This window comes from Lepisma saccharinum, chromosome 6, assembly GCF_977018435.1.
Source record: "Lepisma saccharinum chromosome 6, izLepSacc3.1, whole genome shotgun sequence".
Taxonomy (NCBI): Eukaryota; Metazoa; Arthropoda; class Insecta; order Zygentoma; family Lepismatidae; genus Lepisma; species Lepisma saccharinum.
This window is the reverse complement of record NC_139234.1, coordinates 41,766,994-41,839,082: the sequence shown is the minus strand read 5'-3', so window position 1 is coordinate 41,839,082 and position 72,089 is coordinate 41,766,994.

Below are 72,089 nucleotides of genomic sequence, written 5' to 3'. Positions count from 1 at the left end.
ATTGTTAGGCTAAATGCCTAAGTTGTTAGGTTAGGATTGTTAGTTTTAGTTCTCTCAGCATAAATAATACATTTACAGTGCATTTATGCTAAGAGAACCAAACCTTACAGTCTAACCTAACAACGTAGGCATTGTTTGTCTGACGTCAGAACTCAAGGTTGTCCTCACGTTGTGCATTAAGGGAGATCCCGACCATAAGCGTAGCTAGAACTTTATATTTGGGTGTTCACAAAGAAAAAAATGAGGTCTTGTACCTTTTTAATAGCATATTTTGCAACACAATCACTTGGCTCTGTAACTGCACTGATGTTTGTAAAGGAATATAAATTCACTAAATGACAGGGTTGAAAATTTCTGAATATATGTAGTAGAAAAAAATCAAATTGCATAGAAATTACAAACACACAAAATGTTCATAAATGTTACAAACAAATACATCAAAATACACGTAATCTATAACAAGAGACGTCTGTCAAAAGGTACAATATTCTTAAACTCATCAATAACTTCATTTACATCAATAGACGAAGCTTTTTCCTGTTCCACAAATAGCAAGAGGAGGGCTTCCAATCTACCCTGCTTCTGAGTTGCTCTTAATTTAGTTTTAACTTGGGTAAGCTTGGAGAAAGCTCTCTCTCACACGCGCAGCTTGTGACAGGTATAGAAGAAAAGCGCTGCAGTACAGAGTAGAATGCAGTAAATATCTTCTTTCTCCAAGGACATCAAAAAATGGAAAACTATAGACACTCGTTTCATCAGCGATAATGCACACGTTTGTAGCCTACCAAGTAATGACATTTTGAACTTCTTACAAACTGCCACTTATTTTCTCTCTTATTGAAATATGTCTTTAATTCTCTTTGATAAAGCAGCCCATTAGGGTGTGCCTAGGCACACCCGGCACACCCCGTAGCTACGCCTATGATCCCGATAAATGGCCGTGTTACAAGTAACTGGTTTTCCAGTAGGAATGTCCCAGTTAGTGTTAGACTGGCTACCTGGCTGGAAATGATGGCTTGCCAAGTTGGCTGCTAGCTTGGCTTTGACCGTGTTTTAATTGCAACTGCCTTTATCTGCTAGATTCTGTGGAACAGCCACTAAGAGCGCAAGTTTGGTCATGTGAAGGTAATATGTGAGCTTGGCAAAGAAACATTTTTACTGTGGTTTGCGTGTGTTGGTTGTTCTTGTTTACTCCTTGATGAAAGGGAAACAGGGATGAGGTGCATTCGTGTTCATTAATATTTCGTAATTTATGCTAAGCAGTGAGATTCGTACACGGCAGATGTGATTAGCCGATAATGACAATTCTTATTATTACCAGTGTATTAAACATATTTAGTCCCAACAAAATCACACACACGAGTGCATTAAGAAGCTTATTGAGTACATCTTGTTTGCCATATTTTACTTCGAACCTATTTCTAGCCCATGCTTCTATTTTAAGTCATCAAGTCGCTCGTCCATCTTTTTAGCCTGTCTTCTCTGCCCAATGCCTTGTGGAAACAAAAGTATACCAACAAGAATGGCAACGAGTATCGTGTGAGGCGAAAACTAGCAGATGAGCAAGTACCACACAACTAGTCCAACTGGAAAATCCAGCAGGACATCTAGTCTCGTTTGATTCAGGCATAACTTACACCAGCGTTTCCCAAACATATTCGTTGCACGGCGCCCTTAGTGTTTCCAGATTTTTCCGCGGCGCCCCAGTCAGAATGTAGGCCCATCTAACACTTGCAACGTGTGGTTGTTGCTTGCCTTAAGTTAGAAACGTAAAGGTATAGTTTGTGCCTTTAAGCCGATTCTCAGAAACATACACAATATACACAACCATACATTTTTGAATCCTTGTCCCTAGGTTCAAAACTTGCAGTACCTGAAGTTCTGTGGATGCTAGTTTAGGCAATAGACACGTACTTCTTCAAATTATAACTTAACGCCCATTTCCTTTTAGATATATAGGCTATAGGTTTATTCATATTATATTTACATAAGTTAATTCTTGGCCGTTATTCGCAAAATTACATTTCGGTGTACCCTGTCCCCCTTCCCGAAGAGAGTGTGTAGACTCCAGTAGCCACTGGCTCCACGAGTAAAAAAATATATAACCCTCAGTACCAAAAAAGGTGGCTGAAGGTATGTTTGTTGTGTACCCGGTTTCCCACATGAAATAAACTATTGGAATAATGTGAAAAGAGCAAGTGTGTGTATTAAAAGAAAGAAAGTTAACATCCCCGTCGGTTCACATAGTAAGGAAAGAAAGCTCGCCCAGCCGCTCCGCTCAGAGAAAAAGATACCTCTTTCACCGCTGTACTCCGCCAAACATCTGAGACCCACTGCTCCCCTGCCCTTCCTATTTATAGGCCCCGCTAATGACCTAAACCGTTACTGGAAACTTACCGCTCCCCAACGGCCAAGAACTCGAACGTACAGGAATACTTAGACATACACAATTTATAACATAAAAAAGGATCCAGTAATGATCGCATCATTACAGAAAGTAAACACATATTTCAAATTCAGAAACATTGGATTGATGCGATGATCCAATTCTAAAGACATGTGCAGACTAACAAGTAAGTGTCATTTCAGTGAAAATAGTGGGGCGCCGCGGCTCACTCTTTGGGAACCACTGACTTAGACGCACTGTAGGTATTTAGCTGAAGAGTTACTAAGGTTCAATCTACACAATTCTGCTTTGTGGCCATTTCAGAATCGCATTGGAATTTGCAAAAATATTCCTCATTTTTTTTAGCGTTATGTCCTTTTAATTGTCAAATAAGTAGCATGACTTAAATCTGATATCAAGTTTTTATATCTGAATGTAACATCCGGTAGCTTTAAATTGAATCCTGATAATATCTCCACTGTGTTTTTTCTTGCGTAATTCTTATTACATCTTAACACGCACTTTTATGTGGAAATGGTACGAGGATGACATTAATGGCAATTCCTTCCCAGGATTTGTGGTGTCATTTTAACCTGTTTAAAACCATCGCTGAATGAGTTGAATTATTGTCCACGTCACGCCTGGCAGATAGCTGGGTGGTAAACGTCATGTCTCTCTTGAGCAATTAGTGCTGCAACAAAGTAATTCAGGTTATGCAATTTTACGCCTCTGTACAGTGTCATTCAATTAGTGTTACTGTCCTGATAAGGGACATTTTAGTGTTTATATAAACTAGACAAGAAACGGTCATTTCTCTTGCATGCTTTCCACTGATTAAATACAGATTGTAATACACACACGGCACAGAAGGAAGTTAATCAATTACTTTAACGTAAAGAAACGCGTAAAATTTTTGCACTTAACAAAAATTTATTGCTTTGTCATATTGCGTTACAATGAATGAGTTAACATTTTGGGGTGCATGGGATCATATGCTCATTTTTGCACCCTTAAGTATTATCTTATCTAAAACCATTACCCTAAAATAATAGAATGGAATGTAAAGAGCAAATTCTTCTTAACATACCTTTTTAGCTCACACATGCATAACAATAACATGCAATGAACATTCAAAAATAAATCTAATAGTATCACCGATTGTTTGTTTGCCTTATCTGTAGAAATTCTCATCTCTGTAACAATAATAAGCATTCATTTCCTAAGTTCCATTCTCGACTAGGACATCTATCTCTGTTTATTCTTCTACATAATCCTGCCGCCTTCGTATCGATCAGACACAATTCATTAATAACTCAATTGAAAGCCTTTTGTTTACTTGAAGAAAGTACACAATCTGCAATGACGTATAAACAGAGAATAGAATACATATTATTTATGAGATTCTTGTTTTACTTATTAAGTACTTCAAATGTGTGAAATAGTAAAAAAAAAACATTCAACTTTCATTAAGCTTTAGCATATCAATCTGAGATCATACAATGTAATGCACTTAAAAAATGTCAACTTTTTAAAAATTTTCCTTATGTTTTGCATGTGATTATGATACATTGATTCATTAATCATATTAGCACTCTTTTCTGCCATCTAGAGGAAAGTGCAAACACTATTCGACATTGTATTGTTTACACAATGAATATCCTGCAAATCAGCAGAGGAATTTTAAGTGTGTCACATGCAACACGTGGGTGTGAAAGTCTGAACTCCACTTTATGCACAGACAGGCTAAGCAGGACTGACCCTACAGCATAAAGTTGGATCCGAGTCACTATGTGCCTCCACCGGGTATCGAACCTCTTGATCACAAGGCGGCAACGATACAACATATGAGATCCAAGCTTATTTGCCAACATGTGGGGCATCCTCTAGAGGATGAAAAAAATCTTTGCTTATTATTTCTCTCGTATGTTTGCACTCATTTTAATTTGTTCCTGGATTTCTTTCTGCAGATCATTCCCTCACTCTCTTTGTCCTTAGATTATATTCTTCATTCTTTTCCTACTTTCTCTTTTCCATGTTTGTTCTCCCTTTCTAGTTTCTATTGTTTCCTCTTTCGCACGTTGCCTCTTCTAGTAGATTTTCCCTCATTCTCTCTCTCTCTCTCTCTCTCTCACACACACACACACTTAGTTTCTGCTTTTTCTCTTTCGCGACCTTCTATTTCACTCTTCTCAATCACTTTTGTTCATGTTTTCTTCTATATCATTCTCTCTCTCTCTCTCCCTATCTATCTATCTATCTATCTCCCTGCCTGTCTCAAAGCATTTCTTACTATGACTTCTGAACATTTCAACACAATTTTCTGTAGGTACAGTGGGGTTCTTCTCGTAACACCTCTCGCTGTTCTGCACTTGCAGCTTCGGAGCGAGCCGAATCAGCACGTCATCCGCTGACGTAATCTCAACTCAGCACCTATCGCAAACCCACTTGCTCAAATAGCTAGAGGGCCTCTCCGTAACGTCGTCGCCTTGTAATCAAAAGGTCCCGGGTTCGAAACCCGGTGGAGGCACATAGTGGATCGGATCCCACTTTAAACTGTAGGCCCAGTCCTGATTAGCTTTACTGTGCACAAAGTGGGCTTAAAACACCAAATCAATCGATTAAACAAGTAGCTAGAATCGCTAGCTAACTTGTGCGGTCAACGAATATAATCTGGCTTTACAGCCGACTTCGGGACATAACTTTAAACATTTTAACCCACTAATTAGAAGTTTCCTTGAAGCAACAAATAATTTAGTTTTAGAGTAATAAACATTCGCGTGTACACGGGGGCGGGGATAAGGGGTGAGCAATTGCCCCCGTAATCATGGACGTCCGTAGATTTTTTCCACGGAGGGACAAACAAGGTATTTTTCCATGGGGTATATTACCCCGAAAATAATGTTGCCTCCTCAAAATTATCGCATTAAGGTGAATTACTATGATTGAAATTAAATTATACGTGTGAAATATATACTTTTAGGTTGACATTCGATTTCAAAATGGGGGGGGGGGGGCTATCCTTGCTCTCCCTTCCAGATGTCCATGGCCCTACATTATTATACCTTCACCTATAAATTTAGTGTAGAGGAATCTTATCGCCGTTATTAAACGATACTATACTCTTAAAGAAAATTAAGGATTTTCAAGACGATTAAAGTTCAAAGCAACTACGGGGAAGGGGGTGCAGTAGCGGAACCACAGGGGGCCAATGAGCATTGCCCCTCCTCAACCTTGGACGGAAATCAATTCTAAGGGGCAAATATTGAGGTGAAAGTAAGCACTAGCAAAATCTAAGAGTAGCAGGACAAAAGGATATTCAAGATGGAATTACTTTTCACATCTTTCTTGCATTATTTCTTCCAGACGGCCAAGAGCACCTGCAGGGGCACAAAAAGGAATTGTCTTCCATAATATCAAATCTTATACAAATAAAAATACATTTCGTAAATTTTTCTTGCTCCCTTCGCTCACAATTTTTGCTTTTCTTACAGCATTGTCAAGTTCAGAGCTGTAACTAGGGGGCGGCGGGAGTTAGGTCTGGGTGCCGAACGATCTACATGAAAAAAATGTAAAAGGTGCCCCATGAAATATTTTGTGCCATATGAAATCAATATTGTTTTCAGTTTGCGAAAAATTTGATCTAAAAATGTTTATCTTGCTCGCTTCGCTCCCTATTTTGTTGTTTTCTGTAATGCATTGTAAATTACCAGATAGAGAACTACTAACTGTTTCAGACTCTTGCTGCTAAAGTAATTGATGGGTTGACCCAAGAAACAATTGAATTAGTTACGATGTAAACAACAGTGTTCTTTTCTTTTCTTTAGAAGGACAAAGAATTAATATAGATGTGAATGTTAAATGTAAAAGATTAGTTCTGATCATTTTCGCTAAATTTACTTTTATTTCGAAGATAACAATTTATGATTCAGCACTGCATATTGATAATTCATTATACTAAACTCCAATGAAGACTATACAGCGGTATAATATTTCAATAACTGCAAATTGCTTGTAAGCCGTACACAATGACCTTTCTCTCACCATAGCCGACATCGGAAGCTAAGACAAGCCTAAGAAGACTAATCATGCAGGAACCAATACTGTAGTTTTCGGATCAGTATTTCGTTTGTGTGAGTGGATTCCGGTACTTTGTTAATTTTCGTTCCCTTTATTGTGTTTGTGATGGCACGTACAACTCTTAAATCCCCTCATAACGTATTTTACCGGCAACGTTATTCTGTGTGAAACCTCATTGTTGTTTCAACATTAGACGCCTTTCACGTAACCTGTGTCCCTTATTCGTTCCTCCCCTTATTTTTGACTGGACTCGTCCGATGGGCGCATGCGCACTTGTGTGGATGGTCACGACTGAGGCAGACGGTCTATAGGAACAGTACGAAAATTTAAATGAGTGTTGATAAGAAATGAAAAGCTACCGTGTGATTGATTGGCATCACCTTTCTTAAACATTTTTCACAGGAATGATTCCAATACATACTCGACATTCTTCTTGGGCAGAACATCATGGTGAAAGAGCGTTATACTTTGCAAGGCAATAATATACATTTGTTCTGTTGGTAATGACAGCACCTTGAATTTCATCTCTGTGGATATTGCTGGATGAAAGTCAATGCCGACACAGGTGTCGCCATCATGTGTACAATGCGTGAATAATAGCATTTCAGTTTCACAAATGTGACATCGTTGTCAAGTATCAAGGCATAAAGACATTGCTGCCACTTCATTTACATTTGTATCTAGTAGTGGGTATCTTCTTGAATCGTAGCACAATACACAGTATGACACTCTGTGTATATATTCAAGATGGTTATCTTGTTCGCCAGTTTCGGAACGGCCTATCATACAACGCTAGACATAAGAATAGAATTGGCTTGCACACACCGCGTTGGACATATCTCAGACTATGACAACCAAATAGTCCCGTCCCGTCTCAGTTGCGTCTGCGAACTGTTACCACTATATAATACTGGACATTTTTTGCATCAGGTTTTGATATGGCTGACGGCGCTGATTGATATCATCATCCACGCATAACGTACGTCATTCGGCCTGTGCCACACTATCCATTTCTACCGCTGCAACTATGAGGAATTCAGTTTCACCATACGACACGAACGGGTCACATCGGCCCCCGTGCCGGAGCGGTTAGTACATCGCGCTGCGACGACAGGAGTCCTGGGTTCGAATCCCGACCTGGGCATTGAAGTTTGTGAGTGTCCATTCATCAATTTCATATCATCACTCATCCCCATCTTCGTAAATTAGGCAAGAATGGCACAAAAGGCGAAGTAAAATAAAGCAAATCGATCAATCAAACGAAATTTAAAAAGTAACACATTATTTCTCACCAATCTTATCCCTTGTTGATGGTCCCTCATGCATGCACTCAATGAATGCACCCATATCGAACATATTTTGGCGTAGTTTCAAATAGATCTGGTAAAGAAAGAGCCCCATTGAGTTGAAAACTATTGATAAAGCAGTGACCGTGTGCATAACACCATGTGTTTTCATATGATTCTAGTCGACCGGTTAGAATGATACGTGATAACGGGCGTAAGCATAGGTTTTGCAGAGCAAATGTTCGCTATCACTTTTGTGACTGTTACCCTGCTATTTTGAGTAATCAAATCCACTCTTCCAGTTTCCGAGTTATTTCTGCTTTCATGCCTTATCTTTCAACTTTTTCTCTTTCATACATTTTCTTTTTTATTCTTTCTAACACTCCCACCTCATTATCACTGAAAAGTAAAGGTTTTCATCCTGGTATTAACCATACTTATAAGGCAAACCTTTGCAATTACATACTTGATTACGGAGCGAACCTCATTTCAGTGGAAAAAGTGCAAAGTAAAATATATACTTTGAAAAATATTTTCCTACTTGCTTCTTACTTGAAAAGTAACAAGGCTGTACAGTTACTTTGTTGTGGAGAACATCTAATATTTTATTTTTACACGTTGGTTGGTTGGTTGATTTGGTGTTTTAAGTCCACTTTATGCACAGATATGCTAATCGGGACTGGACCTACAGTTTAAAGTGGGATCCGAACCACTATGTGCCTCCGCCGGGTATCGAGGGGGGGGGGGTCGAACACAAAACACAACCATTATCAGTATGTTGGGACAGAGCTACACTTAGGGATGTTAGCAAAACATACTTCTTCTGTTAATTTCTCTTTTAGTGATCTGTTTCCGGAATGGGCGATTGTTTATTGTAAAATTATAAATAATTTTTCATTATGATCAAAATATCTAATTTTGATTAAAGTAATGTGACCGAAAAGACCATAATTCCAGAATGTAAGTTGTCTGGAACATAACGACACACGCATAAGTTATTCTGTTTACATTTTATGTCTATTTTCTAGCTCTCTAGAGTAATCAGGTGTCTCGCGACGCTGAGGATTGAATGATGAACTCATGAACCTAGGATTCGAACATAGGAATCCTATACCAGTATTCAACTTAACTCACTATTTAATATTTTCTTAAATAAAGAATTAAAATATTACAAATTTTAGTTTAAAATAAACTTTACTTTGATACTCAATATTAGGATACGTTAAAATTCACGTGACTGGTCCGTAAATCCATGTAATTGAGTACGAACCCCCCCCCCCCCCCATCCCAAATGTTACTTTGGCTATTGAAATGAAGAGATCATGTGTTAAAACACAGGTAAAGACATAGTGCAATGCTTCGAATCCCAATTTAAACTGTAGGTCCAGTCCCGTTTAGCCTATCCGAGAATAAAGTGGATTTAAATAATCACCATTCTTTACAAGGGTTTACATGACTGCGAGCAAGTATTCATGGGACTTGTAATACTTGCGATCTCTATCGTAGGGAGTCTCCAAAAGCGTAGTGGAACGTCGCTTTGCAATCAAGGGGTCCTGTGTTCAAATCACCGGTGGAGACACATTGTCCGGTTTGGATCCCAAGTTAAATTGTAGGTCGAGACCCATTAGCCTATTTCAGTACAGAATCGACTTCAAATTTGACAAACCTTTCTTTTTTTCATTTCAGTCTTATCCTCTGTGACATCTTCGTGACTTTCTTTAATCAAGACGTCGCATCAGCATCTCTACTCATATTTCTCAGTCCAGTTCCGCCCACCCATTTTAGAAATTTCATTTATCGCTGTCATGCTGGAATCCTCTTCTAGCGTGACATCAATCTTTTCCGCTAGTTCCGTCTCACATTATGCACTTCGCCAGAAGCACTCACGCTCAGCTGCTTGTTTCCTTAGCTAAAATACATTAATTACTTGTCTCTCAACAGCACTTAACTTGGCTTTAATTTACACTATGTGTGCAAAAGAAATATGCAAAACGTCTTTTAAATCGTTCTTGCATTTGTGACACATTGGCAGTGAGATTGACACTATTGCATTCACGGCATTGATGGTTGCTTGCCCAGCCACCAGTTGGAATCACTTACACACAAAACGCTAACCAAGGCAGAATTCATTAGCAAAACAACACAATATAAATTTTACGTTTCAATCTTATAGCAAGGTCTTCCTCAGACTCTGAACCAAATTAAAATGAAACAAAGTTCAAACGAAGTTCAATTTGGTTCAGAGTCTGAGGAAGACCTTGCTATAAGATTGAAACGTAAAATTTATATTGTGTTGTTTTGCTAATGAATTCTGCCTTGGTCAGCTTTTTGAGTTTTTTTATTAAACATGTAAACAAGGATTAGGGTAGGTAGGGGGAAATCGGATCATGGGGGAAATCGGATCGGCCGAAAACAACTCAGTCGTACGGACACAAGAACTGAAGTTTGTGCGTTATTGCTGTGTTCATTGTGTTGACACATCTCAGAATTGCCAGAACCCATTTCTTTTTTATTTGGCGCCAGAAGAGTTCCAGAATACATTGTTTGAAGTAGTGTATTTTTGTGAAGACCAAAAAGCAGCAAATGTAAGTTTTCATTTTCGTGGAAAAAGCTTCTTTTCATTGCTTGTTAAGTATATTTTATTTTCAGTTGTAATATTTCATTGTATTAAGCATGCTCCACCAGATGTTGTGATAATTTTAAACAAAGCACGTAAATCAGTGCAAATAAAATGATTTTTTTTAATAAGGTGTATTTCAGGGTAAATCGGATCATTCGAATTCTCCTTTCTGTTTGATTGCTTTCAAATAACTGGGGATCCAGTAGGCTATATTTATATTTTCATAAATCAGTCTGTCTGTCTATGATCATCAGCAGCCTAATTTGTAACACAACACATGTGTAAAACGTGTATGAGTATGCTTTAATGTAGGCTACATGTTTTGTTTCAGATGCCTCGAAACTACATTCGGAAAACTGTTCATGGAACTAATAGTTCCTGGTCAGTTGTTGCTATGGAAGAAGCTGTCACTGCTGTTAGAGAAGGACGGAAAGCTTCAGACGTGTTTGATACACGAAAATCTATTCCTTCACTTCGTCTGACATCAGTTGAAAATGATCCTTATCTCAACCCTGGGGATAAGAGGAAGAATGAGAAGTATAAGAGACAGGTTAAGCAAGCTGGAAAACTTGCATCGAGAAGTGAGAACAACGAAGCGTGGAGGTGTGGATTCTGCCGTATTTCGTACTACCATGGAAAAAGGCTGGAGATTGGATAGTGCCAGGCTTGTAAAGAGTGGTTCCATGAACGCTGTCTAAACGCCATTAGTAAAAAAAGTTTATTTGTGGTATTTGTTTATCAAAATCTGTGTGATTCGATTTACCCCACAGCTGAACCGATTTACCCCGCTGACATGGCGGAAATCGGATCAGTGCTTCACTTGCATTAAAGTTATAATATCTGGGTAAATGTAACGAAATCAAAGTAATTTCTATATTAGTCTATTAGCTGAAGGTTTGCTTGTTTTTAAGCATATAATTTCCATTGTATTAAAGGTACTGATATCTCAAAACTAGAGTTTTTTTTTAAACAAGTGATCCGATTTCCCCCTACCTACCCTAAAAGTGTTACCACTTATATTGGCATTAATTAAATGTGATTTCTGCTTAGCAATCTACAAATTTTTACCTTTTTTCGTTCTTTTTGTTTCTTTCTTGATAATTTTGATGACTCAGATTTCATCAGATCTATTATTTGCAAGAAAGTTGATCACTTTACGGTAGTGTATAGAAACATGCAATTGACTTCTTATCAAAGGGGTCTAGTGTTCGATTCTTGATTACCAAGCTGATAAGAGTACTGGACTCACGATCTCAACACCGATATTCTGCCACTTTTGGTTAATCGCGAAGATGAACTAAACATGAGTGATGATATGATGAAATTGATAAAGTAGCACGCACAAAGAACACCTATCCGGTCTATGCTTGAATGAAGACTATGGTTGTTTAAGCGTGGACTGTTTGAACCTCATTTGCGAATTAACGGGAGGGGGGTGGGGGGGTGCCGGGGATTTCCCCCGCACAAAAAAGGATCTCTGGCAAATGGAAATTATTTTCACCCCTGCCAGGGATAGGCTAATTTTATCCTCCTCAAACAAAATTGAATTGAAGGCGATTACTTTGTAACAAAAGCAACTAAAAAATTATTCGTGTCCATTTTGGTCCAGTCATCAAAGATTTCCCTGTCAAAAATTGTGCAGCATTGTGAATTAAAGGAAGACGCTATTCTGCAACTGACCAACCTCATCGAGCCGAAACAACAGTAGACTGTTTTCCACTAATGTTTTCATGGCATAATTCGTGCTGACATTTTACATGCATTACATGTTCACAAGAATGTTGTAGGAAGGTTAGATGGACGTTAAGTTTGAACTTGGTAATAGACATTTGGTTAAGATTTCGGTATTATTAGGTCGATAGCTCTTTTTGTGTAGGAGTTTGGAATTACTCAGAATGTAAATATACTGTTTCAAAATTACGTGTAAATGTTATCATAAGATTTAATTATCAAGATTAGAACTCTAAGGTATGCTCTAAAGTCGTATTTACAAACCCTATAGTGCTGCAGAACGTCCGGCGATATGTGGCTTCTGATTGGCTGTCATTCGGAAGCATTTCATTATCTAGTGTTCCTTCAGGGTAAATGGTGTTAGAGAAAACGCTAGAGGGCAGGGTTCAGATTTACAGCGTACATTTCAGAGATCCATCCCAACAAGATAAGAGACCTTTTAAACTCAAGTCTATTTCCGAGCACATTTTTTTGAAATTAATGTCTTGAAAGACAGAATACCAAACTCTTCATGAAGTGAATGAACGTCGCAATTACACCCATATTGCATATTTAACATATCACGTCCATCCCTCAAAGCAAGAAGCTTAATTTGCACAGTGAGCACATGCTTAAACGCTACTGTCAAGATATGTACTGTAAGATTCAGGCTTTAGCCTACTATTGTTTGATCTTGTTAAACGTACAATTCTCAGCTCTGATGACTCTAATGAGGTCATAAAGTGGTTTAAGCGCGGTAATGGCGTCAGAATTGCTTTGCTCTTTCCGCAAGAGAAGTTCTAACATGGCGGCTGCATTATTGTTGTTACGGAGGACTCTCTCAGATTAACCCATTTCCTTCTGTACGTGCAGTGTTTCAAGATGGAAGACTGATAACATCGTGCCATGGACTTAATAACAAGAAGATGCAGCGAGGAAGACCCTGCTTGTACCTTTATTGCACTGATAGAAGTTGATTCAGTCAAGGGAACATAAAGCTTGGCACAGTGTTGCCACAACCCGAGTTCTGAATTCCCCTATTTCATCCAAATTATTATACTATTACAAACCTTGATGTTCTCGGTCACGAAGCTTCAACATCGGTTATTCTAACCCATAGAAATTATGAACTCAGAGATATAATCACTGATTGAATGAAAATAAACGAATATGAAGATCACACTTTGTGAAAACTAAACAAAATTTGAATTTTTTTTTATGAGAGCAGTTACTCCATTAGGCTTATTCCAGTTGTGTAATTACAATAAATATAAAGATAATGATAATAATTGTTCCCATGAGAAATCTAAATTATTATTAGTATTCGACTATCCTATTATTATTATTATTATTATTATTATTATTATTATTAAAATTACTGGATGATCTTAATAGATTAGTATACAAATTAATTTAGCTACATGGAAACTATTGAGATGTTCGAGAAAAACAAATTGTATTGTTTCTCAATATGTTACAAAATCTAATATATGATTTCTATTTGTTCTAGTCATAAGGATCTTGGCATAATCATAGATTCTAAATTGACACTTGATGAACATATAATTGAGTTTGTAACAAAGCTAAAAAGGTTTTAGATTTTAGATTTTTTTTATCGGACTTCCCTTACTAGAATGGAAACTTTTAGATTTAGATTTATAGTTTTGGTTCGCTACTAGTGGAATATGGAAGTGAATTATGGAACGTAGCTGCAAATAGTCACACTGAGAAAAATGAATCAATTCAGAAATTATGTATTAGGTTACTTTGTATGAAAATGAAGAAAAGTTAAATATCATTAAATTATATGCAGTGGTTGGAGATACTTAATTTAACAACCTTGTAAGGTGCCGTGCCGTGTGACTCACCACTCTCCCTTCAGTTTTCCTTTCCTCCAATTCCAGGGGGAGTCCTTTCAGGGCTGCCAATGTTCCTATCAGCACATATCAACAGGTGAATGACTATGAAGAGCGACGCATAGCGTTACGCAAAATTAGGAAGGAAAACATAACAACTGATGAGGGAAAACGCTCAAAATCAAAATAAAACAAATACCATCCCTTTGAAATCATCATTGCTTAGCTGCATGGCTGGGGAGAGACCTGCGCTCGATCGCCAGCTCTAAACTTCGAAGGAGACGAAGAAAGTGAGCGGAAACATCCATCGCGACACTTTAGGCTGCTCTCATGCTGAACTAGGCTTCGTGGCGATTCCTCTCTCGAACCTTTAGGCCATCCTCTGTCGTCAGCGTCCTCGAGCATAAATCGCCTTCGAAAAACTATACAATCGCAGCTATTACATTAAAAAAAAAATCACGAAGACAAAGCGTCCATCCTCATCTTTACTTTCCTATTTCCTTCAATCACCTTTCAATATCCTATTTCATCTATTTCTTTACCTCGGCTAAAACTCAGTGGGCTACTGGGATACTCTGACCCCTCTCAGGTACGAGTATAGTAGTAGAAATACGTGGGATATGAAGCTTCAACTGTTATGTACTAAATCATTTGATAGGCTATGGAAAAGGGAGATTTTATAAATGAATAACAGCTGTTTCTGAAGAAAGGTCTGCGTCTTCAGTAGGCTTCTTTATGGGCAATAATTTTCCTGAAGATGGTTTATTTTCAAGATACTTTTATAAAATTACATCTTAGTTACAGATCTCCATAAATAATGGACAGAACAGATTTCTTTCTTATAATTTAATCTACGCGACTTTTATAGTTTATTTACATAATATGGATCAAGCTGTCATATCAGTTATATAAAGACGACCAGACGCTTGCTTGGAACTTTATGAACGCTCCTTGATATAATGAAGCATAACTTTGACGTGACTGGCGAAGGTTTTAACTATTGACTCCGATTTTAATATAAATTGGACATTATGGTCTGGCTTCAAGATATATGCAGAAATACAAACTGCTATAATTCGTAAAATATTAGAGACATCGACTTGATATCGGGTATAGCAACATGTTAGTATGTTCACAGGGCGAAACCTAACCATGCCAGATATCAATAATGAATAACTTGAGCAATAAATAATAATCATGGAGACGAAATAATCTGAACTTATTCTTCCGTATGAGGGCATGTTAGCATGCCCACAGGGCGAACCTTCTCATACGGCAGAATAACATTAAGTCCTGTTGCTCTATGCAAAAATTGAAAATATATTACGTATATGTTTCGAAGAAATCAAACTGAATTATCACAAAGGTGTGAGCAATCGTAAATTAACTTATTCTCACGCATGGTGACATGTTAACATGTCCACAGGGCGAACCTAGCCATGCGTCAGAATAACAGTAAGTTCTGAGTCGAAATTTAACATTATTTTGTGAAGATTTTATTTAAAATGTCAGAAAACTTCAAAATAAAGTTGAAATGAACTTATTCTTTCGTATGGTGACATGTTAGAATGTCCACAGGGCGAACCTACCCATACGACAGAATAACTATGTCTCTAAGCTAATTTGGGAACGAAGACTGAGTTCGTGAACCCTCCCATAAAGGGAGCTGAGTATTTAAGATGTTAATCCATCGGAGTCGGTGATGAAAATGCCCCCGAATTAGGTTCCGAAGCTGTATTTATACCCCCGCATGTCAAGCAGAGCGCCTCCCGTGACACAAAAGATAATTAATAGCTACAGCTGTGATATGCAGAACTAATTTGTGTATAATGGCAATATTCTAAAGATTAAACAGTATGTTCCATAAGGTTCATTTTTCTATGTCTAAAACAACAGTTATGATCCTTAAACTTTCTATAATATTCTCTACTATAAAGTTGTCACATTCTTAAAAACTTCTTTCCAATGTCCATAAGGCTTATATTACTAACAACTCAAACTGAAATTTAGCTCTTATGGCTTTCATAATAGTTTGATTCTAAAACTGAGAACACATATTTTTGACTAATTGTCAACAATGAAAGATTTTGCTTTCAAGAAGCTTGCAAATAACAAATTCTAAACTTCTCGAATGACAGAATTAGGTCATTAGTTCAACTATTAAATATCTCGTCTTTGATAAGCTTTTATAGTGAATATAAAAAGTAAAATAATTAAGAATAATATTAAATATGACCGAATCTTTTATATGGTTCGGGAGGATCATATCAACCTTGAGCTTAAGAAGGAAAGATAAAATCAATGTATAAGTAGAATGACAGCATTTCATTCCTACGCGTCAGCAAAAATTTGATGCGGCTGGTGTTATGTTACATCCGGTTGTAGCGGGCCACGAGCGGTTTTAGTGTTGAGTCAGCAGAACGTGTCTGATCACCTTGAAGACATCGGAAGCGGGTGGGGGAGGGGGATCAATGGATTTGTCACGTTGTTTCTTGATGTATGCTAACCTAACACGTGCATATGTTTGTGTGTGTGTGTGTGGAGGAAATGCGCGCGCAACCATTGCGTATGATGGAAAGATATGAAGAAATGATTTAAAGATGGCGCCGAAGGTGCTGTACCCCCCGAAAGTTTAGCGGCTAAGGTTATTGCTTTGTAAAACAAGAGGCATCGAGGGTTCGATTCCTGGTAGAGTCAATATTGAATGATTGATAGATTGAGTTAGTTTTTTTTTAAGTCCGTTTTATGCACGGTAAAACTAATCAGAATGGACCTACAGTTGAAAAGTGGTGACTCGGACCACTATGTGCCTCCACCGAGTATCGAACCTGGGACCCTTTGATTACAAGTCGACGATGTCAATATTGAATGGTCTCGATTAGCCTGTGTGTAAATAAAGACAACAAAATGGTTGAGTTCAAAAATCGAGTTGGGTTAGTGGTTAATGTTGTCACCTGGCAATGAAGAGGTCGCGGGTTCGATTCTCTAGGTAGTTAAATTAGGCCAATTGTTTAATCCCGCCATTATAGGTCGCGATTAGTCCATCTGTGCATAAATAGTGATTGAATAAAATCAATATGGCGGCTTTGGGGGTAGTGGTTAATGTTGTCGCCTGGTAATGAAGAGGTCGCGGGTTCGATTCTCTAGGTAGTTAAATGAGGCCAATTGTTTTGTCCCGCCATTATAGGTCCCGATTAGTCCATCTGTGCATAAATAGTATTTGAATAAAATCAATATGGCGGCCGCGTTTTGTGTTTAGCGGCGGCGGCGACCGGGGCGCGGCGCGGCGCGGGGCGGAGCGGGGCGGAGCGGGGCGGCGCGGGGCGGCGCGGCGCGGGGCGCGGGGGGTGTTTTTTATTCCGCGAGATGTTTCAACCAAGTGGTTGAGGGTTCGATTCCCAATGTTGGTGAAAATTGGATATTCAATTGTATTTGTTTAAAAGTTCCGATTAGCTTTTTGTGCACAAAGAGAAAATGAACTAATTGGAAATAGGATGTTTATGCTGTAATGAAAAGGTCCCCGGGGTTCGATTCACAATGTCAAATTGGCTGATAATGATGTTGTTTTTTTTTTTAAAAAAAAAAGAAGTGTGTTGAGTCCCCATTAGTATTTAGGCAGGAACAGATATTAAAAATCAAAACAAAATGCCTTTTGATTACAACGCAAAGACTTTACCGCTAATGTATAAAGATAAATTAGAATCTGTTGTTTTGCCGTGTGGGGCCCCAGTACCGATTAGCTTAAATGCATAAAGAGTAGGTAAAATAAGCAAGATGGCCGTCACTATTGTTTTGTGATCAAAGAGGAGTCACAGGTTCGATTCAATCAAAGCAGGCAAGATTCTATGTTTCAATTCCATGTAAAAGTCTAAAGTTATGTTTCGATTAACCTCAATGCATAAAGAGGAATTAAACAAAAACAAGCAAAATGGCGACAGATGTGATAAAAGAAAAATTGAATTAGTTTTTTATAGTGACAAGAAAAAATAGCGAATGATTGTTAGAAATAGAATGAAAATAAAGATACTTGCCTTTGCGTGTCCAGCGCTGTGCAGAAAAGCTCTCATGCTTTATCTCCGACAAGTCCACAATACACATTTTTTTTTATTGTATAGTTAATTATTAATGTTGTTATTAACACAGATTCTTACCAGTGTGAAGAAAAGCTCTCATGCTTTATCTCCGACAAATCCACAATACACACTTTTTCATTATATAGTTAATTATTAATGTTGTTATTAACACCGAGTTTTACCAGTGTGAAGAAAAGCTCTCATGCTTTATCTTCGACAAGTCCACAATACACACTTTTTCATTATATAGTTAATTATTAATGTTGTTATTAACGATTGTTACCAGTAAAAATATAAACCATGAGGATTTTTAAAGGGGTGATAAGTGAAAAAAGCCAAGACATATATTTTATCCCTGTTTATTACCAATATTTACAAAATTCTAAAGAGCCGCACACACACACACACACACACACATACATATGTAAAATGTTTATATTGTGTCACCAGTTTATCAGCATGTTATTTAACAAGTTTTTATTCTTCAAGTTTATTCACTCACCCACATAAGGAATTGTGTCACTATCATATCCATTTTCTGCTGCAACCACTGAATTAAAATGTTTCACTATTTTTTCCACAAGCATGTTCTCGCAAAAAACAAACACTTCTTTGGAAAGTCTTTTCCCGTCGATGTTTTGTATAGACAAAGGCTCAGGTTTTGTACATCCATGTAGATGGGAAAGCACAAACTTCTCCTTATTACATGCATGGACAGGGGAAATATCTGTGCAACCGAAACATTGTTCGCGAAGGTCGAGAATGCAAGATTCCACACAGTTTCCAAAATATGATTTCAGATACGGCGACACTGTTTCACACATAACTTTCGCATGCTCGATGCACACAAATATCTTCATAAAGTTCCGCCACGAACTTTCTGCGATGAACACTATCTCCAGGGAACCGTAAGCTGGTTTTTTCCTTATAATGATCTGACGGCGATTGTACAGTGTGGTTATCAGCAATTCATGTTGCTCACTTAGTGGGTAGGAAACACGAGGCTGCTCACCTGGAATAGCGATGTAATTGTCGATTACTGGAAACAATTCCTGAAGAGCGTGCCACTCCTGCAACTGTAGTTCAACACCGGCCGCCCCGCTTCTGTGTAGCCTGACCACAGGTTGGAAATCCAGATGAGAGGAAAGTCCGATTGAGATAACTTTTGTTTTCGAAGCATTCAAATAGTAGACGTGATCAAATAATATCGACTGGCGTATAAGACTAGTTACTTGTTTTTGTTCTTCAGGTAAATGCTGATCGCTCTCTTTCTGAAGAACCCCCTTGAAATTAGTGTACGGTTGAAATCTTTTTTTCAGCGGCATCGAAATAGAGGATTCCATGACTAAGAACTGCGAGATACTGCATGTCGCAGCGTGCAGGTATACATTTGAAGAAATGCGTGGGTGTGTTTTTGAGACGCATGCGCGCGTAGCAAACCAAGCATGTGCTGGACAAAAAAGGTGGAGGGGGCGGGGCATTACAAAGATCAATGGTGAGAGAAAAATCAGCAGAATATCATAAACGTCATATTGAGGAAATATTGGATAACAAATATTAATTAATTTAATTAAAGCATCAACCGCATTGTCGATCTGAAATTAGGTTTATAGACAGGGGGCAAAATGGAAAATATCGACGATGTTCTAGTATTGGATTGTTTCTGTATTTCCATCGGTATAATCCTCCACCACATTTGAAGCATACTGTTTTATCCTCTTTTTGAATGTAAAATAATCCTGCTTCGGACAGAGCTTCTACAAACGGGAATTCTTTTGATTGCCAGTTTCTGAAAGAGGACAATCTAGCATTGAAAGATCCCATCTCTGGATATTGCGTCATTGTTCTGTAAAGACACAAAACAAGATAAATATTATAAGTAAGCTGTTGTAAACTGTAACGCTACAAAATTATTAATATACTATTAGGACTATATGTAACTTGTATAAAATTTCAAACAGTATTTACTGTCAATATTTTCTAGTATACGTACCGAGTATTATAAATTTAATTTACGAGTCAGCAAATAAGTTGTTATAATATTGTCGTTTTTTATCGGTACTGGGAATAAAATTTGAAATTTATGCATGGGTTTACCAGAGGCTCTATGGAATAAATACAGAAAACAGTAATGCCCACAGTACACAGACCCGTAACTTTGTATCTGATGAGTGTTGTACGTATAGAATTTAGAGTTATTTTCCAAAAATCGCAAATGGTTATGCACATGTGGAGGTTTTCCGTAACTATCAAAAAATTCCCCCCGGGAGTTACTGTCTATGTAAATTGCTACCCAGTGCTTCCCGGGGCTATCTTTGGGATCTGTATTTACAATCAACGCTGCTGGTAGTTCCACATGTACAGGTAATTCATTAGCTGCGAAAACCCCAACATGATGATTGTCAAAGGCTCAATTTGATATTAACCCGTGAAGCAAATTTAAAGTCGACAGCATTGCTGGACACTAAATAGTAATATTGTGCAACTCACCTTTTTATACTTCAAAGTAGACGGTACACGTCACAGTAGATTCCAGAACCAATTTGATCTGGGCCACCAAGCTGTTTATCGTTGTTGAAACAATGGAGAGCTATCTAACACAACGCTGATGCTCGGAATATGTAGGCGGGGTTTACAAACGCGCATGCGTACAATGCTATCTGGCATTTGTTGTGCTGTTGTAAAATGAATTTTGTACTATAAGAAAATTGTCTGTATGTGTATGTGTGTATATATATATATATATATATATATATATATATATATATATATATATATATATATATATATATATACAGACACACACACATATTTATTTATTGATGAAGTGTATATATATATATATATATATATATATATATAATACAATACAATATAATATATATATATAATTTGAAGATACAACATATTAGTAAAATCCAACAACTAGAAAAATATTCATAACATTCGACTTTTATATTATATGTAATTTAAAACATTCTTCACAGTTTGAGAAATGGAGTGCTTGTGGAAACACCCGTTCTCTGCTATATTGGCTGGTCCATCAGGATGTGGAAAGACATATTTTGTGAAGCATTTTCTCCAGTGTTTACCCCAAATGGTAAATGTAAAATTCAACAATATTTTGGTGTGCTACGGGGAATGGCAATCTGCATACAATGATTTCCCTGGTTTTGTACAATTTCGGGAAGGAATGCCTAATATTGACCAATTTGTGCCAAATTCTGGACCTCATCTTATTATTATCGATGATCAGATGAGGGAATGCGATCAAAGAGTCACAGATTTATTTACAAAAGGGTGTCATCATTGTGATATTAGTCTTTTCTTTATCACTCAAAATCTATTCCATCAGGGAAAAGGGAATAGGGATATATCTTTAAATAGTCATTATATTGTATGCTTCAAAAATCCAAGAGACAGAGCCCAAATTAATTATTTATCTAGACAAGTATACCCGGAGAATCCAAATTTTATAAAAGATGCATATTACAATGCCACCGCTGAACCCCATGGATATTTGCTGTTTGATCTGAAGCAGAACACTCCGGAAGAAGTACGTTTTCGGTCGCGGATATTTCCCGACGATGATATCAATTATGTATATATTCCTACAAAAAAAGCAAGCATAATCACTAGTCGTTTATGCTGTCATCATGGCTCCAAGAGTGGAACACGCTAAAGTGCTCCAAGTTTTGTCGGATGCTAAACCAGCTCTTCGCACAGCGATATTACAAGCTGCTGATTCTTCCTTAGTTAATTCAATCTGTGAGTGTTGTTACAATGTTCTAAAAGGGAATGTTCCTCTTTCAACACCTCAGAAAACAAGATTGAGCCGGTACAAGAAGGTGATACGTAATCTCTCTGCCAAAGGACACTCTACAAAGCAGAAGAAACAGATACTAGTGCAACACGGAGGATTTCTACCTGCGTTATTAGCCCCTTTAATAGGAGGTGTATTATCAAGTTTATTTAAGTAAAAAAGAAATCTGAACATGGAGCATGCCAAAAAAATGGTTATAATACCTCAAGAATTTATGGATAACATGAGACAACCTGTTATGTCTGCACCGTCTACACCCTTATCGCAATTTGATCAGGATATGCAAGTAATTTTGAATCTCAAAGGTCTTTCGGATGATGAAAAATGGAATCGTTACAGTATTGTGCTCCAAAAATTTCTGTCTATTACTCGAAAACAAAGAGAACCTGTGTCGCTACCGATTACAGAATCTACTGAGAAGTTGACTGATATGAAAGAAGAAATTCTAGCTGCTACACCTAGCATGTATCGTAGAAAAGCCGAACTGTTGTGAACGTCTTTTACATAATAGTAATATTGATTGGGAATTAACAGAAGCAGAAGAAGAAGAAGAAGAAGAAAAGGAACCAACTTCTTTTGTATCATCATTTCCAGGGCACAAACGTAAACGTACTGTTCCAGTTTGGTCAAGATACAAACCATGAGCGAAAAAATATTAGAGAATATCTGGTACAATCCATCTCATCCAGCATCCTATTCTACAGCTTCAACACTATGGAAAGCTGTAAAAAAATTCATACCATTGTCAACAATCAAACATTGGTTGACAAAGCAAACTGCATACACTTTGCATAGACCTGTAAAACGTCGATTTCCGAGAAACTTTTATTTTGTGCATAATATCGATGACCAATGGCAGGCTGACTTGAATGACATGCAGAGTTTGCGGAATCACAACAAAGGGTACAGATATATACTCACAGTTATCGATATTTTTAGCAGGCATGCTTGGGCTGTCCCTGTAAAAAATAAAACTGGTGTATGTATAAAAAAGGCTTTCCAGCAAATTTTCAAACAAAGCAAAAGAAAACCTTTGAAATTACAAACTGACAAAGGCCGTGAGTTTACCAACAGTATTGTGCAGGAATATCTCAAAAAACAAAATGTAATTTATTTTACAACAAAGAATCCTGATATTAAAGCTAGTATTGTTGAAAGATTCAACAGAACTTTAAAGGAACGCATGTGGAAGTATTTTACTAAGCAAAGAACCAGCTGTTATGTTAATGTACTCCCAAAGCTTTTGAAAGCTTATAATCATAAAATTCACTCGAGTATTAAAATGGCACCAGCAGATGTTACTCCTGAGAAGGTTTTGAAAGTATGGCACAATATGTATGACAAAAAACTCAAATCTGATTCATCTCCACTATTGTCATTGAAGATGCCATTCAAAATAGGAGATACAGTGAGAATAACAAAAACCAAAAAACGCTTTGACAAAGGTTACATGGAAAATTGGACAAGAGAAATATTTGTGGTGGAACGTATTTTGAAAAGAAATCCTCAAGTGTATGAATTAAAAGATCTACAAGGACATAAAATCGATGGAACATTTTATACGGAAGAGTTGCAATTGGTCCGCTTACCGGATATGCATGAAATTGATAAAATCCTTGCGACCAAAGGTAAAGGAGCCAGTAAAAAGTTGTTAGTTCATTGGAAAGGTTACTCCAGATTATTTGACAGTTGGATTAGCGCATCGTTTTTGGAGTCAAAAAAAGAGAGAGAGAGGCATAAATTTTTGTAGGTATTCTCATCAGTGGTACAAATAACCTTCATAACACATCATGAGAAAAGCAAACGCTTTCTACCTTACTTTGCCTAGTAACAGTTCCAAGAAATATTTCCCAAGTAATACTCTAACTAATTACACAACAAAGCTTCAGAATCGTGTGGAGTTGGACACCAACAAATGGGAGATGGCATTGGTAGAAGTGCATTATCCTTATTCAATACTAAACATTACAAGATTTAACAACTATATTCAATATAAATCTATGGATGATGTCAAATGGAACGAACTTCGAATATCCGAAGGCTATTACGCATCTATAAACAGCATTGTTGCAGAAATCAATAAATATTCTGAAACATTAAATTTTAGTCTCCGAAATCATCCTGCGTACAAACATGTGACTGTTGATATATCTACCAAGCAGAGAAACATAAATGTACGATTGTCACCTCAGCTGGCACGGATATTAGGTTTTAAACCGACCGATGATCTATCAGAAGTAAAAATTGGACGCTCGCCTCCAAATGTTGTGAGAGAAATTCCTTCCCAGATGTATATTTACACAGATATTGCGGAATCACATATGGTGGGAGATGCTGTCGCCCCTCTATTACGTATTATAAACATTAATCCTATGGAACATACTTTTGGAAGTGATGGTGTGCAAATTTTCGATTCACCACATTACATCCCAGTGCAGAAACATAATTTCGAACAAATAGAAATTGACTTAAGGGATAGCACTGGTGCACACATCCCATTCTCCTTCGGACTAGTGTGTTTGAAACTTCATTTTAGACGTTGTGGTGAAAAGCTCTGATTATGAATGACCCATATTTTCAATACTACCATCAACAAGCTGGATCTGGTGTGGGTAACATATATTACGGTGCTGCCTATCAAAAAGGACATGGCATTGGAAGTTTTCTTGGAGGACTTTTTCGGTCAGCTTTGCCTCTTATCAAAAAAGGAGCGAAAGCTGTAGGGAAAGAAATGTTAAAAACAGGGGTAAATGTGTTAGGTGATGTTGTAGACAAAACACCCCTAAAACAGTCACTACAATCCAGAATTTCGGATGCCAGATCAAATCTTAAAAGAAAAGCTGAAACAAAGCTAAAGGAAATGATTGGTTCAGGTTATCAGGGGCATAAACATTTCAAAAGGAATCACTCTGCTTCGGGACAGCGAACTGGAAGGATCGCTCAGAGAAAGAAGAGATCCAGTGCCAATACAAACACCAAGAAAACAACCAAACGCAACCGTAAAAAAATTCAAATAACATCAGATATTTTTGATTAGATATGGCGCTAATTAGGGAGAAATCATGTGAGTGTTTTAAAAGTGAATTGGATATTTTCTCGGTAAAACCTACTCAGACAAGCATCTTAGAACACCACACCATCGGATACAAACCTGTTAGCTCTCTGGCAGATAATGCCCCCACCGAGTTTGTAATACCTGGACATGGTGATGATTATATGGATTTAGCACACACAATGTTGAATATAGATGCCAGAATTGTAAAAGCGAATGGTCAGTTATTGCTACCCACAGATAAAACAATTGGACCTGTCAATGATTTTCTCAATGCAATGTTCAGCGAAGTACAAATCTACTTAAATAACAAACTCATCTCGTTTCCATCTCACATGCACCCATACAGGTCTTATTTTGAAAAAGCACTGAACTATGACATATCTGCAAAATCATCTCATCTCCAAAGTGCATTGTGGTACAAAGATACAGCAGGCGCTTTTGATAACGTTTCGGAAGACAACAAAGGCTTTACAAAACGTAACCAACTAACAAAACAGAGTAAAACATTTGATATGTTTGGTTACTTGCATTCTGATATTTTCAATCAAGAGAAATTTTTGATCAATGGAGTGGAAATGCGTATAAAACTGATTCCTTCGAAAAACACTTTCTGCTTGATGGGATTAGATGACAGTGAAGGCAAAGTGGAAATTCTGGATGCTACACTATATGTGAGAAAAGTATCGGTCAGTTCATCCATCAAACTTAGTCACAATCGCATATTGCAAAAACATACAGCAAAATACCCTCTAACAAGAGTACAACTTAAAGCTGTAACTATTCCAAAAGATATTGTTTCAAAAACAATTGACAATGTGATACTTGGACGTCTTCCGAAACGATTAGTTGTGGGGTTTGTTACCAACGATGCATTCAACGGCACTCTGTCTACAAACCCATTCAATTTTCAACATTTCAATTACAACTTCTTTACTTTATATGTTGATGGAGTCCAAATTCCCGGCAAACCACTTCAACCAGACTTTGAAAACAACAAGTACATAACAGCATATCACACATTATTCTCTGGAACAGGGATACACTATATGGATGAAGGAAACAATATATCGCGTGAGGAATACCCCCAGGGATACGCATTACTTGTTTTCGATATAACACCAGACGCAGCTGCAAGTGCCATATCCCACTGCAGTCTTCAACGGCAAGGGGCTGTTAGCTTGGAAGTCCACTTCAAATCGGCTTTGGAATCTACTGTGACTTGTGTTATCTACTCTGAATTTGACGCTCTCATGGAAATTAATAATCAAAGAGATATTCATCTGGATTAATTGTATAACAAGGTGAGTTGCACAATATTACTATTTAGTGTCCAGCAATGCTGTCGACTTTAAATTTGCTTCACGGGTTAATATCAAATAGAGCCTTTGACAATCATCATGTTGGGGTTTTCGCAGCTAATGAATTACCTGTACATGTGGAACTACCAGCAGCGTTGATTGTAAATACAGATCTCAAAGATAGCCCCGGGAAGCACTGGGTAGCAATTTACATAGACAGTAACTCCCGGGGGGAATTTTTTGATAGTTACGGAAAACCTCCACATGTGCATAACCATTTGCGATTTTTGGAAAATAACTCTAAATTCTATACGTACAACACTCATCAGATACAAAGTTACGGGTCTGTGTACTGTGGGCATTACTGTTTTCTGTATTTATTCCATAGAGCCTCTGGTAAACCCATGCATAAATTTCAAATTTTATTCCCAGTACCGATAAAAAACGACAATATTATAACAACTTATTTGCTGACTCGTAAATTAAATTTATAATACTCGGTACGTATACTAGAAAATATTGACAGTAAATACTGTTTGAAATTTTATACAAGTTACATATAGTCCTAATAGTATATTAATAATTTTGTAGCGTTACAGTTTACAACAGCTTACTTATAATATTTATCTTGTTTTGTGTCTTTACAGAACAATGACGCAATATCCAGAGATGGGATCTTTCAATGCTAGATTGTCCTCTTTCAGAAACTGGCAATCAAAAGAATTCCCGTTTGTAGAAGCTCTGTCCGAAGCAGGATTATTTTACATTCAAAAAGAGGATAAAACAGTATGCTTCAAATGTGGTGGAGGATTATACCGATGGAAATACAGAAACAATCCAATACTAGAACATCGTCGATATTTTCCATTTTGCCCCCTGTCTATAAACCTAATTTCAGATCGACAATGCGGTTGATGCTTTAATTAAATTAATTAATATTTGTTATCCAATATTTCCTCAATATGACGTTTATGATATTCTGCTGATTTTTCTCTCACCATTGATCTTTGTAATGCCCCGCCCCCTCCACCTTTTTTGTCCAGCACATGCTTGGTTTGCTACGCGCGCATGCGTCTCAAAAACACACCCACGCATTTCTTCAAATGTATACCTGCACGCTGCGACATGCAGTATCTCGCAGTTCTTAGTCATGGAATCCTCTATTTCGATGCCGCTGAAAAAAAGATTTCAACCGTACACTAATTTCAAGGGGGTTCTTCAGAAAGAGAGCGATCAGCATTTACCTGAAGAACAAAAACAAGTAACTAGTCTTATACGCCAGTCGATATTATTTGATCACGTCTACTATTTGAATGCTTCGAAAACAAAAGTTATCTCAATCGGACTTTCCTCTCATCTGGATTTCCAACCTGTGGTCAGGCTACACAGAAGCGGGGCGGCCGGTGTTGAACAGTAGTACAGGTGGCCCGGTTCTAAATCCTCATTTGGGGCTCGAATCATCATGTGGGGCTCGCAGTGGTGCCAACTCACCCCCCGAAAATTTCACCAACTGATATTTTGAAGCCTTTCACGGTGTATGTTAACCTCACAAGCAGTGTTGCTAACTCGGCGTAGCCTTTTATGGTGTATGTTAACCTCACCAGCAGTATTTCCAACTCGGCGTAGCCTTTCACGGTGTATAATTTTTTTAGCTTTTTTTTTGTGTGTGAGTGTACATGTGTTTGGGCGAGGCGTAGCCTTTTATGGTGTATGTTAACCTCACCAGCAGTATTTCCAACTCGGCGTAGCCTTTTATGGTGTATGTTAACCTCACAAGCAGTGTTGCCAACTCGGCGTAGCCTTTTATGGTGTATGTTAACCTCACAAGCAGTGTTTCCAACTCGGCGTAGCCTTTCACGGTGTATGTTAACCTCACCAGCAGTGTTGCCAACTCGGCGTAGCCTTTCACGGTGTATGTTAACCTCACCAGCAGTATTTCCAACTCGGCGTAGCCTTCTTTGAGGCTTGGGTTTTTTTGCCAATTTATTTAAAGAAAATTCTACTATATAATTTTTTACTGGCTAAGCTAACCTACAAATAGGAATTGGCAGCACTGACGAGGCTCGAATTATTATTTGACGCTTGAAACAAATCGCTAAATATAAAATAAAATAACAATGCCTATGAACCTGTTTGGCTTCAGGAAGCAGGCTATGGAGGCATTCGCCCAAAGTGCACCGTCGCCACCTGCGAGCTTGGACCTGTTACCCTCCCTATTATCTAAACTCAACGGTTTGTTGATTATACACTTGAATAGCATCCTGACCCAGTACGACGAGGATGTGGGCAAAACTTTCTACATATTCAACAACAACTTGAATTATTACCAATTCCCCATCTCCGGCAAACTGCAGTTTGACATGAATCCCGAGAATAAAGGAGAGGCCAAAATTTCCTCCGGCAAGAACATCTATCGCATCAAACACGATAGGATGAACAGTACCACCACGTACGATGTATCTGCTGGCGATCGCCTGTACATAGAGCTCTTGGACGACTACGACAAACTCATCCCTTTTTTCATAGAAATGAAAATTAGCTATCCTATAATAAATAACAATAATGCCTAACGATATTTTTGGCCATACGAAACGCGACGACCATGGCGACGAGCTTCTCATGCTCGACGTCAGGGTCAAGAAGTTGCGAAGCGATCTGCAGGCCCTCCAGTCCACGCTCAACTCCAGCCTCCAGTCCGAGATAGCTAGCTTGCAGTCTCAGTGCTTGGACCCTGTACTCAAGATTGATGCAGAGCTAAAATCGCTGCTGCAAAAATACACCGACCTTGCGTCGATAGACAATCTCGACAAGCTGGCACTGAGTGTGGGCAATCTGCAGAACGAACTTCTGAAGCTGCAACAAACGCAAACCTCAGACGTTGAACAGCTGAAACAACGCTTGCAGGACCAAACAAGCAACATCCAGACCGAACTGCAAACTATCATCCAGAGCATTAAAACACAAGACGACTACGATCGCGTGAACGCTAGTATTGCTAAATTGCGCGAACAGTTTCAATCTTTCAAAATCCCTACGTTGGAAAGCATCAAGGCTGAGCTACAAACGGACGCTTTGCATGCGGCCATCAACGAAGTAAAAACTAAACTCCAAACACTGGAGGATTTTATCAACAATCTACCGTCGTCTAGCGAACTGAACGCCATTGCCCGTAGCGTGGCCAACATCAAAGTCCAACTTGAGACCTACGAGGATTTCGGGAAGCTGCAAGGCACCATAACCCATATTGAGGATGCACTTGCTGTCATTAGAAATGATCTGGCGAACGTTCACGATGAGCTGGAAACCAAACTGCCGGGCATCAGGGATACACTGGCCAACGTTCAACAGCAAATCGCCAAACTGGAAAATCTGAATGCAGAATCCGAGTTGTCTCATTTCCATCACTTGATCGACGACATACAGACTAAGTTGGAAACCCTGCAACAATCTACTCCCACCCAGGATGACATAACACAACTGCAAGAAGGCATACGTGCTGCTGCCGATGCCTCCGAGTTAGACGCGGTGAAAAAAGCTTTGGAATCGCTCCAAAACACGGTGGCCACCCTGCCTACCTCTCAGGAATTGAAAAGCGTGAAGAGAACTCTCAACCGAATACTCAAATCCGACGACATCAAAAACATCCAATCCGAAATTGAATCGATACGGGGGTCTGTCGCGACTTTACCTACCAACCAGAACATCACCGAGCTGCATGAATTGTTTGCGGAAATTAGAACCCAGGTCCACGACCTTGTAATACAGAGCTCCAAGTTGACGCTTGTAGAAAGCCTGCAGCAGATTATTGCCAGCGTGAAAGAGCAAATTGGGAGTATCGAGGCAAGTCAGGAATCGACTATAGCTAATTTCAGCACCCAACTACATGACTTAAATGAAAAATTCAAGAGCCTTATTGTCGATGTAAAGATCAAACCAAACTACGACACTGTTGTTCACGCTATCGAGGAACACCTGGAATCGGTGAATGGCAGATTGGAGGATATAGAGACCGAGGTTCGAACCAACGTAAACACTTTAAATGCCAGCATCGACAATCTCAAGTCTACGATTGTCATCGAACTGTACAGCATACCAAACAGAGAGTTCTCCTCCCCTTTCAATCCAGGTTACAAACTCTACATGTTGACTCCTGCAAAAGCTTATCATCAATTTTTCCTCGCTGGCACACTTCAGTTCGTCAAGGTTTCCTACTGGTCTTTGCCTCACGCAACCCACTACCCAATCATGACCGTGACGAACATTGGCGATGAGCCTAAAATAAGAGGAGTTGAGCTGGTCGATTTCACACACCCCGAAAGTCGCGAGACTGCCTATGCCGAAGATGCCACTCAAATTATCGACATAGAAATAGGTGACAAGCTGTATATAGAAAACCCAGCATTGTCTGCAGCCAGAAATCCCATCCAGGCTATATTCTTATTTTCGCGCCATGTCTAGGCAGGGTATCGTGAACGAGCTGCATAAACCTGCACGACGAAACTACAAACGACTGGCGGTGGTGACCAAAGGCGTGGATGACCTTTGGCAGGCTGACCTTGTGGAAATGAGTAGCGGCAACCTGAAAAATTTACATAAAATCAACAAAGGATACAAGTATCTTCTTACTGTTATAGATACATTTTCAAAATTTGCGTGGGCTTTGCCCCTCAAGGCTAAAACAGGTGTGTGCGTAATGGAAGCATTCAAAACTATTTTCAATGAAAGTGGCAGGCGACCTCGATTTCTTCAAACGGATAACGGAAAGGAATTTTACAACTCGATATTTCAACAGTTTGTTCAGAAACAAAATATTCAACATTACTCGACTTTCAGTCACATCAAAGCCAGCGTAGTGGAACGTTTTAACCGTACTCTCAAAACACGCATGTGGAAACGATTCACGCTTCAAGGTAACCACAAGTGGGTCAATGTGCTTCCGGAACTCGTAAACGACTATAATCACAGTTTGCATAGCACGATACGCATGAAGCCTGCCGATGTCAGCAAGTCTGATGAGGCACGACTGATCTCTACTGTTTATTGCCCCAAGTACCGGCCCACTAACAAAAAACCGAAATTCAAAATTGGAGACCAAGTAAGAATTAGTAAATTTAAGCGCATGTTTGAAAAAGGCTTTACCAAAAACTGGAGTACGGAACTTTTCACTGTTGCTCGATTGTTACCCGGTAACCGTCACACGTATATAATAAAAGATAATCGCGACGAAATTTTGAAAGGGCGATTCTACGAGGAGGAACTCTCTAAAACAAAATACCCCAATACGTATCTTATCGAAAAAGTATTACGTAGAAAAGGTGACAAACTGTTGGTGAAATGGCTGGGACTCGAGGAAAAAAGTTGGATCGATGCAAACGAGGTGATTGTGTAACGGGTGCTTGGGATGTGGTGAGGCGACTACCAGATTTTCCCCCGGAGCGTCAGGCTAGGAAAAACGGCGAACTGTTGCCGGACAACATTCGCTGCCTTATTGTCGGACCTTCAGGGTGTGGGAAAACAACTTTACTTATTGATAATTTTCTTCTTGCTCCCGACTGGTTAGATTGGAAGAACAGGCACTTGTATGTTTTTTCCAAAAGTTTGGAGCAAGCAAAATATCAACAGCTGACAAAACTGTACGAAGGGCTGAGCATAGCTACTTTTGCCTCCGAAGTAATGCCACTAGACTGCTGCCATGAAAATTCGGTGGTGGTCTTCGACGATGTCATCCTGGAGAACCATAACGAAATTCGCAATTTTTTTACACAGGGGCGGCACAGAGGCATGGACTGCTTCTACCTTGCTCAGACTTTTTCTAAAATTCCCAAGCAGCTTCTCCGAGACAACGCTAATTTTATTTGCTTGTTTCGTCAAGACCACACCAATTTAAAACATGCTTACGATGATTATGTAGGCGGGGACATGAACTACAATCAGTTTTCCAAATTTTGCTCTTCATGCTGGAATCAAGATGATTTCGGATTCGCCACGATAGACATGACGAGGAAACCCAATGACGGAAAATACAGAAACAAAATAAACAACTTTCTAAACGTTGCGACGTTACAAGAAACGTCTTGACGTATTATAAATAACAAATGATGAAACGCAAACTCGCAGACGACAACTTGAAGCTGCGCGACTACCTGGCCAAACGCTTCAGGGGTTGGAAATCAGAGAATCGCGGAATTTACGAAGAGAAAAAGCGACAGGACCAACCTATTATTGATGCTATAAGTGGACTAGGTAAAGACATCAAAGATGTTACCGAGCAAAATAAAGATTTAATCAACGAGCTCGTGCCACTTGCTGCTCGAAATTATGCTGTGCCTACACCGATATCCAGTATTCACACTACCCCGTTCGAACTTGGAGCTGCACCTCTGAGACGTCAGGTTCTAGGCAGTACCTCTTCGGACAAGGTAGTTGAATTAGGTCCGTTGGCGAGAGATTACCTGAGCACTGGGAAATTTGAAAAGGACGAGGTGTTTGGATTGTACCCCTCTGTGGAACTTAACGAGGGTGTGGTTTGGAAAATTGGAAAGTCAAAAGTTACGTTCGAAGGTGACGACGTGAAAATTAATTTGGGCGAGAAGAACAGCTGGACTAGGTATCCTGGCACTGTGGGCCTGTGGGAACTTATCACCAAAAAGCAACCTAAAGATTACACAGACGAGGATTACCAAAGTTACACAGAAATTTTAATCATGACGGATGCCCTGTACCAAAACAACGATGCAACACAGAATCGCGTAAAATCAAGCAGTGGAGAAAAATACAGGAACCTCATCAAGCCAATATGGAACCAGCTCAAGACTGGCAGCGGTGTCAAACTCTACAATACCCTACCTAAAGAGTTTGTTTGGGTAGACGACGTAAGGAAGCTTGTAGATCGATTGCTGGTTATCGCAGGCGAGGAAAATGCAGGCAATCGCAACTTCCACAACGAGAAAGTGGGCATCATGGACATGATTAGCACCAAGCTTAGCAACTTTATTGTCAACGACAACAAAGGTATAGGTTACCTTATCAAAATCATCAACACCCTGCCTCCCAAATTCTGGAATGTGGCCGAGGGTCGAGGTCTCGTGAACGACATCATCAACAAGCTACCCTTCGAGATGCACCTACCAGGTTACCAATACTGCGGACCGGGTACTAAACTGGAACGGCGACTGGAGAGAGGTGACAAGGGGGTAAATCTGCTGGATGCTGCATGCAAGGATCACGACATTGCTTACAACACATATACGAATTTAGATGCGCGTCACGATGCTGATAAAAAATTGGAGCATGCCGCGTTTGGGAGACTCGTCAGCAGAGACGCCTCGCTGGGTGAACGGGTTGCAGCATTGGGCACGACCATTGCCATGAATACAAAACGAAAATTGGGGTGGGGGCTGTAATTAAATAACATACAGTAAAAAATGTCTACGCATATAACAGACTTACCAACAGAAGTGTTATACAAAATATTTACATTTACTTTCGACGATAGTCACGAGGATGTTAAAAAGCTTATTGATTTAGTTAAAATAACACCACAATTTCGCTTGCCCTGTGAAATGCTACTTCTGGATCATCTGAGAAAAATAAGCGATGTAAAATCTTCTTCTTCTCCCTATGCTCTTTTTCGGGCTGCTGATGAAAAATTGGCTGATAAGATGGACGAACTTCACGAGTGGAGACAGGGGAGGACATGATATACAGACGACTGGTATGCTTCAAATGCTGAAACCAGTAGGATCATCGATCACCTCATCGCATTAGGCAATGCCAAAACTTTTTTCTATAAATAACACACTGTAAAAAATCTACGAGACCAAAAAAATATTTCTTCGATATGGGTGAAAAAATTAGTGACGTCCAGGCATTAAAACAAATGCTAAATTTGTCAGTCGAGTATGTAAAAATTCAGGAATTGGAAGTGGACAAACCTTACGCAATAACTTCCGGTTCAATTGTTGCAACCCAGTATGGTCCCAAAGTACGTCTGTTGCTCAACGGACAATACAGTCTATTTTTACCAGATCGATACGCTAGCATGTTATCCGACGAGAAGCTATCTATTTTAATCGAGAGTACAACTCGAATCGTGTACAAGGGGACAAAAGAACTTCTTGGTAAGAAAACAAAGCACATAATAGAATTTGTTTAATAGCTGCAAAGTATATATAAATAACATACCGTAAAAAAAATTACACGGGAGGGAAAACAAAAAATCTCTGAACATATATAAAATAACATACCGTAAAAAAAAAATTACATCATGAAGCCCAAGGGCGTCGTGTACCAGATACCATATTCGAATCTGAAAACGCTGGGTGCCCTCGATGGGTTACTCACCAAGAAACAACGCGAGAAGAAACGTTCATGCTTGTCTAAAGGACACGGAATGAAATTGCTGCTCAGCACTCCACAATTGAAAAAGTTGCAACATTCGCGGAAGCAGCAGAAGATTGGAGGTTTCATATTCAGCATTCCGGCCATCTTGGCAGCTTTGGGTGCAGTGGGCAGCTTGGCAGGAGGCAGTGCTGCCATTGCCAAAACCGTCATCGATGCAAAAAAGAACAAGGCCGAGCTGGAAGAACAGAAACGTCACAACCTGGCTATGGAAAAGAAGGGGAAAGGTGTGACCAAAAAGCGAAAAAGCAACCTCGATGCTTTGAAGAAATATAAAAAAAAGAAGAAGCCCTGTCCAACTTCGATATTGAATCTCTGATCGAACTGTTGGGAATAAGGAACTTCAGGGGTGTTTTCATGTCCGATTCTCTACCCTCTGCTGTGAAGAAAAAGGAGTATGGCGTGGTCAACCTGGACAGTTACAAAAATCCTGGTACACATTGGATATGCTACCTCAAAATTGACGATAACAATGCATTTGTTTTCGATTCGTTCGGTGGCACACCGCCTGCCAGGTTGGTGAAGTATCTCAGTGTTGCCAACCTCTACTACAATGACAAACGCATCCAGGGTTTCACCGATGTTAACTGCGGCCACCTATGCCTTTCCGTTCTCGCATACATGTCTAAAATAAATAACCCCTCAGTGGAGCATTTTCAGAAAGCATTGTGGTACCTAAAACACCATGGGAGTGTTCCATCTCACCAGCGAGACTTCGGTCTTGAAACTCGCGTTGCATGACGACATCATTTATCCTAAATCTATTGCTCTTCGTGCATTCTACAGCATGTACCTGATACCCAATGTCACGGAGCACAATAACAAAATTACTGTTGGAAATGAAAAAATAGTTATCACGCCAGGACAGTACAATCTGTCTACCTTGCAAGCCCAATTGCCAAGAAATATACTGCTATCTCAAAATTCTGTAACTCACAGAGTTGAAATTGTGTCTGCTACGGAAACAGTAGACCTAGGCACTGTTGGAGAGCTTCTGGGATTCGAGAACAACACAAAGCTCGAACCTGGCATCAAGCACATCGGTGCCAACATTCCTAAATTTCTAGCCATCGAAACTCTGAACATACATTGCAACGTGGCAGAAGGCATGATCACCAAATCCTCGGATGGCATCCCAGGCAGCCACAAGCAGACAGGTATCATCGCTACGTTCAAACCAAACTCTGAATTCATGGAACCGATTATATACACACCCTCACCACCGATATACTTCCCTATATCTCGTAATCGCATAGACAACATAGAATTGGCAGTGACAAACGAAAAAGATGAGGTGGTGAATTTTGCCGGAGCTACTACCACCGCCGTCGTGGAGATTAACGTATAATAAATAACAATCATGGAGCAAATCGAAAGTTACGAGTTGCAATCTTTCCCACCCAATCGTCGCACGTTCGCCAATTTGAACGAACCGAACAGGGAGATCGAATACGATGTGGACGTCGGGGATGGGTTCATTCACCCTCACAGAGCTGATTTGTATATCAAGTTTGATGTGGTGAAGAGAGACAACGGGGAAGCATTTAACGCCAATGCAAATTTAAAACTTGTGGACAATTTTGTGCCGCATCTGTTCTCGCAAGTGGAAGTTAGAAAGCATGGCACCGTCATCGATAGGGTTGACTACCCCGGGATTACTTCTACAGCTGTGGGAACACTGAAACTCTCCAAGAGCGATGCGGCATATTACCAGGCAGGGGGATTCGAAGCAGATACAAAAATCAAAACTCGAAGCCACACAGTACTGTTTCCCATGCGCTTGCTTCCAGGCTTCTTCTCCGACTACACGGAGATTATGTGGAAGGGTGGCTTGCGCGTCACTTTTCGCAGAAGCGCCAATGACAACGATGTGCTGATGCGTTACAGCACCTTGGGTGCAGACGGTGCAGCACTTGCCAACACACTACCCGACGCAGCCAAGTGCGTCATCCAGTTCATGGAGCTGCGCATGCCTGTGGTAGAATACGAATCTAACTACGGTCTCAAGTACAAAGCCGATATTTTGAAGAACCCCCAAGTACCCATCCAATTTTACGGCTACCAGTGCGTGCAGAAACCTGCTTCTGGCAGCCATTTTGAATTTGATGTTACTACGCAGTTCAACAGCATCCGGTACGATATGCCAGAGTTTACCGTCGTGCTCTTCCAGACGGGGAAAGATAATAACCAAGAGAAAGATTCTAGCCAGTTCGATAATTGCAAAATTAAGAATGTTTACCTCAAAAATGGAAGGAATGAAGTTTTTCCACGCGAGAATTATAACTTAAACATTACAAACGATGATTACCTGAAACTTTACGAGGCGTACACAGCTTACAAGAGAGTGACCTCCGGCAATGTGGACGTGTACTACAACCCCGACGAGTTCATAGCTCGCAGACCCATGTTTGTCATCAACACATCTAAAAGAAAACAGGTGGTTGTTAACGATCGTACCAACATCAAGATTGTATGCGAGTTCCACGACGCGTTGCCTGCAGATACTCTGTGCAGTGTCATTCTTATTGCAGAGAAAACATTTGTGTATGACGTCAAGAATGAAAGAGTAACTGAACAGTTTTAGATACAAAAAAAAAAATTAAAAAAATAGCACACAATAAGAAATGTGGAATTTTATATACACAAGTACAAACTACAATAAGCAGTTTCCCAGAAGTTTAATTTTGCTGTGCCATGCATGTAATCGAGGAAGTTGAAGTAAATTAAAATTGATTTTTTTTTCATTTTGCATTGCCTATTACTTTTTGTTGCACTCTGGGCAGGCCTTACTAGTTTGCAGGCGATAGTGGCCCCACGGAAGTGTATGGACCCCACATTCAAGAATACACCTCTTGTCGTCGTGTGCATCCAGAGCAACTTTCCTGACAATATTAGTTGTAAGCACATGATCGACGCTTTGGATACGATGCTCTTTTTGTAGAATGGGCGATTTTGTTCTGAGGCACTCGAGGTAATCCTCAAACTTGAGGTGCTCCCGAACCACTTGCCTGCTTACACCCTTTGCCTTTTTTGTTACAGAACCCTCAGCCCGGATCGCATAGGCTTTGGCACGAAGTCCAGCAAAGTCCACAATCACATCCCCGTCTTTCTCGTCCTTGAGTTTGCCGGGTATTTTTTTGTTTCGGGGCAGAATTCCATACCGGTTTGGCTGGGGATAGCCCGATGTGTCGAAGAGCTTGACAAGAGCTGGAACTTTGGCTATATCACCATACGCATCGGCCGTGCGAACATGGTACACCAAGCTGTCTGTGTCTGTGTAGAGGAGTGAGATATTGTGGTTGTAGTGTGCACGTAGTATGTCGTAATATGTCTCGAACATGCACAACTTGCTCAGATCCAAAACTGCAGCTCCCACATAGATGGGCTTGTTGAGTAGCACCTCGCCCCGGTTCATGTGAATCAGAGACATCTGTTCGTTGTAAATTGTTCGAGATCTGAACAGCGAGCTTGCAACAAGTCGACGACACTGTGTTTTCTTCGTCACCAACCTCACATCAACGCGATTTCGCACATTCTCCATGGTCTTCCCAAATACCGCATTGTTCATTAATTTGAAAAAATCGCGATCAAGTTCCGAAGTGGCAGCAGTGCGATGTTCGGTGTTCAGTTCGATGTACGGCTTCAACCATGGAGACTGCCTGAACAAGAGCACGCGGTGAACTGCTTTGACCGAGACCCCTTGCTGCATTAACCACTGGAGGTTCCGGTAGTGTAGCACATAACGCTTTTTGGGCTCCAAGTCCATGACGAGCTTTGGTTGATCTGAGCCAGGTGGACACTTGAATTCCGGAGCAGGCGAAAGGTCACAGAATGTATCCTGCAGCTTCTCGGGGAAGTCAAGGTCCACCTCGGCAAAAAACCCAAACTCGTCGCACTCTTTTTCGATGTCGTGGTATAAAGGATCAACCCACTCAAACTGTCCTGTTGGGAGTGGCTGCATCATGGAGTGCCCGTAAAGATTATTCACATCAGTGTACATGATGTAGCTTGATGGTTGGGAGCGGTCGTAACCAGTGGCCATGTGCTGATTGTTGGCGTGTGCGAAGCGTTGCGACACTTGGACCATGCCGCCCCGGATAGCTCTCTCGATGAAAAGCATGATATCAATATCGGAGATAAGGGAAAGTTTAACTTTAGTCAGCAGGAGCATGGCCGACCATGCCAGTCCAGGAAGGCTGTAAAAATATACAGGGTCCAGGTTGTAAATGTTTATCGCAGTCGCCCGGAACGCCTGGAACACATCGCCAAGAAGCGTCACATCAAGCTTCAGGTATGCATCGTGGTAATCACCAAAAGTTCGGCAACCCAACTTGACCCACATAGACTGAGCATGCTTGTACTCCTCGTCGGTAATACCTGAACCTCTCAGCTGGCTGTAGAATTTATCCTGGGGAGGCAGCAACTCTTCTTCGAACTTGGAAGGGTCGGTGACGTATTCGTAGGGGTAGACCCCTTTACGTCTGATGAGTGCGACATCTAAGTTCGGGAAACTTGATGTGGTAATGGCTAGTTGGTCGTCTCTGAGCTTCCCAGCAAGAGCATCCAGGCTTGCCTGGAGGAACCTCAGAGAGTCGAGGAACCGAAGCTCGATGCTCCTGTTTTTTGAGTCGCCGGGGATCGGCACCCACTTGCTGACGCTAATATAACGCTCCTCGTTTTGTGCCAGGACATTGATTCTTGCATTGTCGTACCCTAGATGTGTGACCAAGTGATGGAAATCATATCCCGAGCCATTGTGAAAAAAGACCGGTATGAAGCGCGAGTCCCTGGCTCTCAAGTTACACCTGCTGCACCACGGGCCAATGTAGCTTCCGGTCCCATAATGGTCATGGTGGTGGACCTTTTTGTTATCGTCAGTGAAGACCGAGTTGCAAACAGGACAATTTAGAGCTATTTCGTGCTGATGCTTGTCTTTGGGAGACAGAGGCAGCATGGGCTTGGGGGCCAACAGCACCTTCCCTATCTTGATGGCTTCCTGTTGCATTCTCTCCAGGAAGTGTTTGACCGGGTCGGGACCGCGATACACATAGGGCTCGGAGGCAATATGTTGGTCTCGCCACACCACAACATAGGAGTAACTCGAGGCCTCGTGGATTTGGAAAGGAATGGTAGAGGATGTTTCGGGGTTGGGCTCGCAGTTAGACAGAGGTTGAAGAAAGGCCTCGAAGTCTGCTACAATATAGGCAGGATGCTTCACCATAGCACTGTGCCTGCGAAAGCACTCTACTGCACCAGGTTCGGGCAGGATAGTTCGTGCAGGCTTGTTGGTACCACAGTAGAGCATGTGGCGAGCTAGCTTCTCAGCAGCAATGTTGGGACCTCTGATGCGCCGGTAATCCTGCTGTTCTCGATTGCGAAATGTAGACAAGCACCTGCGACACACCTCGACGTGGTGACTATCACTGCTCCGTTGGCTCGAAACAAGCCGAGAGAGCGAGCGAATGAGGGTGTAATGGTGATGGGTTTCGTCCTTGATGAGCAGGAGGTTGATTTCTCGTGCCTCGTTGTTGTTGCTCACGTTGCTCACGCGGATGGGGTAGACCTCATGTTTGTTCTCGAGACCGTAAACATTGATGGCTAATTGCAGGCCCAACAAGTCACGAGCACGAACCTCAAACTTGCGAATATGCGAGACTTCTACAGGGTAGGCAATCCCCGCCATTGCATCCTCCAGTTCCAACTCATACTGCTTGTAGTGTGCAACACGGCGTGGACTCTTTTCCCAAGGTATAGGGTGCAATGCTGCCAGCACCGACCAGAGGAAGCATTTGGTGTCTTTGTTCTGAATATTGAGAATAGCTTTTTTTGCTTTAACCTCGGGTGGCAGGGCAATATAGCTAGACCCTGCCAGTGGCAGGAATTTGTTAAGTTTCAAACAAAGTTTGTGGGGGTCGCCACACAGCGAACCGCCCGAGCCTTCAGCCTGATGCTCCTCGTGCTTTGCCACAAGCTCCTCGACAAACTTGTCGTAGATGCTGTCGAGGTCAGTGACATCTGCCTGATGCAGTGTTTTTGCTTTTGTGGCATGGAAGAATTTATATATTTTATCAGACGGTTTCTTATACTTGCAGCATAGCACAGCATAGAATTTAGTGGAGTGTGTGGCCAATGCATCGTTGAGGATGGATATTATCTTAGCTCGCTCGCTCCCCAGAAAACTACGCACATCGCAGAAGCTGTCTGATGTTATGTCAAAGTCTTCTAATAAATGCTCAAACGCAAACCGGTCTGCTTTCTTCGCCAGCTTGACGCGTTTGGCAGGTGGCGATGCATCGAGAGAGGTTACTTCTACCTTTCGCTTGGAAGGTTGCGGTAGAGATGTTCCAGTGCTCTTGCAAGTAAGCTGGTGTCGCTTGAAGTTGGGAATAGAAATATTTTTTCCACACTTAGAGCACAGTTTGGTCGCACATATTTGTTTTCCCGGCACACAAGTACGACAGTGCCTTTGAAAATGTTTACTTGACACAGCAGTTTGGCACGTAGGGCAATTTTTTACAGAACGCATAATGCAGAGATTTTTTGGGGGTATGTTATTTAATATCCAATGCTGTGCAATGCAAAATATAATTGTTAACTTTTTTTTTAAAAAAAATCTTTTTTTGAAATATTCTCTATGACCTTACTTAGGTTTTTTCGCCAAATTATATGCTTCTAGTCTCCTATACTTTGGTGGAGCCCGTTCAGGTTCTATCCCCCGCCATGTGGGTTCCTCTGCCAATCCAGCAAAGGTGAGAAATCAGCGCTGTGCTCCGGCTTTAGACAGCCAATAGAAATTTTGCTTACTTAAACCAATCAGAAAACACCACGTATAAATTATTAGCCAATCAAAATCTCTGTTATTTTAGCTATCATATAAAAAAAATGCAAAATATCCCAGTTTCAATTCGATCCATTTATCTGAATCGAAGAAACCGACAATTCACATATCCCCATATCATTGTATGCTTGCCCTATTAGCACCTCTTTTGCTGTTGTGCTCAATTAGTTTTCACTAATTGGCGATTTTCTTGAAGAGGTCTAATAGAACAAGATACGGCGGTATGAGAAATATGCAAATTTAAAGATATTTTAGCGAATTACGCCGGCATAAGCTAAGTTCGTATTGCTAGAAGGCCTTCGTCGTTGCAAGTCACCTAACCCATTCACTGGCAAAAAAAATTAAAAATGTTGACGTACTGAAAAAAAATAACTTGTCCCACTCAAGCATTCATCGAGTTCCAACATTTGTACAGAGATGGCTCTGTTGTTGTCGCTTATCAAATATATATATAATTTTGGAATATCTCTTAAACGGTACGAGATAGCCAAAATCTGTTTGCAGATTTGTAATGTACACTCGAAGATAAGTAAAAGTGTGAATACAACCTATGCTCGGAAATCCAAAATGGCGACCGGAAGTAGGTTCATCTCTTAAACGGTACGAGATAGCCAAAATCTGTTTGCAGATTTGTAATGTACACTCGAAGATAAGTAAAAGTGTGAATACAACCTATGCTCGGAAATCCAAAATGGCGACCGGAAGTAGGTTCATCTCTTAAACGGTACGAGATAGCCAAAATCTGTTTGCAGATTTGTAATGTACACTCGAAGATAAGTAAAAGTGTGAATACAACCTATGCTCGGAAATCCAAAATGGCGACCGGAAGTAGGTTTATCTCTTAAACGGTACGAGATAGCCAAAATCTGTTTGCAGATTTGTAATGTACACTTGAAAATAAGTAAAAGTGTGAATACAACCTATGCTCGGAAATCCAAAATGGCGACCGGAAGTAGGTTCATCTCTTAAACGGTACGAGATAGCCAAAATCTGTTTGCAGATTTGTAATGTACACTCGAAGATAAGTAAAAGTGTGAATACAACCTATGCTCGGAAATCCAAAATGGCGACCGGAAGTAGGTTTATCTCTTAAACGGTACGAGATAGCCAAAATCTGTTTGCAGATTTGTAATGTACACTTGAAAATAAGTAAAAGTGTGAATACAACCTATGCTCGGAAATCCAAAATGGCGACCGGAAGTAGGTTTATCTCTTAAACGGTACGAGATAGCCAAAATCTGTTTGCAGATTTGTAATGTACACTCGAAAATAAGTAAAAGTATGAATACAACCTATGCTCGGAAATCCAAAATAGCAACCGGAAGTAGGTTCATCTCTTAAACAGTACGAGTTAGCCACAATCTGTTTGCAGATTTGTAATGTACACTCGAAGATATGTAAAAGTGTGAATACAACATATGTTCGGAAATTTACAGAGTTCATAGGAATTGTTATTTTATAGAACATTGTCAGCCATAAGGTTAATTCACCCTCTTCTCCTCAAATCGCATTACATACATGTGGAAGACAGAGGTAAAAAAAAATTAGGTTAAATTAACCTCTCTCCGAGAACTGACCCCGAGCGCCCATTTTTAGCGAGCGCTATTTCAGCGAGCGCCATTTCAGCGAGTGTTTTTGTAAAGCGAGTTGGCAACACTGCTTGTGAGGTTAACATACACCGTGAAAGGCTACGCCTCGCCCGAACACATGTACACTCACACACAAAAAAAAGCTAAAAAAATTATACACCGTGAAAGGCTACGCCGAGTTGGAAACACTGCTTGTGAGGTTAACATACACCATAAAAGGCTACGCCGAGTTGGCAACACTGCTTGTGAGGTTAACATACACCATAAAAGGCTACGCCGAGTTGGAAATACTGCTGGTGAGGTTAACATACACCATAAAAGGCTACGCCTCGCCCAAACACATGTACACTCACACACAAAAAAAAAAGCTAAAAAAATTATACACCGTGAAAGGCTACGCCGAGTTGGAAATACTGCTGGTGAGGTTAACATACACCATAAAAGGCTACGCCGAGTTAGCAACACTGCTTGTGAGGTTAACATACACCGTGAAAGGCTTCAAAATATCAGTTGGTGAAATTTTCGGGGGGTGAGTTGGCACCACTGCGAGCCCCACATGATGATTCGAGCCCCAAATGAGGATTTAGAACCGGGCCACCTGTACTACTTTGAACTACAGTTGCAGGAGTGGCACGCTCTTCAGGAATTGTTTCCAGTAATCGACAATTACATCGCTATTCCAGGTGAGCAGCCTCGTGTTTCCTACCCACTAAGTGAGCAACATGAATTGCTGATAACCACACTGTACAATCGCCGTCAGATCATTATAAGGAAAAAACCAGCTTACGGTTCCCTGGAGATAGTGTTCATCGCAGAAAGTTCGTGGCGGAACTTTATGAAGATATTTGTGTGCATCGAGCATGCGAAAGTTATGTGTGAAACAGTGTCGCCGTATCTGAAATCATATTTTGGAAACTGTGTGGAATCTTGCATTCTCGACCTTCGCGAACAATGTTTCGGTTGCACAGATATTTCCCCTGTCCATGCATGTAATAAGGAGAAGTTTGTGCTTTCCCATCTACATGGATGTACAAAACCTGAGCCTTTGTCTATACAAAACATCGACGGGAAAAGACTTTCCAAAGAAGTGTTTGTTTTTTGCGAGAACATGCTTGTGGAAAAAATAGTGAAACATTTTAATTCAGTGGTTGCAGCAGAAAATGGATATGATAGTGACACAATTCCTTATGTGGGTGAGTGAATAAACTTGAAGAATAAAAACTTGTTAAATAACATGCTGATAAACTGGTGACACAATATAAACATTTTACATATGTATGTGTGTGTGTGTGTGTGTGCGGCTCTTTAGAATTTTGTAAATATTGGTAATAAACAGGGATAAAATATATGTCTTGGCTTTTTTCACTTATCACCCCTTTAAAAATCCTCATGGTTTATATTTTTACTGGTAACAATCGTTAATAACAACATTAATAATTAACTATATAATGAAAAAGTGTGTATTGTGGACTTGTCGAAGATAAAGCATGAGAGCTTTTCTTCACACTGGTAAAACTCGGTGTTAATAACAACATTAATAATTAACTATATAATGAAAAAGTGTGTATTGTGGATTTGTCGGAGATAAAGCATGAGAGCTTTTCTTCACACTGGTAAGAATCTGTGTTAATAACAACATTAATAATTAACTATACAATAAAAAAAAATGTGTATTGTGGACTTGTCGGAGATAAAGCATGAGAGCTTTTCTGCACAGCGCTGGACACGCAAAGGCAAGTATCTTTATTTTCATTCTATTTCTAACAATCATTCGCTATTTTTTCTTGTCACTATAAAAAACTAATTCAATTTTTCTTTTATCACATCTGTCGCCATTTTGCTTGTTTTTGTTTAATTCCTCTTTATGCATTGAGGTTAATCGAAACATAACTTTAGACTTTTACATGGAATTGAAACATAGAATCTTGCCTGCTTTGATTGAATCGAACCTGTGACTCCTCTTTGATCACAAAACAATAGTGACGGCCATCTTGCTTATTTTACCTACTCTTTATGCATTTAAGCTAATCGGTACTGGGGCCCCACACGGCAAAACAACAGATTCTAATTTATCTTTATACATTAGCGGTAAAGTCTTTGCGTTGTAATCAAAAGGCATTTTGTTTTGATTTTTAATATCTGTTCCTGCCTAAATACTAATGGGGACTCAACACACTTCTTTTTCTTTTTAAAAAAAAAACAACATCATTATCAGCCAATTTGACATTGTGAATCGAACCCCGGGGACCTTTTCATTACAGCATAAACATCCTATTTCCAATTAGTTCATTTTCTCTTTGTGCACAAAAAGCTAATCGGAACTTTTAAACAAATACAATTGAATATCCAATTTTCACCAACATTGGGAATCGAACCCTCAACCACTTGGTTGAAACATCTCGCGGAATAAAAAACACCCCCCGCGCCCCGCGCCGCGCCGCCCCGCGCCGCCCCGCTCCGCCCCGCGCCGCGCCGCGCCCCGGTCGCCGCCGCCGCTAAACACAAAACGCGGCCGCCATATTGATTTTATTCAAATACTATTTATGCACAGATGGACTAATCGGGACCTATAATGGCGGGACAAAACAATTGGCCTCATTTAACTACCTAGAGAATCGAACCCGCGACCTCTTCATTACCAGGCGACAACATTAACCACTACCCCCAAAGCCGCCATATTGATTTTATTCAATCACTATTTATGCACAGATGGACTAATCGCGACCTATAATGGCGGGATTAAACAATTGGCCTCATTTAACTACCTAGAGAATCGAACCCGCGACCTCTTCATTGCCAGGTGACAACATTAACCACTAACCCAACTCGATTTTTGAACTCAACCATTTTGTTGTCTTTATTTACACACAGGCTAATCGAGACCATTCAATATTGACATCGTCGACTTGTAATCAAAGGGTCCCAGGTTCGATACTCGGTGGAGGCACATAGTGGTCCGAGTCACCACTTTTCAACTGTAGGTCCATTCTGATTAGTTTTACCGTGCATAAAACGGACTTAAAAAAAAACTAACTCAATCTATCAATCATTCAATATTGACTCTACCAGGAATCGAACCCTCGACGCCTCTTGTTTTACAAAGCAATAACCTTAGCCGCTAAACTTTCGGGGGGTACAGCACCTTCGGCGCCATCTTTAAATCATTTCTTCATATCTTTCCATCATACGCAATGGTTGCGCGCGCATTTCCTCCACACACACACACACACAAACATATGCACGTGTTAGGTTAGCATACATCAAGAAACAACGTGACAAATCCATTGATCCCCCTCCCCCACCCGCTTCCGATGTCTTCAAGGTGATCAGACACGTTCTGCTGACTCAACACTAAAACCGCTCGTGGCCCGCTACAACCGGATGTAACATAACACCAGCCGCATCAAATTTTTGCTGACGCGTAGGAATGAAATGCTGTCATTCTACTGTATAGATACAAAACATTTTGTCAAATAGGATTGATAGTGAATACTTATAAATACAATTGTATATAACGTTCCAAAATATGAAACAAGAAAGAATTCATTATTGTCAGTAAAATTGAAAAATTCTGTGAATTTATAAAAATATTAATCGATGATTTTAATTATAACTTCCCTTAAAATATTATATTTAGGTATAGAATGTGATTTGCTGTAAAAAACATTATGAGTTAATTCTTTGATATTTTTATTTGTGACATTGTGCTGTATAAGGTTTTTGTTTTTAACTGGTCTCAGTACTTTAAATGAACTCTTATTATTATTATTATTGCAGATATAATTTACACGACAAAAGATTTCAGAGAGATTTTGCGTGTTACATGTGAATATCCCTGAGTAGTGCAGGTGGCCGGTTCTGAAACCGAAAATGAGGCTCGGTGAGGCTCGCCTTAATGGATTTCTCTCGTAAGGCATGAGCCTCATTTTCTCGCAGTGTTGCCAGCTCACCCCAAGAATATTTCACCATGTGATATTTTACAGGCGAAGCTAACCTACAAATGGGAGTTGGCAACACTGGCAACATCAATTGCGGTTTAGTGTTGCCAACTCACCTCAAGAATATTTCACTATGTGATATTTTACAGGCGAAGCTAACTTATAGTAGTAGGTGGAAGGGGCGATCCTGGCTGGGTCCTTTGACCTACTTTAAACAACCGACAGTGTTGCCAACTCCTCACTCGAAAAAATCACCAAGGTTTTTTTTTGGGTATAACCTAACCTCAAGCAAGGAGCTGGCAACGCTTGAGGCTTTCTCGCAGTGTTGCCAACTCACCCCAAGAATATTTCACCATGTGATATTTTACAAGCGAAGATAACCTACGAATGGGAGTTGGCAACACTGGCAACATCAATTGCGGTTCAGTGTTGCCAACTCACCTCAAGAATATTTCACCATGTGATATTTTACAGGCGAAGCTAACCTACGAATGGGAGTTGGCAACACTGGCAACATCAATTGGCGATCAGTGTTGCCAAATCACCTCAAGAATATTTCACCATGTGATATTTGACAGGCGAAGCTAACCTACGAATGGGAGTTGGCAACACTGACTAGTGGAGGTAGCCGGGTTCACCAGCATCAATTGGCGATCAGTGTTGCTAACTCACCCCAAGAATATTTCACCATGTGATATTTTACAAGCGAAGCTAACCTACGAATGGGAGTTAGCAACACTAGCAACATCAATTGCGGTTCAGTGTTGCCAACTCACCCTAAGAATATTTCACCATGTGATATTTTACAAGCGAAGCTAACCTACGAATAAGAGTTAGCAACACTGATTAGTGTAATCAGCTCAGTTGAGCGCCATCAATTGGCGATCAGTGTTGCCAACTCACCCCAAGAATATTTCACCATATGATATTTTACAAGCAAAGATAACCTACGAATGGGAGTTGGCAATATTGACTAGTGGAGGTGCACGGGTTCACCACCATCAATTGCGGTTCAGTGTTGCCAACTCACCCCAAGAATATTCCACCATGTGATATTTTACAGACGAAGCTAACCTACAAATGGGAGTTGGCAACACTGACTAGTGTAATCAACTCGGTTCTGCGCCATCAATTGCGGTTCAGTGTTGCCAACTCACCCCAAGAATATTTTACCATATGATATTTTATTTCCAAGTCCCGGGGACACCAATGTATATCGTGACTTTTGTAAACCTCTCTCGGGAACGATGTGCCACACGCACGCGCGCGCTGGCGCCTCTTATTATTTTTGTATTATGGCGCAAACACATCTAGAAAAACTACAATTTTGCCCCCTCTCCTCTCTGCGTGTGCTATCAATGTTGACACAATAACGCAAATTCAACAATACGTAGGCTTTGGGACGACGGAAGTTACACAACGGGAAGCCTCGTCAGTACACCTACCCCCAACATCCGGAGTGTGCAAGTACATAATAGCGGGCTGCTTGGGCGTATACAATTTGTTTTGTTTATATTTTGTTTCAGAGCGGGCGAGATGCCCGAAGATTATTAGATATCTGGAGCATGCAGGCACACAACAGCGAGCTGGGATGGAAGATCGTCAGCACATCCGGAGCGTGCAGGTACATAATAGCAAGCTGCTTGGGCGTTAGCGTGGCTTCGCCGGATGCAATACACACGATGCTTAGGTTACAACAGGTTGTTAACATTAGCTTTGGGGGAAGAATGTTTTAGAGAAGATTGTCTCAGAATATTTTCATAGTTTCACACCTCTATTAGATTGGTAGAAAAATATATTAGTGGGCAATAAAATCTGAAGAAGATTTGTGTCTAGCAAAAATAAGCTAAATAGAATTACACATGCATACAATATTTATTTTTTTTCTATCTACAATCATATTTTTCTTATATATTTTTTTAATTTTTTATAGGGTTGATTAAAGCACATATTTGAGGAAGACAACACTACCCATATATAAATAAACCCCCTCAAACTAACACCAATTAGAATTAGCTCATAAGGCATTTTTGTTTTGTAAACACTCTACCACCAACAGATCACATATAAATAAACATACCCCGAAAAAAATGCGCTCCATGAAAAGTTGCCCTGTGTGTAAAAGAACTATATCAAGCAAAAATTTTGCAAGACATTGTCGCACCTGCGTGCCAGGCAAGCATTTGGCTGCCACCGAACTGTGTTCCGGATGCAATAAACACATTACAATTGCGTATGCCAAGAAGCATAAGCTTACTTGTCTAAGCGAAAGTACATCTGGTGCTCAACCGTCGACCAGCTCAACCAAAAGGAAAGCGGAAGCCGACATGCCACTATCCGCCAAGCGCATCAAAACTGTTGCGAAAGCGAACCAGTTTGCTTTCGAGCGTTTGTTAGAGGACTTTCCCCTTACTTCGGAGGACTCATGCGACGCGCGTAGCTTTTTGGAGAACGTACAAGCCCAAATTATTTCCATCCTCGGCGATGCGCTTGCAACGCACTCCATCAAATTCTACGCATCGCTACGTTGTCGGTACAAGAAGCCGTCTGATGAAATTTACAGCTTCTGCCACAACACCAAGGCGAAGACGCTGCATCTGGCGGATGTCGACAACCTCGAGGTCATCTACAACAAGTTTGCCGAGGAGCTGGTGGCAAAGCAGGAGGAACATCAAGCCAAGGGCTCGGGAGGTTCGTTGTGTGGTGAGCCTCACGAACTGCGCGTCAAACTTTGCAAGTTTGTGCCTCTCTCCGCCTCCAGCTACGTCCGCTTACCATCTGCCATTGCGGCAAAGAAGGCCGTCCTGAACATTCAAAACAGTGACGCCAAGTGCTTTCTCTGGTCGGTGCTTGCAGCATTACACCCTGTCGACCGGAAAAACCAACCACGCCGAGTTAACCACTACCTACCCTACGAGCCAGAGCTGGAAGATGCGATGGCTGGGATCGACTACCCGGTGGCGCTTTCGGACATTCGCAAGTTTGAGGCCCGTACACACAACCCTCGGTTGGCTATCAACGTTTATGGCGCCACCGACGAAAATGTGGTGTACCCTATTCGGGTGAGCGACGTAGATGACGACGGTGCGCAGGAAATTCACCTTCTGCTCATCAAGGATGAAACTCGCCACCATTACACCCTCATCCGTTCCCTCTCTCGGCTTGTTTCGAGCCAGCTGAGCAAAGACAAAACCCACATAGAAGTTTGTCCCAGGTGCTTGTCTACATTTCGTAATCGAGAACAGCAGGATTACCAGCGCATCAGAGGTCGCAACATCGCTGCCGAGAAGCTCGCTAGCCACAAACTTTATTGTAATGCCAACAAGCCTGAGGTGATAGTCTTACCCAAACCTGGCGCCGTGGAGCGTTTCCACATGCACGGTGCCATGGTGGAGCACCCCGCTATCATCATCGCGGATTTCGAGGCCTTCCTCAAACCCCTGTCCACTTGCGATCCCGATCCCGAAGTTTCCTCCACCACCCCTTACCAACTCCACGAGGCATCCAGTTTCGCATACATTGTGGTGCGACGAGATCAACACATCGCCCCCGAGCCCTACGTGTACCGTAGTCCCGACGCAGCCAAACACTTCCTCGAGAGGATGGTTGTCGAGGCCATCGAGATAGGGAAGGTACTGTTGGCTCCCAAGTCTATGCTCCCACTGTCCCCCGATGATCAACGTAGACACGACGAGGCCATCACTTGCCCTGTCTGCGACGAGGAGTACACCGCCAACAACCGTAAAGTCCGACACCACGATCACTTTAACGGTAGGTACGTTGGTCCTTGGTGCAATGATTGCAACCGTAGGGCCCGGGACCCACGCTTCATCCCTGTGTTTTTTCACAACGGCTCGGGGTACGATTTTCACCACCTGATCAAGCATCTTGGGTACGACGACATGCGAATTAACGTTCTCGCCCAGAACGAGGAGCGTTACATCAGTGTGAGCAAACTAGTGTCGATCCTGGGAGCAGACTCTACCGTCGAGCTTCGCTTCCTCGACTCCCTGAGGTTTCTCCCGGCCAGCCTCGATGCTCTTGCAGGGAAGCTGAGCAACGAACAAATGCTTATTACCTCTGCGAATTTTCCGAACTTGGACGCCGGTCTCTTCAGGCGTAAGGGGGTCTACCCCTACGAATACGTCACCGACTCTACCAAGTTTGCGGAGACGTCGCTACCTCCCCAGGCGAAGTTCTACAGTCAGCTACGAGGCTCGAACATTACCAACGAAGAATATCATCACGCCCAGTCCATGTGGCGCGAGCTAGGATGTCGAACTCTCGGAGACTACCACGACGCCTACCTCAGACTTGATGTGACGCTCCTCGCCGATGTGTTCCAGGCGTTTCGTGCAACTACGAAGACCATCTACAAGCTGGACCCCGCCTACTTCTATAGTCTCCCCGGACTGGCGTGGTCAGCCATGTTTCTGGTGACAAAAATCAAGCTGGAGCTTCTTTCGGACGTAGACATGGTGCTGTTTGTGGAACGCGCCGTGCGGGGTGGAATGGTCCAGGTGTCGCAACGGCACGCGCGCGCCAACAACCATCACATGGCTACTGGCTACGACTCCACCCAACCGTCGAGCTACATCATGCACACGGACGTGAATAACTTGTACGGGCACTCCATGATGCAGCCACTCCCTTTTAGAGGGTTCGAGTGGGCCGATCCTTCCAAATTCGACATCGAAAGCTTCGACGATTCGGAACATGGGTTCTTCGCCGAGGTGGACCTTGAGTTCTCCGAGAAGCTGCAGGATTTGTTCTGCGATCTCCCCCCTGCACCCGAGTTCAAGTGTCCACCCGTTTCCAACCAGAAGAAGCTCGTCATGGATTTCGAACCCAAGAAGAATTACATCCTGCACTACCAGAATCTCCGGTGGTTGATGCAGCAAGGGGTCACGGTCCACGCAGTTCACCACATCCTCAAGTTCGAGCATTCTCCGTGGTTGCGCCCATATATCGAAGTCAACACCAAACACCGCACCGCAGCCACGTCCGAGTTTGATAAGGATTTTTTCAAACTCATGAATAATGCGGTGTTTGGCAAAACCATGGAGAATGTACGGAATCGCGTGGACATAAAATTGGTGACGAGGAAAGAGCGATGTCGTCAGCTTGTCGCAAGTCTATTGTTCAAGTCTCGAACAATCTATAACGAGCAGCTGGCTCTGATTCACATGAAGCAAGGTGAGGTGAGGCTCACCAAGCCCATCTACGTTGGAGCCACTGTTCTGGATCTGAGCAAGCTCCACATGTTCGAGACGTACTACGATATATTACGTCCACACTACGGCCACAACATCTCGCTTCTCTACACGGACACGGACAGCTTGGTGTACCACGTTCGCACAGCCGACGCATACAGGGATATAGCCACAGTTCCATCTTTGGTTAACCTCTTCGACACCTCGGGCTATCCCCAGCCGAACCAGTACGGCATCCTGGCCCGCAACAAAAAAGAGCCTGGCAAACTCAAAGATGAGAAGGACGGAGACGTGATTCTCGAGTTTGCAGGTCTTCGCGCCAAGGCCTATACCATCAAAGCCGAGGGCAGCGTTACCAAAAAGGCCAAGGGTGTCGGCAGACAGGTGGTTCGGGGGCATCTCACATTCGAGGACTTCGTGGATTGCCTTAAAAACCAGGTCGTCGATTCTAAGAGCAGAACAGCGCATCCAGAGCGTCGACCATGTGTTGACCACCAACAAGGTGAGGAAGATTGCCCTGGATCCCAACGACGACAAGAGGTGCGTCCTCGAGTGTGGAATCCACACATTGCCTTGGGGGCATCGTCGTTTAGAAATAAATAAGAATTGCACACAGTGCAAATAAACCAGCATGCCTATGAACTTGTTCGGTTTCAAAAAAAATCATCATGGAAACTGCACCGTCCATACCAGATCATGAAGTCTTACCTTCCGTGTTACCTAAACTCAACGGTCTGTTGATCATTCATCTCAACAGCATTTGGACGAAATTGGATGAAGACGTCGGCAAAACTTTTTACATCTTCAACAACAATTTACATTTTTACGAAATTCCGATCGGTGGGAAACTTCAAATCACCGTGAATCCGGAAAACGTAGGCGAAATCAAAATATCTACCGGCAAAAACATTTTTCGAATCAAGCACGACAAGATGCTTTCTAACATTACGTACGATGTTTCCCCAGGAGATTATCTTTACGTTCAACTCCTGGGAGATTACGACAAACTCGTTCCTCTCTTCGTAGAATTACGAATCGTCTATCCTATTATAAATAACCGTTAACCAAAATGCCTAACGATATTTTCGGCAACACCAAGCGTGTAGACCACGCAGAAGAGATTCTCATGTTGGACGTCCGAATTAAAAAGTTGAGGAGCGATTTGATCGCTTTGCAAGAGACCTTAAACAAAAGTTTAGAGTCCGAGATCGCTACGCTCCAAACACAATGTCTCGACCCTATTCTGAAAATCGATACCGAACTGAAAACGCTCATAAAAAATTATGTCGACGTACCTTCTTATGACAGCGTTCAAAATATACAGTTGAGCGTGGATTCGCTTCAAAATGATTTGGCCAAATTACAGCAATTTCAATCGAAAAATGAAGATTTGGAAAAATTGAAACTCGAAATCGAAGAACGAACTTCCGCAATCGAAAAGAATTTCTCTGAACTTCAAACTGTCGTGAAGGATATTGATGTAGAACGCTTGCATGTCGTTGTTTCCAAATTACAAGAAGAATTCACCGGCACGTTGGAAGAAATTAAATCCAAGTTACAGACTTTGGAAGATACAATGACGAACCTACCATCGTCAGACGAACTGCAGGTCATCGGCAAAAGCGTTGCGAACATAAAAATTCAATTGGAGGCTTATCAAGATTTCGAACACATTCAAACCACCATCGCTACGCTTCAGGCATCTCTGGAGTTGATCAACGAAGAAATTAAAAATATTCACGCTGAAGCGAACGCGTTAACGAGCATTCAAGACACGTTAAGCACGGTTCAGCAGAAGATCGAATATTTAGAAAATTTGAACGTCGAATCCAATCTTGCTCATTTTCATCACGTGCTGGACAACATACAGGGTGACTTGGAATCGTTACGGACGAGCGTACCTTCGAGCGAAGATTTGGAAAAATTGAAAACGGCGGTGACGGCACTATCCGAATCGAGTGACATCAAAAGTTCGTTGAGCGATCTCGAGAGTAGGGTGGCCAATCTCCCCACCTCCAAAGAATTACACGCTTTAAAAAGGAACATATCACGTATGCTGAAACGACTAGAAACGGAAACGGCGAACGTGGAACAGATTCGAGACGAACTTGCTTCGCTGGTGTCGACGCTGCCCACTTCGCAGAGCGTCGCAGACCTTCACACGCAGTTTACCGAGATGCGAAGCATCGTGAACGATCTCACCGAGAAAAGTTCGAAATTGAATCAAGTCGAGAACCTTCAGAGTATTGTCGTCAACATCAGGGATCAAGTTGGAGTGCTGGAATCCACGCAGGAATCGACGCTGGCCTCTTTCGGTGCCAAGTTACAAGAACTTAACGAAAACTACAAGCAGTTGAACGTGGAAGTAAAAATCAAACCGTCATTTTCTGCCGTAACGGATACCATAGTCGAGCATTTGTTGCCCGTACAAAATACACTGGGACAGCTTCACAGCAACCTCGTTAGCGTCGATACTAAATTCGCTAAACTGCATTCTCTGCAAGCCATCGAAATCAACAGCGTACCCAATCAACAGAGAATCTCCACGTTCGTCGAAGGTAACAAACTGTACATGTTGCATCCTTATCATCCGTACTACAAGTTTCTCCTCGATGGCACGATTCAGATAAACGAATTTTCGTACTGGTCTCACGGCAGAAAAGCTAGCGTTCCCACCATGACCTTAATATCGAATCGTGGTGTTCAGAAAGCAGGAAACATTCCTCTGGCACGTTGGAACGAAACGCGCAACGTATATGAAATACACGAAGACGAAGATCTCACCGTTTTCGACGTGAGTGCCGGCGATAAGCTGATCGTTCAAAACACAGGTGAGGTGCCGCCCTCTTTGAATCCCATCACGCTGGTGCTTCTCTTCAAACGTAATCTCTAAAAAATGTCTAGGCAAGCCATCGTCCAAGAATTGCATAAACCTGCACGCCGCAACTACGAACGTTTGGCGGTGGTAACCAAGGGCATCGATGACCTCTGGCAAAGTGACCTCGTGGAGATGAGCAGCGGCAATCTAAAAAACGTACATAAATTGAACAAGGGCAACAAGTACCTCCTCACAGTCATAGACACATTTTCGAAATTCGCATGGGCTCTACCTTTGAAGGCGAAAACGGGGACGTGCGTCACGGAAACATTCAAGACAATTTTTCGCGAAAGCGGCGGCAGACGACCACGGTTTTTGCAAACAGACAACGGTAAAGAATTTTACAATGCCGTATTCCAAAAGTTTATTCAAAAACATGACATTCGACATTATTCGACCTTCAGTTACATCAAAGCCAGCATCGTGGAAAGATTTAATCGAACCTTGAAAACACACATGTGGAAACGATTCACGCTTCGGGGAAATTACAAATGGGTCGACATTCTGCCGGAACTCGTCGATACCTATAATAATACGGTGCACGGAACGATAGGCATGAAGCCAGCTGACGTTACCAAGTCCGACGAGCAGCGATTAATTTCCAGCGTTTACTGTCCAAAGTACACACCCACGACAAAAAAAACCTAAATACAAAATTGGAGACGAGGTGAGGGTCAGTAAATTGAAGCAAACGTTCGACAGGGGTTTCACACGAAACTGGAGCACGGAACTTTTTACCGTGGTTCGAGTTCTACCCGGAAACCGTCACACGTATATAATAAAGGACAGTGGCGGTGAAATTTTATTGGGGGCGCTTCTACGAGGAGGAACTCTCTAAAACTAAATACCCCGACACGTACCTTATCGAAAAAGTTTTGCGTAAGAGAGGCGACAAACTTTTGGTGAAATGGCTGGGACTTCCGGACACGAGTTGGATCGATTCAAACGAAGTGATTCTATGAGTGCGTGGAATGTCGTGAAACGTCTACCTGATTCGGAAAATCGAAAGAAGAAAAGGAACGGCGAGTTGCTTCCCGACAGCATCCGCTGTCTGATCGTAGGTCCTTCAGGGTGTGGGAAAACGACACTGCTCGTGGACAATTTTCTCCTCGCACCGAATTGGTTAGATTGGAAGAACAGGCACCTGTACGTGTTCTCGAAAAGTTTGGAGCAATCCAAATACCAGCAACTGATGAAACTGTACGATGGTCTGGACATTGCAACGTTCTCTTCGGAAATAAAACCACTCGACGATTGTCGTGAAAATTCAGTCGTTGTGTTCGACGATGTCATCCTGGAAAATCAAAATGAAATTCGCAACTTTTTCACGCAAGGTCGTCACAAAGGAATGGATTGCTTCTTCCTAGCTCAAACGTTTTCCAAAATTCCAAAACAGTTAGTACGCGACAACGCTAATTTCATATGTTTGTTTCGTCAAGATCACACCAACCTCAAGCACGCGTACGATGACTACGTAGGCGGAGACATGAACTACAATCAATTTTCGGAACGCTGCTCCCACTGTTGGAACAGTGACGATTTCGGATTCGCAACGATCGACATGACAAGGAAACCCAACGACGGAAAATACAGAAACAAAATCAACGACTTTCTAAACGTTGCAACGTTGTGAGAAACGACGTGTATAAATAACGTTATGACGAAACGAAAAATCGAAGACGAAAATCTCAAGCTCCGCGATTACCTCGCGAAACGCTTCAAAGGTTGGAAATCCGAGAATCGCGGATTCTACGAAGAGAAGAAACGTCAAGATCAACCTGTGATCGACGCCATCAGCGATCTAGGTAAAGAAATTAAAGGCGTCACGGAACAAAATAAAAATTTGATCAACGAACTCGTACCACTTGCAGCTAAAAGTTACGCCGTACCCACGCCTATTTCGAGCATTCCTTCGACGCCGTTCGAACTGAAGGACGTACCGGCACGACGTCAAGCCATAGGTAGCACGTCGTCGTCTTTGGATAAGATCGAGTTGGGACCTTTGGCACGAGACTACCTGAGCACGGGGAAATTCGACAAGGATGAAGTGTTCGGATTGTATCCGAGCATGGAGAGCAACGAGGGCGGCGGTGTGGTTTGGAAGATTGGAAAATCGAAGGTGACCTTCGAAGGCAACGACATTAAAGTTAATTTAGGCGAGAAGAATAGTTGGAACAGGTATCCGGGTACGGTGGGACTGTGGGAACTCGTTGCCAAAAAGCAGCCGAAAGATTACACCGACGAAGATTACCAGAGTTACAAGGAAATTTTGATCATGACGGATGCCTTGTACCAGAACAACGACGCCTCGCAGAATAGGGTGAAATCGAGCAGCGGCGAGAAGTACAGAAATCTCATCAAGCCGATATGGAACCAGGTCAAAACAGGCAGCGGCGTCAAACTCTACAACACCCTACCCAAAGAGTTCGTTTGGGTGGACGACGTGCGCAAGCTCATAGACCGATTGTTGGTTATTGCAGGAGAGGAGAATGCAGGCAATCGTAATTTCTACAACGAGAAGGTAGGAATTGTGGACATGATCAGCGCCAAACTTTCCAACTTCATCGTGAACGACGACAAGGGCATAGGTTACCTCATTAAAATTATCAACACGCTGCCTCCGAGATTCTGGAACATGGTCGAAGGAAAGGGACTCGTGAACGACATCATCAACAAGTTACCTTTCGAGATGCATTTACCCGGCTACCAGTACTGCGGACCGGGTACCAAACTCGAGAAAAGATTGGAGAGAGGAGACAAGGGTGTAAATCCGTTGGACGCCGCATGCAAAGATCACGACATCGCCTACAACACCACTCGCACCGATCTAGATGCACGTCACGAAGCAGACAGAAAATTAGAGCACGCAGCTTTCGAAAGATTCGTCAGCAGAGACGCATCGCTGGGAGAAAGAGTTGCGGCACTGGGCACCACCATCGCCATGAACACGAAACAAAAATTTGGGTGGGGTATATAAATAACATACAGTAAAAAAAAAAAACATCATGTCTGGTATAACCGACTTGCCACACGAACTACTGTGTAAAATATTCAAACATGCAGTAAACGGAGATTGTGAGGATATAAGAAAATTTTTGATCATAGCGAGATCAACGCCGGAATTTCGCATCCCTTGTGAAATGGCTGTCAAGGATTATCTTCGGGAAATTAGCGGCATGAGGTGCGACGATCTCGACACTCTTTTTTCGGCCGCAGGGGAAAAATTAAACAATAGGTTAGATGAACTGCATGAGGCGAGGCAGGGGAGAAGACGATTCACAGATGATTGGCATAAGTCGAAACAAGAGACGGAAGATATCATCACGCACATCATCGCATTTTCCGAAGCACAAACTTTCTTCCTCTAACACAGACAAAAAAAATCTTCGATACAAAAATCTCGTGAAAAAAAAAATATATATAAAATAACACACATCGTGAAAAAAAATAATCTTCAGTGTATATATAAATAACACACATTGTGAAAAAAAATTAAATTTCTCTAACACACACACTGAAAATTTCTCTTCAATATGACGACTGAAAAAATGAGTGACCTCCAAGCATTAAAACAAATGCTAAATTTGTCAGTAGAGTATGTAAAAATTCAGGAATTGGAAGTGGACAAACCTTACACGATAACTTCCGGTTCAATTGTTTCTACCCAGTATGGTCCCAAGGCGCGTCTGTTGCTCAACGCACAATACAGTCTATTTTTACCAGATCGATACGCTAACATGTTATCCGACGAGAAGCTAGCTATTTTAATCGAGAACAAAACTCAAATCGTGTACAAGGGTACAAAGGAACTTCTTGGTAAGAAAACAAAGCACGTAATAGAATTTGTGTAAGGGCTCTGCGCGGAGTATATCCTTGAAAAAAAAATTACACGCAACAAAAAAAATCTCAGAACATTTATATATAAATAACATACCGAAAAAAATTACACAAAACAAAAAAAATCTCAGAACATATATATAAATAACATACCGTGAAGATAACATATAGAGCATCAACATGAAGCCCAAGGGTGTCGTGTACCAGATACCATACTCCAATCTGAAAAATCTAGGTGCCCTCGATGGGTTACTCACCAAGAAACAACGCGAGAAGAAACGTTCTTGCTTGACGAAAGGACACGGAATGAAATTACTTCTCAGCACACCTCAATTGAGACGCTTGCAGCGTTCGCGGAAACAGCAAAAAATCGGAGGTTTCATATTCAGCATCCCGGCCATCCTGGCAGCATTGGGGGCCGTTGGAAGTTTGGCCGGCGGAAGCGCCGCCATCGCGAAAACCGTCATCGACTCGAAGAAGAACAAGGCGGAACTGGAAGAACAAAAACGTCACAATCTGGCTATGGAGAAGAAGGGGAAAGGTATAACCAAAAAGCAAAAAAGCAACCTCGATGCTTTGAAAAAATATAAAAAAAAGAAGAAGCCCTGTCCAACTTCGATATTGAATCTCTAATCGAACTGTTGGGAATAAGAAACTTCAGGGGTGTTTTCATGTCCGATTCTCTACCCTCTGCTGTGAAGAAAAAGGAGTATGGCGTGGTCAACCTGGACAATTACAAAAATCCTGGTACACATTGGATATGCTACCTCAAAATTAACGATAACAATGCATTTGTTTTCGATTCGTTCGGTGGCACACCACCTGCCAGGTTGGTGAAGTATCTCAGTGTTGCCAACCTCTACTACAATGACAAACGCATCCAGGGTTTCACCGATGTTAACTGCGGCCACCTTTGCCTTTCTGTTCTCGCATACATGTCTAAAATAAATAACCCGTCGGTGGAACATTTTCAGAAAGCATTGTGGAATCTTAAACACGATGGGCGTGTTCCATCTCACGAGCGAATCTTCAATCTTGAAACTCACGCTGCACAACGACATCGTCTATCCTAAATCCGTAGCTTTGCGTGCATTCTACAGCATGTACCTCATACCTAACGTCACGCATCACAACAACAAAATTAGCGTCGGAAGCGAACACATCGTCGTCACGCCAGGTCAATACAATCTTTCCACTTTGCAAGCTCAATTACCCAAAGGCACGTACCTTTCTCAAAATTCGGTCACGCACAGAGTGGAAATCGTGTCGGCGACGGAGACCGTGGACCTGGGCACCATGGGAGAACTTTTAGGTTTCGAGAACAACACAAAACTCGAAGCTGGCATCAAGCACACGGCAGCAAACATTCCTAAATTTCTGGCCATAGAGACTCTGAACGTTCACTGTAACGTGGCGGAAGGCATGATCACTAAATCTTCGGACGGGGAGTTGCTGGGAAGTCACAAGCAGACGGGAATCATCGCCACATTCAAACCCAATTCCGAATTCATGGAACCGATCATCTACACGCCCTCTTCGCCGATCTATTTTCCAGTATGTCGCAACCGCATAGACGACATAGAGTTGGTAGTGACGAACGAGAAAGACGAGGTGGTGGATTTCGCAGGTGCCACTACGACGGCCATCGTGGAGATCAACGTATAATAAATAACCATACATAGTAAAAATGGAACAAATCGAAAGTTACGAATTGCAATCTTTCCCTCCGAACCGTCGCACGTTCGCTAATCTCAACGAAGCGAACAGGGAGATCGAATACGACGTGGACGTAGGGGACGGGTTTGTTCATCCTCACAGAGCGGACCTCTACCTTCAATTCGACGTAGTGAAGAAAGAAAGCGGAGAAGCGTTTCCACCCAATGCAAATTTGAAACTCGTGGACAACTTCGTGCCTCACCTGTTCTCGCAGGTGGAGGTGAGGAAACATAACACCGTCATCGACAGAATGGATTATCCAGTTATCACGTCGACGGCAGTGGGAACATTGAAATTATCCAAAACAGACGCGGCATACTATCAAGCGGGAGGATTCGAAGCGGGAACAAAAATATCGACGAGAAGTCACACGGTGCTCTTTCCCATGCGTCTGCTGCCGGGATTCTTCTCCGACTACAAAGAGATCATGTGGAAGGGAGGATTGCGCGTCACGTTTCGAAGAGCGGCCAACGACAACGGCGCACTGATGCGATACACCAACTTGAACGCCGACGGCACGCCGATAGCCAACACATTACCCGAAGCAGCCAAGTGCGTCATCCGAAGCATGGAATTGAGAATGCCGATCGTGGAATACGAGACGAACTACGCCCTCAAGTACAAAGCGGAGATCTTGAAGAGTCCGCAGGTGCCGATTCACTTTCACGGTTACCAGTGCGTGCAGAAGTTGGCGTCGGGAAGTCACATGGAATTCGACGTGACGACTCAGTTCAACAACATACAGTTCGACATGCCAGATTTCGTCGTGGTACTCTTTCAGACCGGGCGCGATAACAACCAGGAAAAAGATTCCAGCAAGTTCGACGACTGCAAGATCAAGAACGTTTATCTGAAGAATGGCAGGAACGAAGTGTTCCCGCGCGAGAATTACAACCTCGACATGACCAAAGACGATTACCTCAAACTTTACGAAGCTTACACGGCTTACAAGCGCGTGACCGAGGGAAACGTGGACATGTACTACACGCCCAGCGAATTCAAAATCCGCAGGCCGATGTTCGTCATCAACACGACGAAGAGGAAGCAGGTGGTGGTCAACGATCGCACCAACATCAAAATCGTCTGCGAGTTCCACGAAGCCTTGCCCGATGACACCGTGTGCAGCGTCATCCTGATTGCAGAGAAGTCTTTCGCGTACGACGTGAAGAACGAGAGGGTCACAGAGCAGTTTTAACAGGTTTAACATCTTTTTCTTGCACAATCAGTTACAATAAAAATTTTGTGCTAGCACAATAATAATACGAATTTCCCTAGTTCAGATCAGTTACAATGTCAATTTCACCAATTATCAGTTACAATATCTTTTTTTCATCAGTTTTTTTGCACTATAGCACGAGACAATCAGAATTTGCACAAAATTTTGTTGTTTTTACATGAGAAAATTAACAATAAAATTCTTTTTTTATCGTTACAGATGCTGTCGAACATCAAGCACACACACACACTAGAAAAAAAAAGCATGCAACTTTAGTTTTTATAACACACACATTCTCCATCTTCATCAAAAATATTATAATAAACATATCTCACAATAAAACTCTATATCCAAAAATATTACAACATCAAATAACACTAGAGTCGTTAGTACACGTTGCATGCATTACGGAGGTCCTCTGTAGAGTTTCATGGAAGTTTGAGAGAAAAAAAAACACATGAAAACTCTACAGAGGTGTGGTTATCCATAACCACAGCCGTTAGAACCTTTTTGGGTTGAGCACCACGCACCCTGGCGAGGTTAGAGGCTAGGAATCCTAAAAAAATAAAAAAAATTATTTGTTTGTTTGCTTGAGTCACAATACAAAAATAATAAGAGGCGCCAGCACGCGCGTGCGTGTGGCACATCGTTCCCGAGAGAGGTTTACAAAGGTCACGATATACAAACATTAGTGTCCCCCGGGACTTGGAAGATTACGATAAAGTGCATTCGTACTTCAGAAATGAGAAAATGCATTATTTACTCATCACGCTGTGTCAGCGCAACGAATAAATACGCGAAACGTAATCTGCCGATAGGCGCGCGCGCGTGTGTGTGGCACATCGTTCCCGAGAGAGGTTTACAAAAGTCACGATATACATTGGTGTCCCCGGGACTTGGAAATAAAATATCATATGGTAAAATATTCTTGGGGTGAGTTGGCAACACTGAACCGCAATTGATGGCGCAGAACCGAGTTGATTACACTAGTCAGTGTTGCCAACTCCCATTTGTAGGTTAGCTTCGTCTGTAAAATATCACATGGTGGAATATTCTTGGGGTGAGTTGGCAACACTGAACCGCAATTGATGGTGGTGAACCCGTGCACCTCCACTAGTCAATATTGCCAACTCCCATTCGTAGGTTATCTTTGCTTGTAAAATATCATATGGTGAAATATTCTTGGGGTGAGTTGGCAACACTGATCGCCAATTGATGGCGCTCAACTGAGCTGATTACACTAATCAGTGTTGCTAACTCTTATTCGTAGGTTAGCTTCGCTTGTAAAATATCACATGGTGAAATATTCTTAGGGTGAGTTGGCAACACTGAACCGCAATTGATGTTGCTAGTGTTGCTAACTCCCATTCGTAGGTTAGCTTCGCTTGTAAAATATCACATGGTGAAATATTCTTGGGGTGAGTTAGCAACACTGATCGCCAATTGATGCTGGTGAACCCGGCTACCTCCACTAGTCAGTGTTGCCAACTCCCATTCGTAGGTTAGCTTCGCCTGTCAAATATCACATGGTGAAATATTCTTGAGGTGATTTGGCAACACTGATCGCCAATTGATGTTGCCAGTGTTGCCAACTCCCATTCGTAGGTTAGCTTCGCCTGTAAAATATCACATGGTGAAATATTCTTGAGGTGAGTTGGCAACACTGAACCGCAATTGATGTTGCCAGTGTTGCCAACTCCCATTCGTAGGTTATCTTCGCTTGTAAAATATCACATGGTGAAATATTCTTGGGGTGAGTTGGCAACACTGCGAGAAAGCCTCAAGCGTTGCCAGCTCCTTGCTTGAGGTTAGGTTATACCCAAAAAAAAACCTTGGTGATTTTTTCGAGTGAGGAGTTGGCAACACTGTCGGTTGTTTAAAGTAGGTCAAAGGACCCAGCCAGGATCGCCCCTTCCACCTACTACTATAAGTTAGCTTCGCCTGTAAAATATCACATAGTGAAATATTCTTGAGGTGAGTTGGCAACACTAAACCGCAATTGATGTTGCCAGTGTTGCCAACTCCCATTTGTAGGTTAGCTTCGCCTGTAAAATATCACATGGTGAAATATTCTTGGGGTGGGCTGGCAACACTGCGAGAAAATGAGGCTCATGCCTTACGAGAGAAATCCATTAAGGCGAGCCTCATTTTCGGTTTCAGAACCCGGCCACCTGCACTACTTCCCTGCGATTTGGATATATTTCGTAACATTTCTTTTCCCTCCCTTTTCATTGAATTTCACTGCACTTGGAGAAATATACCTTCCTGTGCAAACACTGCCTTGGCACTGAAGTTTAGAAATGTTACGTGGCAAGCTACCGTGAGACTGTTCAAGAAAAATAAGTTCCATTCTTTCAACAGACGTTTACTTCTCAAAATATTTTTTTTACTATTGTACGACAACTATATTTCGTCCCAGAATAGACGAACAGAGACGGACAATTGAGCTGACGAGTTACAGTTATTTCAAATAATGAAGTTTCATGTTTGTAGTTTGGATAGTTTCAAATAGATGTGTTAAAAGAATAAAACATAATAGATTGTTGAGTTTTAACTATCTTACTGGCGGATGGATAGGCCAATCGAAATAATTTATGTCAACCCCATAGAAAACAATCCAGGTGGTTTAGGTCACATGATCTTGGTGGCCAGTTCACATCACCCTTTCTGGACAGAACTTAGCGGGGAAGTTTTCCTGCAATAGTTCCATTGTTTTCCATGTGTCGTGTGTCTTTCATGTGGCTCCAAATGTAAAAGTCGCAAGGCGTCAAATCGATCGGGGGATCTATCATGCTGGTAAATCATGTCACGTCTTGTAGCTAGAGGAACATCCTCCAACATCATTGCCATCCCGTTCCTCAAAAAATGTTCATAATTGATGCCATTTAAGATTTGGGGCAGGAAAAATGGCTCGATGAAATGATTGTTGATGACGCCCATCCATAATTCTGCCTGGACGTGCGACAGTGGCTGGATGAAAATTACCCAAAGAAATGGATTAGCCGAAGCCGCCCGATTCCCTGGCAGGCTCGATCCCCCTATTTAACGTTTTGCGACTTCTACATTTGGAGCCACATGAAAGACTTAGTTTACAAGACACCGGTAAACTCGCAAGAATAGCTCAGGGAGAGGATCTTAACAGCTGGTCAACACATCAAGGACACCATCACATCACGGGTTAAGAGACCAAATGTCCGTAAAAACCTGCGTGCCTGCATTCGTAACGGAGGTGCCCACTTTCAGCAAGACGTGTAATGTTCTTTAATTGTATTGTTCATTGATTCCATTCACATGAAGATGAATGAAGTATTATTTGTTGTACACAAATGTGAATGTTAGCAACCTTTGTACCTTGATGGATAGCAGAGGACACAAGGAAGTAATTTAAGTAATTTGAACGCTTCGTGTCATACCATTTTTGTTATTACAGTAATATGTTGTCAAGTAAACTAAGAGTGCATTTTTTTATCATCACTTGTATATCTAGACTCACTCGTTATTTACATGTGAATGTTATTTGGGACAAACTTTTTCCAACCAACCACTTATTTGTTAGCTATCAGAAAACGATGAAATATGTGCCATAAAATGAGCTGTTTTTTTCTCAATTCATATTCTTACGTGGAAAATTGCCATTTAAAAGAAAAACAATAGAAATTCGATTATCTCGAAAACTACTAATTTTCGGACGGGGTATCATATGGTCAAATTTATTGCAAATTGCCTCTACTTGAACCCCTTTCAGGGAATACATCTAATTACAGGTCACCCTGTATAAGTTCGTACGTTAGTATTTTTCTCATATCATCGGCACACTAAACCTCCTGTATCTTGTATTTGTCTCATTACGCGCTGCTTCTCCCTCTTCAGACTAATCGCAACGAAGAAAATAAATGCTGATTCTGATTATATATGAAATTAATGAAGGGGTATTCATTCACAATGGAATGCTCATTCCCATCTCTTCCACAATCGTCATGGGGAGTTCACGGGTTCGATCCCAGCCTGCAAATGGGCTTTGTTTATGAGCGTCCTTCGTCAATTTAAACTTCGCGATTAGCCAAAAGTGACCTAAAAGCGACGTGAAATATACTTTCAGTCTGCTTCGTGTGAAGATGGGCTAATCGGGACCGGATCTTCAGTATTCCACTACGTGGTATTGAGCCCGGGACCCTTTTATTAAAAGTCGAGGACGTTACCACTACGCCATCTGGGAGACTAAAGTAAAAGTATCAAAAATACATATGTTCTAAACTTTACATTACTCTGAAAAACTTATTTTTCAAGTTTCGCCCATAATTTCTTCTGAAAGTTATCGACAGAGTAAAATCTTATGTTTGGAAAAGAAGAAAGAGTGAGTGAAAACATTAAAATTATATTATTTGTTCCGTCACAGCTTTATGGTAAATTAAGTGTGCTATGAAACCAGAAAATTATGGCTTTTGTCACCGGAACAACATGTTTGGATATAAAGTTTGCTCACCGAACTGCTACAAACTATAATTTTCCGAACGATGTAAGTTGTTTTCACACTGTTGTTTATTTTCATGAGAGTCCATCACAAAAATAGCGAATTCAGGCAATTTTAAGACTTTATACATGTATTGGTATATTTAAGTTATGCTAATTCTTGGTCTATGACTTGAAATAATTTGCTCTTAGGCTCGCTAGATGGGGATCTGAAGAGTTTCATACATGATGTTACTAAAATATATATCAGACTGGTTAGAACTCCCAACAAATTGATAAGTGTTAATATCAAGTTACAAAGATGGCGGAAAGTTTATTCGAAGTTTGTGGCATAATAAATAGTAACATATCTACAGCATATACTTAGTGAATGTGTAGTTTTTTGTACCAAACCTTAAGTCATATCCAGTAAGGAAAGATAATTTGACATACTACCTTTGACAGGGAATATTAAAAAACATCCATTGCAAATTTGTGACCTTAAATGATTGATATGTTAACGTCATGTTTATGTGTCATCGAAAGAAAGAAAGAAACATTTTAAGCAGGGGAAGAGATCTGAAAGAAGATTTTGAGAACGGGTGAAATAAAGGTGACTAGACACAGAGCGAGGGAGAGAAAAATAAGAGTGATGAAGAGGAGAGAGAGAGAGAGTGAGGGATAGAGAGAGAGTGAGGGATAGAGAGAGAGAGAGAGAGAGAGAGAGAGAGAAAGAGAGATATGCGGGAGTTAAATTAAGAGGGACAATGAAGCAACAGAGAGAAAGGAAAAAGATGTAAAGCAAAGAAGAAACGCACAGAGAGGAAGTAACCAAGTGAAAAGAAACGACAGAGAGAGTGTGAAGCGACATAAAGAAGTAGTAGGAAGAGAGAAGAAGATAAAGAGCAATGGAGAAATAAAATAGGAGCGAGTGCATGGAAGGAAATAAAGAAACAGAACAAAGAAAACATGGAAGGAAGAGAAAGTGAATAAAGAAGACAACGAGAGAGACAGAAACGAGAAACAAGAAATGAACGAAGCTGCTAGAACTGAGAAAGAAATAAAAAGTTAGAACGAACATAAGAGAAGACAGAATAATTACAGATAAAAGGGAGACAGGAAGAACTGATCCATTTTCCCTTCTTCCGGTGGCCGTTTCTTAGCTGCACATGTTTATAAATTAAAACAAACTACATAAATTGTAACCAAAATTTGTAAAACAAAACAATCACGCATTCTTTAATCTTTTCGGAACTTATGCCCCCAAAAATAGAAAAATAAGAAATAAAATTATCTTGTTCGTGTAAGAGTCTGGAAGGCGAAGAAAACCAGGTCAAATAGCATGCTTGTTCGCGAAGAGTCTGCTAATGATATAATGTAACAATAATTGCCACGTTGGCTGGAACAGTAAAAACGCGGCTTCCCCTGGGCGTGCCGGGGGGAAATTCGTGTGATATGATTGAGAAGTGTGTCAAGCATGTGCGTATTTCTCCCTACTCTTTTTTTTGTGATTAGGGTGCCAATATGGCTTTCCAGTAGCAAGGACGTTCAAGTTTTTGTCTCGTTGCGAAATTAAACAATATTTATTGCACGTCTGATTAATTAATGACATATAAAGCAATACGGTAATAAAGTTAGTTGAAAGTGGCAGTTAAATCTAAACAAGGGTTTAATTACGTTTACTTGTTTTCAAAACAAGGTAAAAATTGATTGTGGGTGTTTTGTTGAAAGCAACGTTTGCTGAAGTTGCAACCTTTACGCGTGGTAGACAGGATGATCTTTTTCTTTTTCATATATTTCCTCCGTAAGGTTCATTGAAACTTGTTAATGTTTTAGGCGTGTTTTCAGTTAAAACTGCCAGAAGAGGGCGGGAAGCTCAGGATACTGTCTTTTCCAAGAAAAAGTGGATCACGTTGACACTTGCTTCGTGTTAAAATTTGTAATTGTTCGGCATAATTTCATGGAAAAAAAATCCGAATAATGAATGAACACTCTCTGGAAAATTCTGTGGTGTATACAGGGAGAATCACAAATCTGCTTTGAAACTTTGAAAGAAGACCAATTAAGTTGTGATGAAGAGGGGTAAATTACTTTGACACGCTGGCTTAAAAAGGATTTGGCTACCTAAAATGAATGTTTTGTCTTAAGTCCACTTCATGTACAGATGACTAATCGGAATGGTCTACATGTTAAAGTGGGATCTGAACCATTATATACCACCAGCGGGTATAGAACCCGGAAACCTTTGATTTCAATTCGACGACGTTGCCACTACGCCACCGGGAAGGCATGAACTGTTTACTAAATTATGAGCTGTTAGGAATGATTAACAGGCGATAGGACTGTGGCAAAAGAAGATAGCCCCGTCTAGTTCGCTGCACTTTTTGATACTGGGTATACCGTTGTTCAAGTTCAGAAGATTCAACAAATGCCTGTCTGCTGCTTTAAACGTTCATTTGATTAGTTACAGCACGCACCACGTGATCATACACCACACATTACACAGCTCCAGAAGGTAGTGCAAGCGATGCAGACACCAAATGCGCTACTCGACACCAAATCAGCGAAGTAGACGAGTCGCTGTTGCACCGCGTAACCAACTAGACGCGTGAGTGCAGATAGAGTCAAAATGTGGAGCGAACTGGACGGGGCTGTTATCAGGCGATATATTAAATGAAGTGAATCCTATGCAGTTATAAAGCGTAAGACGCAATATCAGAAAGCTTGGACGTTGCATTGAAAAACCTACCCATTTGGGGGAGAGAACAGGGAATGATGAATACAATGTACTTTGAAATCACAACTGCATACACCTAATTACAAATTAAATAGTTCCCTGACCTGGTAGAGATACACAGATACCAGGTATGAAATCAGAACAAGTCAATTGACAAACAAGTACTCTTGTTCAAGAAGCACACAAAAAGTTCTTAGTGTTATTTGAACAAAGCTTTCCTCATTTGTGGAGGTCGACACTCATTGCCTACGCAATGTACTAGTTGCGTAGCACCGAAATCACAGTTGCCCATGTCCGACAAAGCAGTGTATGATTAAGATAATGGCTATTTTCGTCGTGACCAGAGTATCTCTCTATCCCTCTTGCAACTCCATCCCACGGTAGGGGTCAGCCTCATGACACGCATCATTGCGTTACGCGTCAGAAAACCAGTGCGTAATGATTACCACCTTTCTCCATTACTCCGTGTTGTTCGTGACGAAAACAAGATGAAAATATAGTAATTTATTATTTTTGGTGGGAAAAAATAGGGTAGTGACGTACGCAAAATCAAGGCGCGTATTGAGAGAATTTCTCATATCGTGCCGTGCAGTTTCGTAACGGCTTATGTTAGAAGCTTGAATCTGGATGCAATTTTTCAACCGTTTTGTTCTTGCCTGAACTGCCTTGAGGGACAAATTGGGCCACTGCGTGAAATCTTACTGTTCATCTGTCCATGTCGTATTGGCCAGATACCTTGAGAGTAAATTTCAGATGGGAATGAATCAACATCATGTGAGTAAAGGTTAGGTATCATTCAACAACGTTGAACCATGTTATTTACTACAAGAATTAATGACTTTTCACAGCTTTCATGACGCCGTCTCATTACACAGAATTAGTTGTTCATCAGCCAACAGGACTTGAAACTAGATAATGTCCCGTACAATTACACAGGCCTGCATAGGTTTGGATGACTCACAGATGACTATTACCCCTGAATAATTTCAGCATACTGATTCCAAAAATGAAATCCATTTTTACCCACCACGTCTAGTTTTTTCAGAAAATAACAATATATTAAGTGCCTTTATTTCACAATAAAATGTGTAGTTCCATGATTTCCTCAATAGATGGCTCTGCTTAGATGATGGTAAAATATTGGCTCTATATAATACGAAACCTCTAATTTCGAAAGAATAGTAAGCATTTAATCCACCTTCCATCTTCACATGACACACTGTTATAAAAATTGTAAGCTTTGATTACGTAAATATAATTTTCGAAATCCCTCAGAAAAATTTCCTTCATAAAATGTCCAAAACTCAATGTTATAATGTAGTGTGTTGATTGAATTTAATGACGAGAAAAATCATGATCTAGGTGAAAATCCTGACGTGATGGGAAGAAATATATGTCATGTGCATGATCAGCATTCAAAATACTTCCAGAATCACCTATTGGTTTGTAAACATCCGAAATTTCCTTTGTTTAAATTTATTTTCTTGCGTTCTGTAATATACGTAATAGAATGGCGAATATGATAATTATGATTGTGACATTGTGAAAAATCTTGACGTGATGGAAAAAAATGGATGTCATTTTCGTGATCAGCACTAAAAATACTTTCGGATTCATTTATTGAAATTTCCCTTGCATAAATTAGTTTGATGAGTTAGGTAATGGATGCAATGTAATGGAAAATATGATAGTTTTGATTGTTACTTTGTGAAAAATCTTGACGTGATGGAAAAAAATGGATGTAATTTCAATATGTCTTTGTAAATGTCAGATCTGTAATGTTAGTTGTAATACTTTTCCTAAATTCTTGTTATTATTATTGCGGAAATTTCCATAATTGCCTTACTCTATTTTCTCCTTTCTGTAATATAGTTTATTTGATTTTCTATAAATCAATTTCTTGTTTGTCAATTTACGTCGCTATTCAACCACTTTGGTCTACTCGCGACAATAAAGGTAATTGATGCTTAGGTGAAATTGAGAAAGGGATACTTGCAAATAGTATTCCATACCCAAGCCGGGACTTGTACCCGGATTCAAGAGTGCCGAAATCTCGAGTCGTCTACTCAATGTGCAGGCTCAACGTTCTGACTCTTCAGGAAGTCCTCCGGCTCGAGTCCCGGCCTGGATATTGGTGATTTCTGTGGTTGTTCTCTCACCAATTTCATCGCATCACTCATCCTCATTGTCGCGATTAGCTGAAGTTGGATGGAAAGCGGCGCTAACTAAAAATAAATTGAATCGACGATTAAAAGCCGCGTTCGGTTGCGCTCACTCGAGTCACGTCATCGGTCGCGGGTGAGCGCGGCGCTCAGACTTGCTTTTCAGACATATTTCACCGTATTTTAATTTTTTAAATCTTTTTTTTTTCTTGTACTTGCAATGATCTGTTTATTATAATCCTTCTTATTCATTACATTTTCGTTTCAAAATGTTTATTTGTTTTCAAACAGCGTAGCAAACATCGTCGAAGCCAACAAGTCTCGGGGTTAACAAAAGTGCATGTTCCTCTGAGGTAGTTCCATCTGATCTCCTGAAATCTGATATGATATAAAATCGCTGCGACACTTTTCGAATTTTCTATTAACACGACAAGAACATATAGGTACGAAAACTCACTAGAAACAGGATAGACATATTGACTAAATAATGCACAAATGTAAATAAAAAAAAATATATAACATAATCGGTTGCCATAGAGCTCTGCGCTCACTCTGACAACACTATTCCCACAACAATGGTCTCTCTAAATAATGCCGATTACGTCATCTCATAAAAATGTGATCAGGTCGCTCGTGAAACTCTAAACGTCAGCTAGAGAGCACCACAGGCCAATATTTTAAACACTGTTGAAATGGCACTTCATTAAAATTTAAAGTGAGCGCGGCGCTCATCCGCGACCGATCGCGGTTTAAGTTATAGTATGTCTTACATTGTACCATGTGTGTAATAATGAAACTGAGGGGAAAAGAAGGAGAAGACAAGGACAGAGAAAAAGGAGAGGAAGAGGAGAGGGACGAAGATAACTTCTTGCTATTCTTTCTAGCTCCCTAGATGAATAGAAGAAATAGACCGAACCTGGTCAACCCGCCGT